A 72,089-nucleotide genomic window follows, 5' to 3' on the forward strand; every position below is an offset into this window, starting at 1 on the left:
TGTTGTGCAGATCAAAAAATGTCCCAATTGGAAGGCTTCAGCACAGTACGTCCTCCTCTATTCAACGGGGATGACTTCTCGTACTGGAAGAAAAGAATGGAAGTCTACCTAAAGACGAACTACGATCAATGGTTCAGCGTTATTAAAGCCTATCGAGCACCAGTCGACAACTCCGGAAATCCACTAGACCCGGAACAGTGGACTCCGAACCTGAGAAAGAAGGCATCAACAGAGAACAAGGCGATTAACACACTACACTGTGGATTAACAAGGGAAGAGCTGAACCGGGTCGGACCACATCAGAATGCAAAAGAGCTGTGGGACAAATTGATCGAGCTGCACGAAGGAACCAGCGACGCCAAGGTAACGAAAAGGGATTTACTATTAAATAGAATATTTAATATAAAAATGCAGAAAGGAGAAACGACGAGTCAGCTACACGCGAGGATCAAGGACATCCTCAACGGACTCCACGCGATAAGCCACCAGATGGAAAATAGGGATCTGATAAGGTACGCCCTAAACGCCTTTCCGCGTAATTCCTTGTGGGCATCCATCGTGGATGCCTACAAAATTTCTAAAAATTTATCAAAATTAAAACTAGATGAACTCTTCTGTGAATTAGAACTGCATGAGCAAACTAACGTCGGGATCGAGAAAGGTGTAGCCTTATTTGCAGGTTCCTCAAAAGAAAAGAAGAACAAGACTGAACCTGAAGAAGACTCTGATCAGAACTCTGAAGACGAAGAACACTTGGTGAACCTGGTAAGGAAGATGTTCACCAGGAGAAAAAGGAGCTTCAGCAAAAAGGACCTTCAGAAGATCGACTCTCCAATCGATTCAAGAAGCGTAATGTGCTTCGGTTGCAACAAAAAGGGCCACTAGAAGAACGAGTGCCCGAAATTGAAGAACGACAAACCAAAGCTAACCAAAAAGAAGGCGCTCAAAGCAACAAGGGATGACACTTCCTCGGACGAATCGGAAGCTGAAGAACAAAAGAACCAGAGTTACCTCGCGCTGATGGCCCGCAAAGAAGAATCGGAGGATGAATCGGAAGACAGGTCCGAACCCGAATCGAGCCACGAGTTTGTACTCGTTTCCGAAGGTTCCGAAGAGGTATGCCGAAATCTAAACAACAAATTTTTTTAAATTATTTCCTGCTTAAACTATAAATTAGTAAAAATAGAAAATGAAAATAAATTACTCCTTGAGGAAAATCAAGACCTCAAGGAACAAATCAAAAACTCAAGTCCAACTCAAGATCTAACACTTGAGGAAGAGAATCTAACACTAAAAATAGAAATTAATAATCTTAAGGAAATACTAGAAAAATTCACAACGAGGTCCAAAAACTTAGATTTAATTTTAAACAATCAAAAAGTAAGTTACAACAAAACTGGACTTGGTTACAAATCAAGTTCGACTAAAACCTTTAGGGTGCGTTTGGTTCGGGGTTATTTTTGATAACATTGGTTATCCATCCAAGGTTATCAACAAAAACCTTGTTTGGTTTAGGTATTCGATGATTCCCAAGTAATGTTTCATGCCCGACACGTCAGCAAAAGGGTCATGCAGCCCGGAATCGGAAAACCTCATAAAACTAAGATTTTTCTTGATTCCGGGGTTAACGAATTTTTTTTACCAAAAATACCCTCCGATAAGAAAAAACATGAAAAAAAAGAAAAAATGTAAAAAAATTATAAAAAAATAAAAAAATGTTTTAAAAAATTTTAAAATTTAATTTTTTTTAAAAAAAATAAATAATTTTAAAAAAAATAAATATAAAAATTTTAAAAATAAAAATTTTAAAAATGTTAAAAAAATTTACAATTTTAAAAATTTAAAAATTTATTTTTTTTTAAAAAATTTAAAAATTTAAATTTTTTCAAAAAATTAAAAAATTTAGAATTTTTCAAAAAAATTAAAATTTTAAAATTTTTAAAAATTATAAAAATTTAAAAATAAAATAAATAAATAAAAATTAAAATTAAAAAAATGTAAAAATATAAAAAATATAAATATAAATAATATAAAAATATAAAAACATTAAAAAATAAAAAAACACATAAAAAAGTAAAATAATATACAAGAAAAAGAAAAGTAAAAAAACATTAAAAAATAAATAAATAAATAATAATAATAATAATAATAATAATATGTATAGTTAGTTTTGTAACTGAGGATAATACGGTAAAATATTAAAATAGGGTATTCATTAAAACCTTCAAACAAACAAGTTTTTGTTGCATTACCTAAGTTGAACCAAACAACATTTGGTTATGTTTTATTCCCTATAACCTTGGTTATGTGATTACCTGGTAATCACATAACCAAGGTTAAACATGATGACTTGAACCAAACGCACCCTTAAATCATTAATAACCCAACACAAACCAACACGTAAAGCTTGGGTTCCGAAAGCGTGTCTCACCACGCAAGTAGGACTTAACCAATTCTATATACCTAAAGAAAAAGTATATTATATAAATTCAAATAAACCAAAACCAAAATACAAACCTAAATCAAACAACTCAAAATCTAAGACTCACCAAAAATTAGACTATCACCAAGTTAATTATAATTATAAAAGAAATAGACATAAACAAAAAAACAAAAATTAATTTAATGGTCATTAATTCAGGGGGAGGCTCCAGAATAGTCGGCACCTCCAAAACTAACCTACCCGGCAGGGTAACGTCAACCGACCTACCCGACAGGGTAATTAGGACTAGTTAAAGAGGGTTCAAGTTTAACTTTAAAAATGGTACTGGTGAAGTTTTGGATGATAGTACGTTAGGGAAGCTTAGTCTATGCATGTCTAGGAAGATATGGCTTCGACCTGATGCATCTGGCTAAGTGGAACTGACCGAAACTACCCTTAATGAATACTAACCAGTTAGACCAAGGTTTTGTACTAAGTCCAGTGGATAGGATTATTTGGAAAACCTCGAATGCATGGTTACTTTAATGATGTCCGAGTGACTCACCATAACCCCGAAGTTTATCCACAGAACGCCTATTTATTGAACCCAAAGCTAAACATGAATCTAACACAAGTTAAAAATAAACCCTAAAATTGAACCTAATTCATCTCACAAAATTATAGGATTCCCTAATTGAAAACATAGATCGGGTGAGATGAGTAAGAAATTAAATTAATTAAAATTAAATTATATTAATTTAAATTAAATTAAATTAAAATTAAAAGTAAATTAAAATTAAATTAAAATTAAAATAAATTAAAATTAAATTAAATTAAATTAAATTTAAATTTTCATAAAAAATTTATTTTAAAAATTAAACTTAAATCTTTTAACTTTAAAATTTATTTTAAAAATTAAACTTAATTTTTTTTCTAACCTTAAAATTTATTTTAAAAATTAAACTTAAAATTTTTTTAACTTAAAAATTTATTTTAAAAATTAAACTTAAATTTTTTTAACTTAAAAATTTATTTTAAAAATTAAACTTAAATTTTTTTCTAACCTAAAAATTTATTTTAAAAATTAAACTTAAATTTTTTTTTTAACTTAAAAATTTATTTTAAAAATTAAACTTAAATTTTTTTTAACTTAAAAATTTATTTTAAAAATTAAACTTAATTTTTTTTTCTTAAAAATTTATTTTAAAAATTAAACTCAAATTTTTTAAAAAAATTAAACTTAATTTTTTTTTAACCTAAAAATTTATTTTAAAAATTAAACTTAAATTTATTTTAAAAATTAAACTTAAATTTTTTTTATCTTAAAAATTTATTTAAAAATTAAACTTAATTTTTTTTACTTAAAAAATTTATTTTAAAAATTAAAGTTAAATTTTTTTTAATTAAAAATTTATTTTAAAAATTAAACTTAAATTTTTTACTTAAAAATTTATTTTAAAAATTAAAGTTAAATTTTTTTTAATTAAAAATTTATTTTAAAAATTAAACTTAAATTTTTTACTTAAAAATTTATTTTAAAAATTAAACTTAAATTTTTTTTTACTTAAAAATTAATTTAAAAAATTAAACTTAAATATTTTTTACTTAAAAAATTTATTTTAAAAATTAAAATTAAATTTTTTTTAACTTAAAAATTTATTTTAAAAATTAAACTTAAATTTTTTTTACTTAAAAAATTTATTTTAAAAATTAAACTTAAATTTTTTACTTAAAAATTTATTTTAAAAATTAAACTTAAATTTATTTTTAACTTAAAAATTTATTTTAAAAAATAAACTTAAATTTTTTTCTTAAAAATTCATTTTAAAAATTAAACTTAAAATTTTTTTTAACTTAAAAATCTTAAAAATTAAACTTAAACTTTTTTTAACTTAAAAATTTATTTTAAAATTAAAACTCAAATTTTCTTTAACTTAAAAAGTTTATGTTAAAATTGAAACTTAAATACTTTAACTTAAAAATTTATTAAAACATTTTTTCAATAGTTAAACTAACTCCAATTCTTACCTATTGTAGAAAACTAAGTGGATTTTAGATAGTGGTTGCTCCAAACACATGACTGGAGATCACACAAAATTCACTCAACTCACCTACAAAAGCCTAGGAACAGTTGCCTTTGGAAAAAATGACAAACTCAAGGTAATTGGCATAGGTAACATAGAACTAAAAATTGACTTTATTATTACAAATGTTTTACTTGTTGAAAATTTCAAATATAATCTCTTGAGTATCAGTCAACTGTGTGATACTAGGTATAAGGTTAGATTTTTAGCTACAGAATGCTTAATCAAACACCTAGACAACCCTAACATAAGCCTTAAAGGGTTTAGAAAAGACAACATCTATGCAATCAACTTAACCACTTCTTCAATTGAGTGTCACTTAACACAAAAAGAAAAAACCTGGTTATGGCATAGAAGGATGTCACATACAAATTTTAGAAATATAAGTAAACTAAATGGATTAGTTAGAGGTCTACCAAAATTACCTAACTTAGACTCAACCATATGTAATACTTATCAACAAGGTAAACAGACAAAATCCACCCACAAACCAACTAATCAATCACAAACCAACTCAATACTAGAACTATTACACTTAGACCTATTTGACTCCCATGGAGTCAAATCAATAAATGGAAGCCTATACTGTTTAGTGATAATAGATGACTACTCTAGGTTCACCTGGGTAAAATTCTTAAAAAATAAAGACGAAACTTTTGAAATTTTTACAAACTTTTGTAAACAAGTTGAAAATGAAAATGACCTTAAAATTAAAAGAATTAGAAGTGATAATGGAGGAGAATTCAAAAATCATAATTTCAACAAATTCTGTCTTGAAAATGGCTACCATCATGAGTTTTCGTGTCCTAAAACCCCCCAACAAAATGGGATTGTATAAAGGAAAAATAGAACCTTACTTGAAGCCTCTAGAACAATGTTAAATGAATATAACCTACCTAAATACTTTTGGGCAGAAGCTGTCAGTACAGCTTGCTACGTACAAAACAGAACAACACTAAATAAAATCCATAACAAAACATCTTTTGAAGTTTATCATAATAAACAACCCAATATAAAATACTTTAGAGTATTTGGGTGTCCCGTTTTTATCCTAAACGCAAGAGAACACTTAGGAAAATTCATCTCTAAAGTTGAAAATGGAATCTTTCTAGGCTACTCCCTAAATAGTAGAGGCTATAGGATTTACAATAAGGTAAACTTAAGAATTGAAGAAACCACTAATGTGAAATTTGAAGAATCCAAACAAAACCCAGAACAAACACAACTTCAACCAATTGATTTTGTTCAACAAAATAATAATTCTGAAGGAATCAACCAAACTCTAAGTCCTGAAGAAGAAGAACAACCTCAGGAAAGTCAACCCCCTAGAACTATAAGAGTTAACCTAAATCATCCAACTGATCAAATAATTGGTGACCCAGATCTTAGAGTTCAAACTAGATCATCCTTCAGAAATCTAAGTCAAATATCTTTAATTTCAAAAATTGAACCCAAAACCATAGCTGAATCACTACTTGACCCAGACTGGGTCATAACTATGCAAGAAGAATTAGCTCAATTTGAGCGAAATGAAGTTTGAGACTTGGTACCACCACCCAAAAATAAGAAAATAATAGAAACCAAATGGGTATTTAGAAACAAATTAAGTGAAACTGGAGAAATTACACGAAATAAAGCTAGGCTAGTTACTAAGGGGTTCAGTCAAGTAGAAGGACTTGACTACGATGAAACATATGCCCCATTAGCTAGACTGGAATCCATTAGAATGCTACTAAGTTATGCAGCATACAAAGGGTTTAGACTATATTAAATGAATGTTAAGTCAACATTCCTAAACAGACTAATAAAGGAAGAAGTCTACGTAGGACAACCACCTGGGTTTGAGAGTCTAGAACATCCTGATTATGTCTATAAATTAAAAAAAATCTTATATGGACTTAAGCAAGCACCTAGGGCATGGTATGAAAGATTAACATCTTACCTAATATCTAAAGGATTTAACCAAGGACAAATTGACCCAACCTTATTTGTCAAAACAATAAAGGAAGAAATCTTTATAGCACAAGTTGATGTAGACGACATAATCTTTGGTTCAACAAATTCAGATTTCCTAGATGAATTTACAAGCTTAGTGGAACACGAGTTTGAAATGAGTCTGGTAGGCAAATTAACCTACTTTTTAGGGTTACAAATCAAATAAACGAATGAAGGTAACTACATTTATCAACAAAAATATACTAAGGAATTACTTAAGAAATTTGAAATGGAAAACATCAAAGAGATGAAAACACCTATGGTAGTAAACACAATCCTAAATGATGATCCCAATGGAAAACCAGTTGATCTAAAACATTATAGGAGTGTCATAGGTAGCCTACTATACTTAACTGCAAGTCGACCAGATATCTTATTTGCAGTAAGTATGTGTGTGAGATACCAAACATGTGCTAAAGAATCCCATCTGACTCAAGTCAAAAGAATCTTTAGATACCTTAAAGGAACAACAAATGTAGGCATTTGGTATCCTAGGACTAATAACTTTGAATTAATAGGGTACTGTGACTCAGATTATGTTGGATGCAAGTTAGACCGCAAAAGCACAAGTGGCGGATGTCAATTATTAGGTCCATCACTTGTCAGCTGGTTTAGTAGAAAGCAACATTGTGTTGCCCTTGCTACAACTGAGTCAGAATATATAGCAATAGAAGAGTGTGTCGCACAACTATTATGGATGATGCACACCCTAAAAGACTTCAACTTGAACCTCACAAATGTCAAAGTTTTAATTGACAACATTAGCTCAATCAACCTAACAAAAAATCCAGTGCATCATTCCAGAACTAAACATATTGATATTAGACATCACTTCATCAGGGATCATGTTACTAAAGGGGGCATTGAACTCAAATACATTGAGTCCAAATCTAATTTAGCTGACATATTCACAAAACTGTTGGTGCAATCAACCTAGGTTTTGATCGGTACGATCATAGTTTTGATGTGTGTGTCAAAGAGTTTAAGTTAGGTTCACCCTTGTATCTGATATGTGTATTTGAGTTGTGTAGGTTCGCAAGATACACATGCGACTCAGGTTGATGGCTTCGGGTCCGGTGAAGGATGAAGCATCCGAGGGACCGTGGACAAGGCAGTGAGGACAAGGGCCGAGGGAGGCAATTTCGAGGCATACGCGAAGGATGGCATTGGGGACGAGCCGCAGGCTTGAATGCATCTGAGGGACGAGAGCCAAAGAAAGTATGCTTGAAGGTTCTGTTAAAGCTGCAGAGGAAGCGTCAAAATAGTCGTAAGGGTGAGGGTACGAGTGCATGAGAGATTGTACTCGGAGTAAAAACATAAACTCTAGGGTTTACTGTAGCAGTACTGCAGCAGTCGACTGCATGTTTTAGCAGTCGACTGGTGCAGTCGACTGCGCAGTCGACTGGGCGCGAACAGAATGGTTCTGTTCGTTCGGTCGGTGTAGATCAGTCGACTGTAAGTTTTAGCAGTCGACTGCTAGTTTTAGCAGTCGACTGGTATATGACCGTTGGTGCTGGAAAGTAGCCGTTGGCTACCTCCAACGGTAACACCAGTCGACTGCATGTTTTAGCAGTCAACTGGTGCCGAGATGAGTTGATATGATGATCAACTCTCTCCTCTTATTTAAGGGAAGCTTTGGGGCTTGAAGGAGGTTACTTATGCTTATTGAATAACTCCTTGTCATTGCCCAAAAGCTTCCAAGCCTACTCTCTTCCTCCTAAACCTAAGTTCATCATTGTAAAGAGGAAGAGATCCTTTGTGAGAGGTTTGCTCCACCGAGAAGGAGAAAGCTCTAGCCGGAGATTGCCGGGGACTGAACCACCGAAGGATCAAGGGCTCGTCCACCTCAAGGACACGCCGTGGAGTAGGAGCAAGCAATCTCCGAACCACGTAAAAGAATCTTGTTAGCGTTTGTGTTCTTACTCATTGCTTTCTTGTTTTAGTTTCATTTCCGCTTGCGCAAACTAACCGTGTAGAGAAGAAATCGAAGTTGGGGGTGACCTAGCTATCCAACCTCCCTTCTAGCCGGCCACCGATCCCCTACAAAAACTACTCCCTGAAAGTGAATTTAGCAATCTGCGTAGACAGTTAGGAATGTGTTTAATAGACTAGGATTTTTAAAATTCAAAATTGTTTTCAAATTAACTGCTTTAAAATTCTAGGTTAAATTTGTTTTCATTTGTTTTAAAACCTTCCAACTTTTAGAATTTCAAAACAACTTTAGCCTTAGACTAGAAAAATTCCCTTAGAAATCATGTTCCCCTAGGACTAGCATTTGAACATCTCACCAACACCCTAGGATTATCTTGCTTGTGATTGACAAACTTAGAAAGGGGTGAGATGTATATACTAATTGCCTGGACTTAAGATGCTTATGTCAGTGCATCGATATAAGTCTGGGCGTTAAATACAAAATCTACATTAATCAAGTTAAGTTATTCAGATTAGTCAACCACTAACTGATCACAATGAACTTAACTTGACTAACCAAGTGAAAGTTGTCATCTTCTGATAGTCAGTAAGTAACTAATTGGTTAAACAGCTATTTTAGATGTCAGGCTTAGGGGGAGAATTATTTAGTCTCATATTTGTGTTAGGTTTTGAAAATCTTACTTTTGCAAAATAATCTTTATAAAGCTTATGTTTAAAACGGTGTTTTAACTTTACAAGCTTATTGTCGCAAATTACAATAATTGGATCTAGCTTTAAAGGTTGATTTAAAAATTAAACTTCACCTCATTTTGAAAATCTGGATTTTGCAAACTTAGACTTGAAAAATAAATTTTAATTAGTTTCGAAAAGTAAATTTAACAAACTTAGTACTGAAAAATCTTAATCATTTTTGAAAAATAGAATTAGATTTGAAATTTTTTATCTGGGAACTTACGTTTTGTTAATCTACTTTTGAATACTAGCTTCTATAAAGTAAATTTTTAAACTAAGGTTTTGAAAACTGCTTTTTGAACATTTTAAACCTTGAAAATTTGATTTTAAACAGAAACTTACTTTGAAAATTTAATCTTAAAATTATTCAAAATGTACTAAAATATTAAGTTATGTTGCTAAATTAGCTATTTTCAAAACTTAGTTATTTTACAAAAGTTAAGAAACAAAAGCCCCCACCTAGTGGGAAAAGGCTTAGTTGTTGTTGTTGTTGTTGTTGTTGTTGTAAGAAACAAAAGCCTCCTACAGTTTTTTATTCTATACTGTTGAATGGTTAATTTGTCTTCCTTATTTGATAAATGCTAAAGGGAGAGGGATAGGTGGTTAAGTTAGAGAAAACCAAAATTAAAAACTAACTTAAACCTCATGCTAGAACAAAATGTTTAATCTTTTTCTCGCATATTTTTACTAACTTAACCAGGTTGTCATTCCATCAAAAAGGGGGAGATTGTTGGTGCGGTTAGCACTAACGGTCTAACTCAGGTTTTGATGAATGACAAATTGGGTTAAGTTAGGTTTGTTGTGATCTAACACTCTGACCGAGTGTGCATACGAAGTCCAGACAGGTCGACGGGCTGACCGGATGTCTGGCACGAAGTCCAAGCGGGTCGACGGGCTGACCGGACGCTTGGCGAGAAGTCCAGTTAGGTCGAAAGACTGATCGGATAGCTGGCGAGAAGTACAAGTGGGTCGACGGGCTGACCGAACGCTTGGCGAGAAGTCCAGACGGGTCGAAGGGTTGACCGGACGTCTGACAGGTAAGTAAGGTAAATCACTGGAGGGGAGTGACTGTGAGGACGCGTTCCCGGGAAGGGAACATTAGGCGTCGATCCGGCTTAGATCCATTTCAGATATCTAAGTCGAGATCGTGACTAGATTCCGGTCTCAGAAAGACGGAATCTAAGTCACACTTTTTATATTAAACCAATAAACTGTGCTAACACTTTGTTTTGCATGATATACCTTATCTATTTGCCTCGGACTAACCTTGTCTTGCAGGAAAGCTGTCTTCTGGAGAAAGGTGGTCTGGGCGCCCGGGAGGTGAATTTTATCCAGATCGCGCGTCGCCACGTGGAGCTCGTTGGTTGGACTTGCCACGTCTCACCAGGGCGCCCGGAAGGGATCCGTGGCGCCCCGAGCCTCATATAAAGGAGGGTCAGAGGGGAGCTTCAAAACAACAACTGAAAGAAAGTCTTCTACTGCTTGCTCTGCTGCTCTGCGCTCCTGCGACTCTAACAAAGTTCCGACAACACGCTCCTTCCCTTTTTGGTTAAATTCTTGTCGGTATTTGCTTTATTTCCATTAGCATTCCTGTACTTTAATTTGTAACAATTTTCGAACAGCTAGTGATTGCCGATCGAAAGCACCCTTGTGTGCGGGCCTTGGAGTATGAGTTGACACAGACTCCGAACCAAGTAAAACCAGCTTGTGTTAGCATTGTCCTTTTATTTCCGCTGCACGTAACTCTTGTCGAACGATTTTATTTATCGATATTCACCCCCTCTATCGAATCTCACGGTCCAACACTTTAATCGACATAGCGAGCAACGTAATATCGAATTTTCCTATAGCAATTTACTGAACTACACGGTCAGACTTCCGAGCAACAAAGTATCGAATTTTGCTGTAGCGATTTACTGATATTTACTCAAGTAATTTTATTTAAGAAAATTTTCAATGGTCGGGCAATGCTGGCCACTGTCTAATAGTGTTGGCCAAGGCTTTGTAGTGCCTATCGGTCGTGACCTAGCAGTTCTTGGCCATCGCAGGAGGAGGAGACCAAGGGGGAGGAGGAGAAGCCGAAGCAGTAGGAAATCGTTGGAGAAGCCGGAGGAGAAAAAACACGAGCAAAGTTCGCATAGGGAAGATCGGTCGTAGGCGAGCCCTAATATCCCAAATATAGCTACGAATTTTTAATCTATCGCTAATAACGACGGGTAATTAAATTATTCAACGATTCAGGTTACAGGCAAAAGATTAGATCCGCATACATAGAAATATAGCAACAGAATATTTAATTATCCGTTGCTATTAGTGTTTGAAAAAATTAACATTCGAGTGACATGATGAATCTAAAAAACTAGCATTCTAGCGACAAACAATTGGGAGTATCAATTCGAGTGAATTGAATCAGTTCGGATCTGATCAAAATATAAATATTATAAAAAAAATCTCAATTCAAATATGAACACAACTCAAAAACTCTAATTTTGAATCCGAATAACTTGACCAACATGAATAACCCGACCTATCCAATTTAAAAAAAAAAATTATATTATTTTTCCTATAGTTTTTTAATTTTATTTTAATATTTCATTATTATCTATTAACCTTATACTATTATGTATATAAAGTATCTTAATTTTTAAAATAAAATTTAATTTAACCCCAAAAAAATATTTAAATCTTAAATTTAAATCAATCCAAGTCAACATGAATCTAATCTGATCCTACTATAATTTAAAAAATCTCAATTCGAATTCAACCCCAATTCGAAAACCTACCATCCTAATTGGATATTTTCGGATGGGATTATTTTTGAATCCACAAATTGAGCAGACAAATTATGCTGAAAAAAGAATATAATATTAAATAGCAATGTAAGGCTGAGAGACGGAGGCCACATCCACCATCATCTCGATCCGACAAAGCGGCGTTAGGGGCACATGGGAGCGGCAAAACGGTATGATCTTATTGCCCTCTTTGTTAACTTTCACATGGTGGCCCACACTCAGCCCATGTTTCAATAATGTGAATTGGAAAAAGACATGGATGATGAATATGATGATGCCCTATTCCACTGTTCAGATATCGGCTCGGCCCCCGAACTCAATTCAATTTGTTCTTGTGTTGTCAATTTAAAAATCAGAGATTCCGGCCGCGGCGCGTTAAAGATATTCGAAGGGAATATTCAACCAACATTACAGAAAATGTTTGTTTGGCGGATACAATTAAAAGTAGCTTCCCTTCCTTGAAAAAAAAAAACAGAAAAAGTAGGCAACAGAAGGACACGACCTGCCCCAGGCGGTAAGACGACATCACCACCCTTGGCCTACGAAATTCAAAGCTTGCGTTTTTGTAACCGACTAAGGATATGGTTACCGAACGCAACGTAACGCGAAACACTCCGACGGACGAAAGGTAAAGGAAACAGGGATTCAGACGCTCAAGCATCGCATGAACTCCCAATCTTCGTCTTCCTCTTCCTCCCTGCTTCCGCCGCTGGCCTCCGAGTCGCTGGTCATCGCGTCCGTGCCCTCGCCGTCGCTGCCGGAACCTGGTGCTTGGGCGGCGGTGCTGTAGACCAGGTACGGCATCGAATGGAAGGCGTGGGCGAGGGCGTCGAACATGAGAGCATCCCCGGACCCGCCGGCGCACTCCTCAGCGCGGTGTTTGAGGGCGTCGAACATCATCTCCGGCTCATGCTGCATTGCCCGCAGGACGTCGGCGCAAGACGGGCCGGGCACCGCTAGCGTCACCGCGAAGCAGTGCGGCCCGTCGGCGTGCGACACCCGCACGACGCTGGGACCCCCGAACAGGTTGTGCAGCCCGCCGAGCGCCTCCTGGTAAGCCCCACCCAGAAACATCCCCAGGTAGTACCCACCCCCAGCACCGGGGACTCCGCAGAGCTCGTGTAGAAGGAGGCTCGACTGCCCGCCGATGAACCTGTCCACCTTGCCGTCGCTGTCACATGTCAGGTCCGAGAGAATACCTTTGACGTCCGGCCGCTGGTCGAGATGGTGAATTGGGATGATAGGGAACAGCTGACCGATAGCCCAGAAATCGGGCATAGAGGTGAACAGAGAGAGATTGACATGGTATGTCTTCACCGGATCGGCCGCCCCTATTTCCTTCGCCACGAGGTCGCACAAGGCATCAACAGCCGCAAGGTGCTCCAGCCCCAGAATGCCCTCCTTGAATTGGTCGACGCACCTCCGCTTCAATTGGTCGGCATAAAGAGCGCAGGTCTCGTACTCGCAACGGAACGCAGCAGCCATCAAGTTGTGGTACTCCGAACGTGCATCATCTGCGAGCTCATCGAGAAAGTAGGCCAGATTAGGGGCCATGGACGACAATGGCTGAGATTTGCCGGTGCTGGATGAGATCGCTTCGAAGATAAGGACCGAGTGGTGTGACACGAGAGCCCGGCCGCTCTCGCTGCAGATGATGGGATGGCGTACTTGCTTCCTGTCGCAAGCGAACTTCACGGCCCGCACCACAGCGCCGGCGTATTCGTCGAGGCTGTAACTAACGGACATATCCGATCCGCTTGAGTGAGAGCCGTCGTAATCAATGCCCAGGCCACCGCCAATGTCAATCACCCGCATAGAAGCCCCAAGCCTTGCGAGCTCACAGTATATTTGGGCGGCCTCGCCGACACCGTCGGAAAGAAGTGCCGTTGACGGAATCTGCGAGCCGATATGGAAGTGCAGGAGTTGAAGACAATCGAGCATCGCAAGTCGCTGAAGCTTGTGCGCAACAGAGAGGATTTGTGCAGTGGTCAGACCGAACTTGCCCTTTTCACCTGAGGTAGATCCAAAATGGCCGGAATGTTTGGTTCTGAGCTTTGCCCGTAGGCCAATCACCGGCCGGACACCGAGCCTCTGGCTAGTTTCCACCACCAAGTCGAGCTCTTCCTCTTGTTCCAGGACGATCACTGTGTTGAGATCCATGCTTCGAGCAATTAGGGCAAGTGCTATGTACTCCTCGTCTTTGTACCCGTTGCAGATGAGGAAAGCCTCAGGGCTTCCCTTGGAGAGGCAGTTCATGGCGAGGAGGAGCTCTGCTTTTGACCCGGCCTCGAGGCCGAACCCAAAAGGCGACCCGAATTCGATGATGTCCTCCACGATGTACCGATCCTGGTTGCACTTCACCGGGTAGACCCCTTGGTAGCGAGAGCTGTAGCCATTAGATTGGATGGCGAACTCGAAGGCGGAGTGGAGGGACTCGAGTCGGTGCTTGAGGACATCAGGAAAGCGGACGAGAAGCGGGAGGCGGAGGCCTAGCCCGCCGGAGAACTTGGGATCGGAAGCCTTCCTCACCACCTTCATCAGATCGATCTCCTGGTGGGGGAGAGTCGCAGTGCCGTAAGGCCGGACGGCTATATCGCCGGCAGAGTTGATGCAGAAGTACGGCACGCCCCAACCATCGATGCGGTAGAGCGCGGCGGAGAGATCAGTGGACCATGGGACGGGACGGTCGGAGACTGCGCCGCCCGCCGTCGTCGGAGTGCCGCCAGGGAATGTCCCTGGCGCGGGAAGAGCGCCGTCCCACGCTACGCTGTAGCCAGGAGGCGGAACTGCAGCGTCTACGCAGGCGAGGGCTGACATCCCTTCCCGATCGCGATGAAAATGAATAAAAAAACGTTACCCTTTAGATCTCGATGTCAAGATGGGGGCTTTAAAAGCCGCCGAGGCCGGAGCCCCGGCCACCCCCTCAAGCGAAGCAGGAAAGTTCTTAGATGGAGAAGGGAAGCCCGAGCGCGCTAACAGAGGACCGCGCAATCCCCACGCCGGCCGCTCAGAAGAAGGCGGGGACGAAGAGATCGCCGAAAGACGTTATAAAACTACGCCGATCGACCTCCGGAGAAGCAGACAGAGGCGATCTCAAGGAGGAATGGCGGAGGCGAACGGAACCCTAGCGGGAAAAGCGTAGGAAGCGTTATAAACAGCGAGAGGCAAAGAGAGAGCAACGGAAATTGGCGAGCGTTGGAAGCGAGAGAGGAGGGTCTTATATAGTAAAGTCGGGCAACATATACCGGCACCGTTTTATTCGATTTTATCGGATCTGAACCTACCCGCGACCGGTCTCCGCGTGGACGCTGCGGGTCCCACAACGATCCCTCACCGGTTCGGCCAATCAGCGACGGAGCGGAGTCATCTCGACCGCTCTCTAGAAGCGCGGTGGGTATATTTTACGGGTGAGGCTGGGAGTGGGACTAGCCGAGGGCTTTGATCGCGCCACGTCGCGAATTTACGACATCATCTTTGCCATAATTGACGCGTCCTTCACGCGGAGTAAAAGCAACCGATAGGAAGGAAACTCCCTCAGCACGTGTCGAATTGCAGTTGGCTCAATGACTGGGGACTAGCCCTGCCTGAGCACTTTCTGTGCAAGGTACAGATATGGGTAGTTGTGAATATACCCGCATTTGAAAAAATTATCTTATTTATCATCAAAATCCAAGAAAATATTTAAATATTGAAAGATAAAACGGGTGCCTAAAGGCTAGACCAATAGATAGCTGTGGGAGCTCACAAGTCAAGCACATGTGATTGTCTATATGATTTTAAATAATAAAATAATAATATTTTTAATTTAATTATTTTAAATAAAAATGGCAAAAATTAATTGGATATCTTATTTTCATTTATTACCATATGGACCTGTCTTCCAAAAATATTCTCATTACCAGAACAATAAAATCGTTAGAATATCATATTAAGTAGTATTTTATCCCAATAGTTTAAAAATATCACTTAAACTTCTTTACTAAAGTAAAATGTGAAAAAAAATAAATTAAAACATAAATATATCCTTAGTTTTTTTTATTTTTTATTTAGTTTTATGAGGAAAAAATTATATTAAATTTATTGAATATTTAATTATAATAAAATAAAATTAATTAGTTTAAAATATATATTTTCATCGTCCCGTTGCACAATCTTTGAATACAATGTATATTAATTATTTTTTTCACTTCTCCTTAAATTTAAAATTTTAGATCCGCCTCTATCCATGATTATATAAGGTTCCGTAAAAATATGTGAAAATATAATTTTCTTTTTTTACGTAAAAGTGAATTTTCTTCATCTTCTTTCAACTCTTATGTTTTTCTTATGCATGCACGTGAGTCTCACATCTCAGTTCATCACACTGACTTGACAGTCAACGAGAATAATACTAACAATGCAAACCCCTAGCTAGCTGACAAGATTTACTTTGCAGGACTCTGAGAGCGGGCGCATCGATAAACTAATATCAACCACAGATCCGAATGAGTGACAAAGAACATCATCACTTGATCCTTCTATATTTTTTTGTACTTTTATGTATATTTTTCTCTTTATATATACCATCTATCTAACTAATCAATAATTAAAAAATTGATCTACTGATCTATATATAATTATTTTCCACATCAACTTAATATTTATTTCCTCTTAATATTATAAAAAAATATAAATATAAGGATTTAATTACCTTTTACAAGTATAAGAGGATTAAAAGTATTTTTTTTCCTTATAATAATTACGAGTTGTTACTGATATGATAGTGATAAACAAATAAGTATATAAATTGTATTTTAGATTTATCTGATATATAAATTAAAAGAAAACTTGTCTATCTTCGAGATTAGTTGGTAAAATCTTATAATTATTATAATATAATATTGAGATTAGTTAGTAAATTTTATAGTTATTATAATATAATATTGATTTGACGAGTGATAGAAATATTTATATTGTTCATATTATAATTTTCATGATGAATTATAAATACTATAATATAATGTTATTAGTTTTTTTTTTATCCAGTTATTCAAATTTTATAAACCCAACTAAGCGCTTGCGTCAATTCGCTAAGTAGTTGATCTCGAATCATGATAATATTATTAATTTTTTTAACCGAGTATTCAATTCTATCGACTAAATAAATTGATAACATGAATACTTGTCCACTTTTGACGACCTCCGATCGCTCATTCCGACCTAAACTATAAATTAATGGAATGATAAATTAAAAAAAATTATAACTAATTATAATCATATCATAATTACGATCTAACTATAATTAAAAATATATCATCTCTTAATTTTTTTTTTATAGATAAAAAGATCTGTCCTATAATTTATAGCGTATTGTTAAATTATTTATTTTATAAAATGAGAGGAATATTATTTTAATGGTAGATGGAAAAGGAATCTCCCGGGGTCGTTTTGATTTTTGCCTTATATAGGAAAAACATGGGGGTGGGTGCACTTGTGGAAGAGAGAGGAGGGAGGAGGGTGAAATGGTTCCAGGGGCGGTGGCTACTGGAGTAGGGGTAGGTGAGCCACCAATGTCTCAATAACACAATCAATAAGTAAACAAAGAAATCAAGATTGGATTTCCCTCGGTGGGGCCAGAGTTTTTCGCCCCTTGGATCCGACGGATTCAAATGTGGAAAATCCACGTGTAGATTCTAGGGTTTCTTCTTGTTATTTATCATCGTCTATGACGTCCAAAAATCTGACCCGTAGCATTCAAATCATAGGACTACAAGATTCAGTCAATCATGAATCAAAAAAATTAAGTTTAAGTTAGGTTTGTATGTATGTGTTAGTTATTTAGAGAGGTTAACCATGACACTAACACTAAATAGATTATCATTTATCCTTTAGGAAGCAACCGTAGAGTTGTGCAAATATAGAAGTGTGTTATTGGTTCGAAAAGAAAATACTTATAGTTTCTATAAATAAAAAATCTCCTGACCGGTAACATTGTAATATTATAATCCTTTGACGTTGGAAATGCACACTAAAATACTAATGTCATCATAAATTCCTTTTTTTGGACAATAATACCCTTATTATGTTGTGAATTTAAATCCGGGACAATACTACCCTTTAACAAAAGAAAGGTAATTGTAAAACAACCTCATATATAAAATCATTGGTCAATAATACCTTGGTCACTCAGATATTTCTTAGTCTTGTCGATCGGACGCTACCCGGTTGACTACTTGATCGGGCGTTGCTCGACCGGAGACACCACTCCCAATCGGACGTTGCTAGGTCGGATGCTTCTCGCTTTTGCAGGGCGAATATCCATTGGTCTTCTCGACCGGGCATTGACCGATCGGAGGCAACCTTCCTATTGGCTACACGAGCCCAGATCGGCTACGCAGGATTAGTTCATCAGGTTGTTTTGCAATTACCTTTCTTTTATTAAAGGGTAGTATTGTCCCGAATTTAAATTCACAGCATAATAAGGATATTATTGTCCAAAAAAAAGGAATTTATGATGACATCAACATTCTAGTGTGCATTCCCAGCGTCAAAGGGTTATAATGTTATAATGTTATCGGTCAGGGGACTTTTTTGTTACTTTTGAAACCACGAGGATCGTTTTGTACTTTAGTCAAATCTCAGGGGTTAAAATATAATTCACCCAATATAGAATTGTGTTGTTGGTACGAAAAGAAAATACATATTGTTTGTTGATACGAATAATGATTCCCCCGTCCCACGCCACTCCAATTCAATAAGTTGAGGCCATGTGGTTGGGCTCCACGTTAGATCCACTTTCTTATCGACTTGGTTTAGACCCATCATACCAGTGACATTCGACTAATCATGTAAAAGAGGTAACGCCGGAAATAGTAGAGGTTTTTGTTTTCTCTATCTAAAGCTCTAATGCTGAAGTTAAACTTAGGCATTGTGCCAACTATTAGGTAATGGTATAATAGTTAGGTTTATTAATAGATTGATCCTATTTAAAAATCATGGAGATGAAAAGTTGGAGATATGACTGCTGTGTTGATTGGACATAGATCACGCTTCGATTTGTTAGTACAAGAGACGTCAGTGCCGAGTCAGGGAAAGGCTCCTCGGTATTGGCCCTTTGACGCTCAAGTCAGTCACCAACATGAAGAACAAGGAACAACATTAGCACAAGTATAAATAGTGAATAATGTATACCTCCGTCGGTGTACGAACCTCCCTTTATATAATTTCCTGGTGGCCCGCCGTGCACGTTTTTCGAGACGTGGGCACATTCCCCAATTGGTCGCAGACATATTCTCCAATTGGGCGTGGACACGTTCTCTAATTAGTCCTGGACACATGATTATGGACACATTCTCCAATTGGGCATGGGCACACCCCTAATTTGTCGTCGTACTACCTATCTATTAACCATGCTCCGTGTCGACAGTACTATCTCCAAAAAGATATCCCGAGATATGTCAATGATCCTGCTGATCGATCGAGCGAGATAGCCGCTCGGCCTAGTACTCCTCCGCTTAGCCGGACTCGACTACTCTTCCATGCGGCGATGAGTCTCGATAGTATGTTCTCGCCTGACCGGAATAACGCTTTGGTCATCTCAATGCTCCTTTGCCCCGTGACAAACTTCTGATGATTTTGACTGCACAGGCGCTTTGCTTGGGCCATCCCTTTGCTAGTCGGGAAAAACATACCCGATCAGCGCATGATGTAGAGCTCTGTTCGGATACCCTTTGATGGGTCCGTTAACTCTCTCATGTTGATTTTCTTAACTTTGACTTTTACGTTCTCATTTGATCTATATTTAACGAGCCTCTTTTATCATCGCATAATAGATAATTAAGAATTTAAGATTTAAATTTTAATTACAATATATTATAAGTGATTTTTTTATTTATCTTGATAACTAATAGAAAATTTTATAGAGCAATATCAATATTTTTCTCCGTTCAAACAAACAAACTTAGGAAAAAAATAACTCCAGTGCACTCTAACCCGTGTTAAGTTATACATGGTCATCTACATCATTAGAATTGAGACCATCGCCCACCGGGGGTGAATTTTTTATGCATTATTTGTAACGAATTTGTAACTGAATTTAAAGTGATTGCATATTACTTCCTCTTATGCTTATTTACATAAACTGACTAATTTAGGGTGGCAACGTACATAGACTAATTTGTACTCTTTAGTTGTGTTGATTTTTTTTAAGTTAGCATTGTATATTTAATCTTTTGAGCTAACTAATTTTGAAGATGATTCATTTAATTCTATAGAAGTTTTTTTTATCAGTCATTAAAATAAATTTAAAAATACTCATAATGGATAAGCTAACTACCCAATATCTTAAAATTATCATCCCACAAAAGAGGTATAGCCAAGTGGGGACAAGGGGTATGACCTCCTCTTCTGAATTTTTTTAAGAAAAATAATATTATGCATCGCCGCCGCTTTGATCGGCTGATTACCATTATTCATCGTCAAAAAATTGAAATTAACTACATATTTGGGTTGGAATTGATTTAGTCAAGTTATAACTCAACCAAGTTTAAGATATTAGGATATTTTTGAAGAAACATTCTTTTTTTTCTCCTTGCACATGTTGTATCCCTGTCGTATCTTTGCACATCCCTTTTTTTTATTTTCCCCTTTCTTTACTTCTTTATTTCCTTCTTCTCCTTCTCTTCTATAATGAAAGTAAGTTTGAAGTTTCTTCTTCTCCTATTCTCAAGCACAATAGTTTTATTCTCTTTTCATTTTTCTTCTCTAATAAGTAAGAAATGCAGCATCAGTTACAACCCTTTTCCAACAACAAAAGCAGCCCCTCGACCATCGCATCTTCTTCCTTTTCTCGTATTTCTAGGATTTTATTAGCACCGCAATAATAGTCTATTTTACCTTGCTCTCTTCGTGTCGTTGTCGAGTTCACCAAGACTAGTCGAGGTTGTTAACGAAGAAGATAAAACACTCCTCTTTTGTTTCTTCTTCTCTATTTTTCTTCTCTTTTTTTTTTTTAAAAGCAACAATCAACAACCAAAGGAGTAAGTTGTTCCTTTCTCTTTTTTTTTTTTCATTTAATTTTATTTTATTAAGATGTTAGTTAAGATGATTAAATCATAATAGAAAATGTTAAATATTAGAAAGAAATGAGATCATAAATGATTCTACAACTTTAACTCATAAATAAAATTTTAGGATTGATCTATTAACGGAGGAAAATGAAAATTTTCAACTTATCTACTGACAGTGAGAACAACCTAGGAAAATATCCTATAATACATTATAATTAGAAATTAAATCATAGATATTTGTGATACTACATGAGCACTCTGCCATAAGTGAGAGTTGAATCTTTTAGTTGTCACATTAAATTTTAAATATTTTTAATCAAACTAATAAAAAACTATTTTACTATAAATGTTTTATCTAGTAATTTTAAAAAAGTTAAATTATCGTAGTAGTTATGGAATAATGATTTATAAATTATTGTATTAGAATTTAATTATTACGATCCAATTAATTTATAAATTATTTAATCTTATAAAATTTTTTCATAAATTATTAATAAAAATACATAGATAAAGCATAAAGCATGACGGAGAGTCTAGCTTAACAAAAATTTCAAACTACCTAGATATAATGGGTTAGGGATAAGATGTTAACCTTCGATTATACTTTCTCCTTTGCCTTGTCTTAAAATTCAAAATAAGGTAGGACCATAATTTATGTGGCTCACGAAGTCCCTAATTTTTGGGGGTTTCCTTCCACATCAATTGAATTCCACGTGCATTGATTTTCTTTAGTTATGGTGCATGGACCATCTTATTTATTCTCTATAGTTGTAGCCACGGCTTACCCAATGAATTTCTCGCGCGTGATGATTCAAATCTATTTTGTCAAGAAATGTGAAAATTGTCCATCTCTAAAATTAGTCGGATCCTAAGATATAAATTAACATCTATTTATATAAAGTACATTATTCATGGTTCAATCAAAAAGGCCAAGATGCTAATCTTGTTCAATCAAATAATTATTATTTTAATTGAAGTAAAATTTTATCAAGTTTAATCAAAATATAAGCATAAGAATGTATTTTATACACTACCGATGCTCACTTTCCGTGAAATCATAATCATAATCATATATGAGTTTCAAACTAAATTTTTTAAAATTAAACCATCGATGACTTATATAAAATGAAAAGGTAAAAATATTTTTTTTACAATATATATTTTTCATCCTAAAATACTCTTATTTATTTAGTAGTTACAATCATAATTATTATAATATAGAACAAAACCACTTTAATTCAATCAAAATTATTACACATACAACATTATTATATCAATTTTTTTACCAACTTAATTAAAATTAAATTGAAATCACTTTAATTAAATTTTAAAAATTTTGATTGAATTGATAAAAAATAATTTGATATCATGATATTTTATATATAATAATTTTGATAAATTTGAGTAAGTTCACTTTAACAGTTATAACAATTATAATTTAAAGTAGTTATGAATAAAAAATATATTTAAGTGTTATCTTAATATTTTTTAAAAAGCTACTCTCTCTTGATAAAAATAATTATAAAAGATACTCTTTCAATTTTTATCTTAAAAACAAATCAAGTCACGTTTAACATGCCAATCACAACCTAAATTTTAATGGTGAAAACATAACCAACAACAATTCGACTAGATTCATTTATATAATACTTTTTTTATTTCTTTTATGATCATAATTATATACAAATATTCGATTTTTTTTCCTTTTTTTTTTTATAATTTCATCCTTTACAAAGAATCATGCATGAGAAGTGATTTTATTCCCTTAGAAATACTCTTTGTTCACAAACCACAATAAAACATATTTTTTTTTTGCTTTTACAAAAATAACATATTTCATTTTCAAAATTGTATTTGTCTTTATATGTACAACTTATACATCACACGAAAAATGACAACATAAGGATCAAACTCTAACAATGACCAGATACTATTATTTTATTTAAAGTTTGTCTTTTTAAATAATAAATAATATTGATTACTTTTAATAAATAATTTTTAAAGAATTATACAAAATTTTATAAAAAAGTTTAAACACGTTTTCTTCTCTTGCATTATTCTATCCCAAAAAACACAAGGAACAAAAATACAAAGAAAATACAAGTGGAGAAAAATAGAGATTTTTTCTTTGATATTCTATAAAAAAAAATGAATATAAACATTTGAATATTGACCTTCTAGACTGAATCTTGACTAAAGGACACACCAATTATTGATTATTTGACTTTTCGAACTTAATTTTGACTAGGGTCCACTTTCTTTTCGAGCCGACATCAATTATGGTGGCTGAGCTAGTCAACCACTGATTTAGCCCTCCTCATTGCTAATGGGACCATCAATAAATTTTTTAAAATTAATTTTAGTTCATTTTTAAAAACAATTATATATATATATATATAAACTCATGGCAACTGTGTAAATTGACTCAATAGTTTTTTATTTGTTTATAATTTAATATTTAGAATTTATGATTTTAAGAGTGAGAGATAAAATTTGATTTAAATATGACTTTCAACATAGAAGAAATGAGATGTTTTTTAAACAACATATGTTTATATATGATATCATTCCTTACGTAATAATCCATGACTTTTTTTAAAATATTCTAAATATATATATTATACTCCGTAAATACATAAAATTATTTATCTTAAATACTATAAGCTAAGAAGGAAGCTTGAATACTAAGTAAAAATCTTATTAATTTAAATCCATTATAACTTAATCCCTAAATTTTAAAATCTTAAACCTTAAATACATATAATATACCCCATGAATATCTAAACTTTTTAATTTTAAATACTATAATCAAAAAAGTAAATCTAAACCCTAGAGAGAAAATCTTATTGGCTAAAATCTGTTATAACCCAACTCCTAAATCTAAAAATTTTCAAATACTAAATACATATAATATACTTCAAAATAAAATTTAAAAAATTTAAAAATTACTAAATGAGTCTAAGTGTCTGGATTCATTTTAGCCATCTGAATCAATTCCAGGTGTCTCAAGTCCAGCCCCGACCAATCTGTAAGTAGAGGTAAAGGTCCGCAAAATAAATAAATAAATAAATAAATATATATATATATATATATATATATATATATATATATATATATATATATATATATATATATATATATATATATATATATATCTCGAGGAGACTAAAATTCTTTGTTATTTCCTTTCTATATCACACACTTTATCCTTACTCCCTTCTAACTATCTACTTTGACTAAAATTCTATGTTGCTTCCTTTCTATATCACACACTTTATCCTTACTCCCTTCTAACAATCTACTTTGATAATTTAATTTTATTAGAAATTTGATATTTCAGCCTCCGTGAGGGTAATTTTGGATGGATTCTTTGCCTTGATGGTGTCCTTCTTCATGTGCTTGGGCTCCTCTTGCCCTTTTGAGGGCCCTTGGTGAAAAGAGAAAAAGAGCTCCCCTATAGAAAGAAAAAAATATTAACATACAATTTAAATAGAGTTTAATAAAAATAAATTGAAAATCAATATATTTCATTTAAAATATGATCTTATACATTAGTGTTCTAGTTTAGTTTGCAAAAAAATTATTTTTTCTTTTCGCTGGAAAAGTGCTTTCCAAGGAAAATAGGCCCCTTGGGCATCTAATCGTTATGTCATAATAGATCCAAACACTTGCCTCAAATTGACTTCAATATCATAATTGCTCTAGTGAATAACTAAATAGGTGGATGAGAGATAGAAAAACATGGATTAATCATAAAAAAATAGCTATGTTTTGGAGGTTCACTAAAAACTTAATGATTGACGTGTTAGAGTGTATACTAAAAGTCTAGCTTTTGTAAACATTTATTTTAGAAATAAGAATCACATTGGTCAAATGTCTACATTTATATGCTAAGTGTAGTTGCTCAATTAATTTATATTGTAGATAACATGGTGTGTGATGTCACACACAGAAGATAATGTTATCAGTTCTTTATAAATTATAAACAGTAGCTCACGACTAAAATGGAAATGAACAAACCATTGGAATAGTTGTAATGTAATTAGGTATTGGTTTATCTTGACTAATAAATTACACTAGTACACTCTAAGTGTATTAAGCAGGACCATTTAAGGTAAGTTCTTTTTATACTGACTTAATAAAAGAACAAGACCTTAGTTATTATGGAAGTGTGTGCTTTTAATCCTAATATAATAACAAGCACATATATTTAGTATTTATTTTTTTAATTTATTAAAGGGTGAGATTTAGCTCGATAAATCAAAATGCCCGATAAGTTGGGAAATGATATTACTTATAGTGTATGTTGTTGATTATAGAAGAAAACTGTGTCCTAGTAATCTAGGTTGATAATACCCCTAAGAGGAGCTCATAAGGATTGTCATATTAAGCCCTGCAGGTGGACTTAGTCCGACATGACGATAAGGTTGAGTGGTACTACTCTTGGACTAAGATATTAATTAAAGTGAGTTGTCAGTAACTCAATTAATTAGTGGACATTTGACATCTTAAACACAGGGACACTCACACACTCATAATAAGGAGCCCAAAATGTAATTTGGGATTGGTGCGGTAGTTCAATAATAATTCTTTAGTGGTATGAATTATTATTGATGAAATTAAGTTGGGTGTTCGGGGCGAACACGGGAAGCTTAATTTCATCGGGAGACCAAAACCAATTCCTCCTCTTGGTCCCTATCGTAGTCTCTTATTTATAAAGTATTATACCCACTTTTATACCCATCCTAAGGTGGTCGGCCAAGCAAGTTTGGAACCAAAGCTTGGGCTGACCAAGCAAATAGGATGAGCCAAGTTGTGTGACCCTAGCTTGAATCCAAGCTTGGTGTGGCCGACCACATCAAATTAAAAGGATTTTAATTTTTAAAAAAATTTCTTATGTGAATTCCATGGTTTTAAAAGAGAGTTTAAAATTATAAGTCTTTCCTTTTATAGCTTTCTACAAAAAGATTAAGAAAAGATTTGATATCTTTCCTTTTTTATAGATTAAAAGGAAGATTTTAATTTTGAAAAAACTTTCCTTTTTTGTAACCATGTTCATGATTTAAAAGAGAGTTTTAAAATTATAAAATTTTCAGTTTCTACAAAAGATTAAGAAAAGATTTGATATCTTTCCTTATTTGTAAATTGAGAGGAAGATTTTAATTTTAAAAGATAACTTTACTTTTTGGAAATCATCCACATGTTTTAATAGAGAGATTTTAATTTATAAAATTCCTTTTATAACCAACTATGAAGGGAAAAATTATTAGAGAAAATTTTATTTTAAAATTTCCGGAAACAAATTAGGAAGTTTTAATTTTGTGTTAAAACTTTCTTTGCTTGGAGCAATGAGGTGGCCGACCATGATATTTAAGAAAAGGAAATTGATTTTAATCAATTAAATTTTCCTTTTCATGGCAAAGAAAATAAGGAAGATTTTATTTAATTTTTCCTTATTTGCCAAGACCAAGGAATATAAAAGAGGGGGTAGGGGTGCCTTCATGAGGAACAACTCTATTATATTTTCCTCCCCCTCTTCCTTGGTGGTGGCCGGCCCTAGTCCTTGTTCTTCTCCTCTTCTCTTCTTTTTTAGTGGCCAGCGACATCATCCCTTGGAGCTTTGTGGTGGTGGCCGGATCTTGCTTGGAGGAGAAGGAGAGAAAAGAGGCTTTGTTTCTAGCATCCCTTGGAGCTTGGTGGTGTGGCCGAAATTCTTCATCTCAAGGAGAGGAGCTTGGCCGAAACTTGCAAGGAGGAAGAAGAAGGGTTTGGGTAATTTTCATCTCGGTAGATCGTTGTACACACAACGTCCGAGATAAGAAGAGGAATACGGTAGAAGATCAAGAAGTCATTGCATACAAAGAAAGGTATAACTAGTAATTATTTTCCGCATCATACTAGTTTTTCTTTGTATGAATTCCAAACACAAGAGACATATAATTCTAAGTGTCAAAATTGTGATTCGAGTTTGTGTGTTTTTTTAAATTTTTTGAATTTGTGATTCGATTGTTCCTTTTGGTTAAACCTAGGGTTATATAAGGAAATTAAATATTAGATTTCATTGAAAAGCTTTGTCTAGGAAGTGGTGGTTGCTCCCATATCCAAGAAGGCCTAGTACCTCGCCATGTTTAACTTGGAAGCCGATTTCTAAAATTAATATTTAATTGAATTTATAACATAGGTGGATTTGGATTAATAATGTTAAGCATTGTTTGCAATCCAAGTCTAAACCATTAAGAACAGATAAGTTAAATTTGGAATCAATAATATTAAGTTCCGTTTGCGATTCCGAATTTAATTTCTAAAGAACACAATAGGTTATTAGGATAGGTTCGATACTTGTATAAAATTTTTGTACAATGGAACCGATACGATCTTCCTAGGACTAACCAACATGACGGGTCTATTTGTATGTGTTGTCCGGAAAGAGGACTTAATGATTATTTGTTCACCGGAACCAGAAGTTAAAATTGTTATAGATAGGGATCCTATAAAAACCTTTTTGAGGAATAGGCCAGACTCGACCATTTCTCAAGAACAATTGCTACTCCATACAAAATATTTTTTTTAGATTCTCTAAAAAGTATGACACTATACAAAATATATTTCTCAAGCTTCCCCAAAAAGTGCAATACCTATAAATAAAAAATATATCAAATAATCACTTAAAAAATTTAGATCTAATATTTTGAGAAACAAAATCACTAATAAGGTCTTCAAAATCAAGTTTTTCCAATGCATAAAATTGCTAAGTCATTTAATCTTTCTTGAGACATAATTGAATGCAAATGCGATTTTATCAATTGTAGTTTAAAAACTTCTTTATATTGATGTTGTAGTAACTGGTATAGTTAACAAATCTTATATGCAATGAAGATATTAGAAAATCAATCTTAGGGTTTTACAAAGTCAACTTCAAAGGCTGACTTTGTTTTTGTTGGTAAACATATTTGTAGTACTTGCAATTTAGAAAATAAATCATCAATATCAATATCAGATTTGCCACTATATTTTAGAGTAACTTGAAGATTATTACAACACTCATGCAATCTATTATCATCCATTGAAAGTAACTTTTTAGAATTGAACAGAAAACCGAATATGTTTTCAAAGACTTCCAATTGTTCAAATGTACTCTTTAAAGATGAAATAGCAATATCAATGACAAAAAAAAAAAATTAATCCTAAAAGATTCCTCAGTAGATTGTGAAATCTCTTCATGCTAATTTTCATCAAATTATTTCTTTCTACGAGTTGTACGTTTTTAAGAAAAAATATGATCAATTTCCATTTTAGATGCAATCTCTTTCGCTAATGTTATAGCAAATTGGAAACCTTCCTCCCTATATCTTTCAAAATAAGAAATCATTCATCTCAAAATCTTTATTGTAACATCAATTTACATATCTTTAGATTAGAACCTTTTACTAATCAATTCATTTTTTTTTTAAATGTTATGTCATATATTCATGCCCAACAAAAATTCAAAAATTTCAAATTCATGTGTTGCTAAATATTCAGCCTCACTCCTAGTCTTAGCATCTTTATTAACTTTTGATAATTTATATAAAGCTTCTCTTATCTCATTTTGCTGAGTTATTATGACTGTGACACTATTAATATGACTTTTTCATCTTGTTGTTGACAATCACTTTAGAGTTAATTGACGAACATGATCTTATAAAATCTTTCACCTTTTTGTAGAACTAGCAAATAAAGTATATATGCACTGCACAACTCCAAAAAATGACATAACCTTAACACAAGAATTTATCATATCACAATTTGTTAAATTAAGAGAATGGAAAACATGTTAAGGTTAAAATATGCTAGAGGGGGGGGGGGGGGGGGGGGGGGAATAGCTCATCGTGCTCGGTGATGTGCTTCTTTGATGATGTGCAACGGAATAAACTGTTGGAATGTATACTAAAAGTCTAGCTTTTTGCATAAACATTTACTTAGAAATAAGAATCATATTGGTCAAATATCTACATTTATAAGTTAAGTGTAGTTGTTCGATTAATTTATATTGTAGATAACATGGTGTGTGGTGTCACACACAGAAGATCATGTTATCAATTCCTTATAAATTATAAACTCACGACTGAGATGGAAAGGAACAAACAATTGAAATAGTCGTAGTGTAATTAGGTATTAGTTTATCTTGACTGATAAATTACACTAGTACACTCTGAGTGTATTGAGCAGGACCATTTAAGGTAAGTTATTTTTATACTGACTTAATAAAAGAACATGACCTTAGTTATTATGGAAGTGTGCGCTCTTAATCCTAATATAATAACAAGCACATATATTTAATATTTATTTCTTTGACTTATCAAAGGGTGAGATTTAGCTCGATAAATCAATAGACCCGATAAGTTGGGAAATGATATTACTTATAGTATGTGTTGTTGATTATAGAAGGAAACTGTGTCCTAGTAATCTAGGTTGATAATGCCCTCAAGAGGAACTCATAAGGATTGTCATGTTAAACCCTGCAGGTGGACTTAGTCCGACACGACAATAAGGTTGAGTGGTACTACTCTTGGACTAAAATATTAATTAAAGTGAGTTGTCAGTAACTCAATTAATTAGTGGACATCCGACATCTTAAACACAGGGAGATTAACATACTCATGATAAGAATGAGCCCAAAATATAATTTGGGATTGGTGCGGTAGTTCAATAATAATTCTTTAGTGGAATAAATTATTATTGATGAAATTAAGTTGGGTGTTCAGGGTGAACACGGGAAGCTTAATTTCATCGGGAGACCAAAACCAATTCCTCCTCTCGGTCCCTATCGTAGCCTCTTATTAATAAAGTATTATACCCACCTATACCCACCTTTATACCCATCCTAAGGTGGTCAGCCAAGCAAGCTTGGAACCCAAGCTTGGGCCGGCCAAGCAAATAGGATGAGCCAAGTTGTGTGACTGGCCCTAGCTTGAATCCAAGCTTGGTGTGGCCAGCCACATTAAATTAAAAAGGATTTTATTTTTTAAATCTTTCTTATGTGGATACTATGATTTTAAAAGAGAGTTTAAAATTTAAATCTTTCCTTTTATAGCTTTCTACAAAAGATTAAATGAAAGGTTTGATATCTTTCCTTATTTGTAGTTAAAAGGATGATTTTAATTTTTTTATAAAACTTTCCTTTTATGAAACCATCCTCATGATTTTAAAAGAGAGTTTTAAAATTAAATCTTTCCTTTTATAGTTTCTACAAAAGATTAAGAAAAAATTTGATATCTTTCCTTATTTATAGATTGAAAGGAAGATTTTAATTTTTGATAAAACTTTCCTTTTATGAAATCATGTTCATGATTTTAAAAGAAAGTTTTAAAATTAAAATTTTCCTATTATAGTTTTACAAAAGATTAAGAAAAGATTTGATATCTTTCCTTATTTGTAGATTGAGAGGAAGATTTTAATTTTAAAGATAACTTTCCTTTTTGGAAATCATCCACATGTTTTAATAGAGAGATTTTAATTTATGAAAGTTTCTTTTTATAACCAACCATGAAGGGAAAATTAATAGAGAAATTTTTATTTTAAAAATTTCCGAAAACAAATTAGGAAGTTTTAATTCTTGTGATTAAAACTTTCTTTGCTTGGAGAATTAGAGGCGACCGACCACTTTAATAAAAGAAAAGGAAATTGTTTTTTATCAATTAAATTTTACTTTTCATGGCAAAGAAATAAAGGAAGTTTTTATTAAAACTTTCCTTATTTGCCAAGACCAAGGATTATAAAAGAGAGGGAGGGGGTGCCTTCACAAAGAGAACTCTCTTCTATTCCTCTTCTCTCTTCCTTGGTGTGGTCGACCCTCTTATTCTCCCTTTTTCTTTTTCTTTCTTCTCCTTGGCCGAACCTCATCATCTCTTGGAGCTTGGAAGGTGGCCGGATCTTGCTAGTAGAAGAAGGAGGAAAAGGAGACTTTGTTTCTAGCATCCCTTGGAGCTTGGTGGTGATGGCCGAGACTTGCTATCTCTTGGAGAAATTTGCTTGGCCAAAACTTGGAAGAAGGAAGAAGAAGGGCTTGGTTGGTTCTCGTCTTGGAAGATCGTCGCCCACACGACGTCCGAGATAAGGAGAGGAATACGGTAGAAGATCAAGAGGTTGTTGCATATAAAGTAAGGTATAACTAGTAATTGTTTTTCGCATCATACTAGTTTTTCTTTGTATGAATTCCAAACACAAGAGGCTAGAGATTCTAGATTTTCGAATTTGTAATTCGAAGTTGTGTTTCTTTTATTTTATTTGTCGATCTTGTGATTCGATTATTCTTTTTAGTTAAACCTAAGGTTATATAAGGAAATTAAATATTGAATTTTGTTAAGAGGCTTTGTCGAGGCAGTGGTGGATGTTTCTATACCCAAGAAGGCCAAGTGCCTCGCCATGTTTGACCTGGGAGTCGATTTCTGAAATAAATATTTAATTAAATTTGTAACCTAGGTGGATTTGGATCTATAATGTTAAGTATCGTTTGTGATCCAAGTCTAAACCACTAAGAACAGATAAGTTAAATTTGGAATCAATAATGTTAAGTTCCGTTTGTGATTCCGAATTTAATTTCTAAAGAACATAATAGGTTGTTAGGAAATGTTCGACACTTGTACAAAATTTTTTGTACAGTGGAACCGGTATGATTTTCCTAGGACCAACCAACATAAATAACAAGAAACACACTCACAACACCAACGCTAAGGATTTACTTGGTATCCACCTCAAGAAGAGGTGACTAATCCAAGTATCCACACACCGCACACTCTCCACTAATAAAAACACTGCTTCTCGGTCGTAGCCGGAGGTGGAGAAGCCTCATACAAACTCACACAACAATATACAACACCCACAAGAAGAAAATACTAAAGATACAAATGGAAACTCTTTCTTCTTACTTACTTGTTGCATGTTGATGCCTCTTGAACCTTGGAAGTGTAACTACACTTATCTCCAAGAGCCTTCAAGAATTGGCTGTGAGAGTGTGGAGAGAGCTCATGGATCGTCGCTCAGATACACTGTTATCACTGGAGAGGAATACACGAAGAAGACGCTCGCCAATGGCTATAACCTGTACAATGGTCGGATCCCAATCAATTGAATGATTTTCAATCGATTGTGGAGACTTTGAATCGATCGGCTAATCGATTCAGAGTGCCTCTGTGCTATTTGAAAAACGCCTGAATCGATTGTCGATCGATTCAACCTCTATCGCGTGATTTCCAGCTTCCCAATCGATCGACTGATCGATTGGAGGTTTCAATCGATCAACTAATCGATTCAAAAGCTCATTATTTGCTCATAAACTCTCCCAATTGGTTGACCAATCGATTGGAGAAGTTTTGAACGATTATCCAATCGATCAAGAAGGTTTCTGCATAAAATTACATCAACCAATCGATTGGATAATCGATTGACCCCTTCAATCGATTGGTTAATCAATTGGCATGTAGAAAAATGTGTAGAGCTTGAAACAAGCTTTGTTTTGCATCCAAGATCACCTCATTCCGATATCCGAGTCAAAAGTTATGACCTTTGGAAGTTTACTACGTCTGAACTTCCTAATTCCATACCAAATCCCTATTGGACTTACGACCGCTAAGTGTTCGGACAACTTTTGATCCATCAAGACTTTTTCTTTGCCAACTTCTCCTTGGATTTATGATCACCAAGTGTGGTCCTCCTTGACCTACTTAGATTGCCCCACTTCCTTCCACCATATGTCCGGTCACCCTTGACTCATATGGATTTCCTTGTGCCAAATATCTGGTCAATCATTTGACCTACTTGGACTTCCCAATATCAGGTGTCCAGTCAACCTTAACCCACATGGATGTCCACATACCTGGCTTCACTCACTAGGTTTTTCCATCTTCCTAGCTTCACTCACTAGGACTTCCCATCTACCTGGCTTCACTCACCAAGACTTTCACCTAGCTTCACTCACTAGGGTTTTCACTTGGCTTCACTCACAAGGATTTTCCCACTGCTCGACTTCACTCACCGGGACTTTCACCTGTCTGGTTTCACTCACCAGGACTTTTCCACTACCCGACTTCACTAACTGGGACTTTCACCTGCTTGGCTTTACTCACCAGGACTTTCACCTAGCTTCGCCCACTAGGATTTTCCAACTGCCTAGCTTCACTCACTAGGTCTTTCACCTAGCTTCACTCACCACGATTTTCCATCTGTCTAACCTCCAGTTAAGACTTTCTCAGTCAAGTATCTAGTCAACCCTTTGACCTACTTGACTCTTCTTCATATCTAACTGGTCAACCTTTACTAGAGGAGAATTGTATTAACAATCTCCCCAAATGGATGATTACATTTGCAATCTCCATGTATTGTCAAACATCGAAACCTAAACATCAAGACTCAAGGCTAGGGATATTGCACCAACAATCTCCCCCTTTTTGATGTTTGACAATACCTTTAAGTTAGGCTAATCCCATAGCCTCAACTTCCTTTCATGCCAAGGCATGAATGAAGATTTTCTTCATTCTCCCCCTTTCCTAGAGGGCAAACTCCCTCTTTAGGTAATGAATGCCTAACTTAAACCCTACATTCTCCCCCTATTGGCATACATCAAAAACTCTCCCCCTGAAGAGTTACTCATCGTTGTTCACAACTGCACTAATTGTTCACAACATTACAATGAAGGTCTCATACCCTTCATTATCTCCAATGCTCACCCTTGAGCATTAACCAATCCAAAAATGAAGGTCCCATACCCTTCATTATCTTCAATGCCCACCCTTGAGCATTAAATCTCTTCACAAACACAATGAAAGTCTCATACCTTTCATTGTACCCAATGCTCATCCTTGAGCATTTTTTCAAGAGAAGGATATACCACCTTCCATAGTTTCGGAAAATAATTTCCATGTCTATAGCGAGTGATTCCCCCTAAAGACATGCTTGTAACTTCTGTCATTGCACCAATAATGATTTGGAATCCCTAAATTTTTAGGAGACCCAAATTTAGAAGTTTTGAGGTTCAAAACTTCAATATTGAAACCAAACCTCAACCTAAACTTCTACTTAGTCTCCCTTAACCAATCCATTCGTGTTTTCATTTTGAAAACTCTCCCTAAATGTATACAAATGTGTGTCAAGGGGTTAGGAATGATTACCTAGACTAAAAATGGTTTAAAATGCTGAAATCAGGCTTTCCCACCCAAAATTAGCCTTTTCAATCGATTGAAATTGGGTCTCAATCGATTGAAACCATTTCAATCGATCCACTGATCAATTTCACGATCTTCTATTCACGAAAATTACCCTTGAATCGATCAGCTGATCAATCTAGCCTTGGTCAATCGATCGGCTGATCGATTTCGCGACGTTTTGGTCACAAAAAATACATTCTCAATCGATCGGCTGATCGATTGAGACCTTCTAATCGATCGACTAATCGATTGGATTTCTGATTTCCTGAAATCCAATTTCAACAAAATTCAGAAATACCCTAGAAATTCTATAAAACTCTAAAAATCATGAAAATTCATGTAGACATTACTTATGGTATATACTATCATGGAAAAATAATTTTCTATGAAAATACTTCCTATTTTCAAAGATTGATATAAACTTGAAAACTTGTAAAAACTTCAATGTTTTCTTCCAAGTTTGTGTCTAACTCTTCAATGATGATTACTATCAAAAGATAGTCTTCACTAAGGTTTTCCAAAATATATTTAAAATATTTTTTTTCAAAACCAATTTCCAACCATATTTTTTGGGCTCAATGCACATGACTTGTACATTAACTTTCCCAATGATTGAAGTACACATAACTATGTGTTTTGATGAACCTAAAACTCAAAGAGAATGCACTAAACCAACATCTTGAGTTTTGTTCATCATCCTAACATCTCACTTGTATCTAATGTATACTAAAATACATACGAGTCATCTTATAGTTCTTTGTGAGATGTAAAATTTGGTTTTGCCCTAAACTAGGGATCATGCATATCGATCTAGACATTTTGGATTATGAACATCCACCTAGGATGCTACTTGTAAGTAAATGTCATTATCCTTAATTGCAAGGAATTAAAAATAATGCATAATGAGTTATGACATACATCAAAATGAATAATTTTTTTAAAAAAATTACTATAACTACATGATATATGTATGATATGATATGATATTTTTATGTTTTTTATAATAAGCATGAATGCAAAATATGTTGTCATGGCATATGATAGCCAAACAATCACGGCAAATTAGCATAAATAAAATATACCTAGATTACCTATCTAAATATTATTATCCTTAGCTAACTTAAATTTAAATTCTAGATTGCCCACTTTTTCTCAAGAAAATATCAAACTCCCAATTTTGACATTTTTTTCTTTCTTAATTTATGCCAATTTAAATTAAGCATAATTCCTTAAGGTTTGGCACACTTTACTCTTTCAAAGAGTAATCATTTTAAATTAAGGCCTAACTTACCCTTAACTTCCTAAGAAAATACCAAAAATCCAAACTTGACATTTTTTATTTTTTTCTCAAATGTTCCAATTTAAATTAAGTCCAAATCCTCAAATTTTTACACATTTTACTCTTCCAAAGAGTAAGCAATTAATCCTTTATATTTTCAAAGGTTAACAAAAACCTTGAAAATGCCTCAAAGTGTCAACTTTATTAAAGTTGGGTTAACCACCCTTCCAATTAGAGTTGATACTCTCTAGCCCATCTAAGGGGTAAAGAAAATGCTCCTAGGAACCCAACACCTATTGGTGCTCCTTGGATGCTCTAGGTACTCACCAGGGATAACCTCCCTACTTACCTTTTTAATGACCTTCCTAGGCTTCTTAGAAGCCTTGGTCACCTCCTCTAGATCAACTCTAGGGATTGCTTCCCTTGTGACCTTTTGAGTGACTTTCTTAGACTTTTTAGAAGTCTTAGTCACATTTGTCGTTGTAAAAATACTCTTAGGGATAACTTGCCTTGTATCCTTGACTTGACTCCTAGACCTAGAGTTGGTTCCATAGGTATATGGAACCTTATGATAAGAAATCACATCCTTCTTAACTTTAGGTTTATATCCCAAACCTCTATGACCATTGGATGACTTTTGTACTCCTAGACCTAGGTTATGCTCATTTTTCCCTTTTAGGATATATTTCATCATTTTTAGGGTCTTTTCCATTTTATCAAGTCTTGACCTCAAGACTTAATTTTCTTTCTATAAATCCCTAGATTTTGATTTTTCATTTTATCCTTGAGCATTTTTATTTCTAGGCCTATAACTACGGTCCTTAGAGTTATTGTCTAAATTTTTATCTACCTTCCTAATTCTAGGTGTGGTAGTCTTAGCATGAAGAGTCATATGATTTTCATTAATTCTATCATGCCTCATATGTTTATGATAAATAACATTAAAATGATATAGGTTAGAACTAGCATGTTTTTTACCATGATTTAGAGGGATAGACTTAATAAATGATACCTTGGGTTTTACCTTGGAAGCTCCCCCTCGACTTGTGCTTCCTCCCTTAGGCTTGACCAATTTCTTCCCCTTAGGACATTGACTTCGATAATGTCCTTTTTGCTTACACAAAAAGCACATAATGTGCTCCTTGCTCTTCTTCGTTGTGGGGACGGTCTCCTTGGGCTTCTTCTTGTCCTTTGGTGTCACTTGACCCTTCTTCTTGGCCAATTTAGGGCACTTACTCTTGTAATGTCCTTTTCCCCTACACTCAAAGCAAATGATATGATTTTTATTAATAATAATTGAAACCTTTATACCTTCACATGTAGAGGAGGCACTTGATTCTTTTGATCCGGATGTAGATGCTTCTTCTTGATCCGACAATGATGGCCCATGCTCCCCCTCAATCCTAGAGGTGGAGGCTTCTTCCTCTTCATTCTCGGATGTTGAACATCTCTCAACTTCCGAATCCTCATGCACATAAAATAAGGAGTACACTCTTTTGCCTTTATCTTCGTGCCCTCGTGAGGATGGACTTTTCTCTTCTTCTTCCGATGTTGAGCACCTCTCAACCTCGGAGACATCTTCCTCTTGGTCTTGGTCCAATGAGTTGCCCTCTTTGGATTTGTCTTGATTTGGTACAGTGGAGAGTTCTTCATGAAGCTTGGCCAATTTGCTCCATAGTTCTTTGACATCTTTAAATTCCCCAACTTGAGCCAAAATATTGCTTGGCAATAAATTGACCAATAGCTTGGTCACTTTGTCATTTGCCTTGCTCCTTTGAATTTTCTCTTGGCTCCACTTGCTCCTCTTGAGAGTTTTACCCTTTGAATTTGTTGGAGCTTCAAAACCTTCCATTAGAGCAAACCATTGCCTATCTCCATCATAATTTTTTTTTTTATCCTTGTCTTCCAAGAATCGAAGCTCGTGGATACAAATGGTGGAGGCACCCTTGTGTCGAAACCAAGTCCATCTTGAAATTTCATCTTATAGTTGAGATCTTGATGAATTATTTGACTTGATGAATTTTGCTCTTGCTTCTTCACCCTCTAGCCTTTTTGCCCCTTTCGACGATGATTACGGTAAAGAGCGACTTCGCTCTGATACCACTTGTTAGGGTTGAAATATGCTAGAGGGGGGGGGTTGAATAGCTCATCGCGCTCGGTGATGTGCTTCTTCGATGATGTACAGCAGAATAAACAACAAGAAACGCACTCACAACGCTAACACTAAGGATTTACTTGATATCCACCTCAAGAAGAGGTAACTAATCCAAAGATCCATACACCACATGCTATCGACTAATAAAAACACTCCTTTTCAGTCGCAGCCGAAGGTGGAGAAGCTTCGTATAAACTCACACAACAATATACAACACCCACAAGAAGAAAATACAAAAGATACAAATGGAAACTCTTTCTTTTTGCTTACTTGTTGCTTGTTGATGCCTCTTGAACCTTCGAAGTGTAACTACACTTGTCTCCAAGAGCCTTCAAGAACTAGCTGTGAGAGTGTGGAGAGATCTTGTGAATCGTAGCTTAGATGCACTGTTGTCGTTGGAGGGGAATACACGAAGAAGACGCTCGCCAATGACTATGACCTGCGCAATGGTCGGATCTTAATCGATTGAATAACTTTCAATCGATTGGGGAGGCTTTGAATCGATCAGCTAATCGATTCAGAGCGTCTTTGTGCTCTCTGGAAAATGCCTGAATCGATTGATGATCGATTCATCCTCTATCGCGCGATTTTCAGCTTCCCAATCGACCGACTGATCGATTGGAGATTTTAATTGATCAACTAATCGATTCAGAAGCTCACTGTTCACTTAGAAAATCTCCCAATCAATTGACCAATTGATTGGTGAAGTTTTGATCGATAACCCAATCGATCAAGAAGGTTTCTGCATAAAATCACATCAACCAATCGATTGGCTGTTCGATTGATCCCTCCAATCGATTGGCCAATCAATTGGCATGCAGAAAAATATGTAGAACTTAAAACGAGCTTCGTTTCTCATCTGAGATAACCTCATTCCGATATCCGAGTCAAAAGTTATGGCCTTTGGAAGTTTACTACGTCCGAACTTCCTAGTTTCATGCCAACTCCCTATTGGACTTACAACCGCTAAGTCCATCAGTGTTCAGTCAACTTTTGACCCATCAGGACTTTCTCTTTGCCAAATTCTCGTTGGACTTCTGATCACTAAGTACGGTCCTCCTTGACCCACTTAGATTTACCATCTCGTGCCAAGTGTCCGGTCCTCCATGACCCACTTGGATTTCCTTCCACCAGATGTCCGGTCACCCTTGACCCATCTAAATTTCCTTGTGTCAAATATTCGGTCAATTCTTTGACCTACTTGGACTTCTCAACACCAGGTGTCCGGTCAACCTTGACCCACCTGGATTTCCACGTGCCTGGTTTTACTCACCAGGTCTTTTCATCTGCCTAGCTTCATTTACTAGGACTTCCCATCTGCCTTGTTTCACTCACCAAGACTTTGACCTAGCTTCACTTACTAGGGTTTTCACCTGACTTCACTCACAAAGATTTTTCCACTACCCAGCTTCACTCACCGGGACTTTCACCTGTCTGGCTTCACTCACCAGGACTTTCCCACTGCCCGGCTTCACTCATCGGGACTTTCACCTGCCCGGCTTCATTCATCAGGACTTTCACCTAGTTTCACCCACTAAGATTTTTCAACTACCTAACTTCACTCACTAGGTCTTTCACCTGACTTCACTCATCAGGATTTCCCATATGTCTAACCTCCAGTTAGGACTTTCCCAGTCAAGTATCCAATTAACCCTTTGACCTACTTGACTCTTCTTCATATCTAACTGGTCAACCTTGACTAGAGGGGAATTGTATCAACAATCTCTCCAAACGGACGATTGCATTTGCAATCTCCATGTATTATCAAACATCGAAACTCAAACATCAAGACTCAAGCCTAGGGATATTGTACCAACAAAACATATGACATATAAAATGTTCTGGATTTATTTTAAGAAATCTCTTCTGTATACCTTGATTTTTTACTTTTCATATTTGAACCATTATCATAACCTTGCCCCCTGACATTATCAATATTAAGTCCAAGGGTTTCTAAAATAGATTGTATTTCATTAAAAAAATCCTAATCCAAATGTATCATCCACTTTCAAAAACTTTACAAAATACTCATTTACCTTTATAGGACAAACTAACACATCCACACATCGAATTATCAAAGTCATTTGCACATGGTGACTTACATCTGAAGTACAATCAAGTATCACTTAAAAATATTTTGCCTCTTTTATTTTTCCAATTATAACATTTTTTACTTTAGAGTCTAATATAAAAATCAACTCATTTTTTAATCTTATGACTAAGGTAATGATAATGAATCTCATTATTTTGAATGTGCCTAAAATGCTCTTGCATTACCAAATCAAATTCTGCAATTAATTCAAGTAGCTTCAAAAGTTTACCATTAATGCCTTGGTAAATTTTTTCATTATCCCCATGAAAAGTCAAATTATGCTTAGTAAGACATTTCACAATAGAAATAATCCTTACTAAAATAAGTTTTCAATGTTCTTTCTCTTTCTTAATTTGTACTTAGATCTCTTTGTCAATTGTTTCAATCTTTTTTAATCTAATTTACAAATCAATTAAAGTTCTCATGTTGGTAATATGCTCAATGTCATTCTCATGTTGTCTAAGTCTGTAACTTAAACATTTCAAATCATTAAACCCTTCATTTGCTAGTAAACTTTTATTATTTACTGATTTAAACAATTTATAACAAAAATAATATACTTTGTTCGCATCTTTGGAGTACACAATCTATTTTCTATATTGATTCTCTCTATTTGGTAATTTTCATGTGTAATAAGAATATGAAAAATGTCTCAAAAGCTCATCTACAGGGAACTTAAGATTACCTTCTCTTATAGGACATTTCTCTACCGAAAGATCTCTTATTTTGTAATCAATGTTATCCCAAGATCTTGGATCATATATATCCAAAACATGACCAGTTTGCTCTAACTCATTTTCATTCTCAATTATTTTACCAACTTCTATATTCAAATCATTATCATCATTTTCTCTTAATTCATCTTGCTCATTCATTGCATGATTATTATCCTTCTTTTTCAATTCTTCCTGCACATTGATTGTATGATCATTTAGTTCTTCTTGATCACTTGGTTGTTGCTATTTTTTCATGATCATTTAGTTCTTGACTTTTTTTCTTGTAATTTATCAATTGAATCTTCAATTAAAGAGCTAGCTTTAAAAATTTTATGACGAACACATTTTTGAGTTTCAATAACCTGTTCCACTCTTTTTCTTTTGTTTCTTTTCTGACTCCTAGATTGATATTTCTTTGGAAACATGTTTGTACTAAAAATTTCAAATGTAAAAATAAAACACACAAAACTATCAACATAGCTAGCAACAAAACAAACACAAGCAGTGAAAATAATAGTGAAAGAGCAATAAAATCTAGTTTGTGTTTGAAGCAATCGATATAATCTATTCTATGATGACTACAATTGGGATGATTTATTTAAACTCTTTCAAATCTATAAGAAAAAACACAAAATATTTGACTCTAATACAATATTAAAAATCAATATTGAATATTGGCAATAAGAAAAAAAATATAGATAAGTAGGCTGTAGGTTTATATATTTGATAAATGATGATATTAATGAAATTAAAATTTCAATTAGAGAATAGACTTTTCTAATTTAATTAGAAGAGATTAAAAGGAGAAGAAGGAAGAAAATTGACATTCAGGATTCAGACTTCACTCTTCAGAGTCTTCTAACTTCTGACTTCTATAAATGAATTAATGAAGAAAGAGTTGTACAAGGAATAAAGTCTTGGAAAGGAAAAAGGATCTTTTACATTCATTTTTTTTTCTTTTTTAGATTTTTTCTTAAATTTGAATGATAAATATCTTTTTTGGGCATTTATTAAAACAATCCAACAATATATAGTTTTTGGGCCTTTATTAAAATATTCCAATAAAATATATCATTTTAGATTTTTATTAAAATAATCTAATTATATATAATATATATTATATTTGTATGTCAAATTTGGGGGCCCCAAAAATCGGGGGCCCTAGGCCATTACCCCCGGTGACATGTCTCAGGATCGACCCTAGCCTCCTCTCCCTTCTAATCTCTGAGCTGTAGTTGCGCTTATCATCTGGCCAGTCAAACCTCATAGTCCTATGTGTTGGGATCGATGATCGCGGCTAGAGAGGGGGGGTGTGAATAGCCGCCCCAAATCGCTCGTTTCTTCCTACAATTCGTTAGCGCAGCGGAAAATTAAACTAGAAACGAAAGGAAGAATATCAAACCTTAACACAGCGATGTACGAGGTTCGGAGATGATACTCCTACTCCTCGGCGTGTCCGTAAGGTGGACGAGCCCTATCAATCCGTCGGTGGATGAGTCCCCGGAGAACCGGCTAATATAAACTCCTTCGGGGTGGAGAAACCTCACCACAATCTTTGCAACAGCAATAAAGAGTACAAGAAGAACAAGAACACAAGAACAACAGGAATGTAAAAACACTTGCTTGCCTCTTGTTGTCGATTGGAACCCAGATGAAACAGCAGCTTCTAGGATCCAAACTCAGCTAGAAAACCAGCAGGAAACTCACGCAGAGCTTCAGCACAATGAGAGCTCAGCAAAGCTCTAATCGCCGTAATCAGGAAGAAGAAGAAGTAGAAGCAGAGGCTCGATCTCCTTTTATAACTTAAGAAGAGACATGAAAATAGTTGATGTGACAGGCTAGAATATTCTAAAATATGATCGGTAGGCTGGACATGCTCTGTTGTTAGGGACGATCGACTTTCAGAGTCCAAGAAGACATGTATGGTCTCGCTATCGTTCGATCGGTCGTGGACCGATCGGGAGGATGCCTGTTCGGTCCCAGGGGTCAACTCTCTGAGAGTTGGCTCGTCTCTGATCGGTCTCCAGACCGATCAGAAGAGCCTCAGTAAGCCACTGATCGTTATCTGATCGGTCACCAGACCGATCAGATACCCAGCGTATCGCTGGATCGATCCACTGATCGATCCAGAGCTTGGTTTTTGCCCAAACCAAGTCCAAACCAACATCCGGTCAATCTTGACCTGTTGGTACATTGCGCCTAGCATCCGGTCACTCCCTTGACCTGCTAGGACTCCCCGCTAAGTGTCCGGTCAATCCCTTAGACCCACTTAGACTTTTCTCTCCGTACCAAGTATCCGGTCACTCCTATGACCTACTTGGACTTCCCATCACCAGATGTCCGATCACCCTTGATCCATCTGGATTTTCCCTTGCCCGGCTTCACTTACCAGGACTTTCACCTAGCTTCACTCACTAGGGTTTTCACCTGGCTTCACTCACCAGGATTTCCACAACTGCCTGGCTTCACTCACCAGGACTTTCCAACTGCCTAACATCCCAGTTAGGACTTTCCCATTCACCTAGCTTCACTCACTAGGATTTTCACCTGGCTTCACTCACCAGGATTTTCCCGAATGCCTGGCTTCACTCACCAGGACTTTCACCTTCACCTAGCTTCACTCACTAGGATTTTCACCTGGATTCACTCACCAGGATTTCCACAACTGCCTGGCTTCACTCACCAGGACTTTCCAACTGCCTAACATCCCAGTTAGGATTTTTCCGTGCCAAGTCTCCATACCAAGTCTCCATACTTGGACTTTTCCCGTGCCAAGTCTCCATACTTGGACTTTTCGCGTGCCAAGCTCCCTGCTTGGACTTTTCCAGTGCCAAGTCTCCATACTTGGACTTTTTCCCGAATCAGGTCAACCAGGTCAACCTTGACCTACGGTTGCACCAATAATCTCCCAAACATCTATTCTTGTCCCATATCAAGAATACAACTCTTCCACGAGTGTCAAACATCAACATGCAACTCAACTAGGTCAACCTTGACCTAAGGTTGCACCGACAATCTTCCTAAGTCAAACATCAAAATACAACTCGAGTCAGGTCAACTCGAGTCAGGTCAACCAGGTCAACCTTGACCTAAGGTTGCACCAACAATCTCCCCCTTTTTGATGTTTGACAAAACCCATAATCAAGTTAGGTTAATCCGATAACCTAACTTAGGTTTTCCAATCATCTTCCAATGTCCAATGTTCTTTCCTTGAACATTCTCTGGACATTCTCCCCTTAGGTTAACCCGATAACCTAACTTGGGTTCTCCAATAATTCTCCCCCTTTTTGACACACATCAAAAAGAAAAAGAGGGTATCAAGGTCAAGAGTTTCTTCCTAATGAAAGTCCCATACCTTTCATTGAAACTCTTAATTTCCCCCTTGATACTAAACTCAACAATCAACTTAGCGATAATCCCATATCACTAATCCTCAAAAGTCTTAAGGAGTAAAAACTCCCCCTAAAAGTCAACTCCCCCTTGACAATTAGGTAAAACTCCCCCTAAAGGTCAACTCCCCCTTGACCATTGCACCAACAATGTCTTTGTGAGTTCCAAACCTTTAGAAATCCAAAAACACCATTTCCATAACTGAAATTTCAGACAACAGCTGAAGAATCAGAAATTCGGCACGCCCTGATCGGTCCCTAGACCGATCAGCCCTTCACCAGATCGCACTCGTGCTATTGGAACTCACTGGATCGGTCTGCAGACCGATCCATGCTTCTCTGGATCGGTCCACAGACCGATCAGGACTTACCTGGATCGGTCCCCAGACCGATCCAGACTCTGATAGGCAGATTTCTGAAATTTCCTTCCCGAAATTCAGAAACTCCTAGAAAATTTCAGAAAATTCGAAAAATTATGAAATTTTGAGGATACATTCCTCATAACATATACTATCATGGAAAAATAGTCTTCTATGAAAATAGTTTCCATTTTTCAATCTTGATACAAAGTTCAAAAACTTTGAAATAGTTCAAGTTTAACTTAACTTTGTATCACAATGTTCAATGATGAATGCTATCACTAGGAAAGCTTCATCCAGGTTTTTCAAATCAATTTTAAAATGCTTTTAAAACCATTTGAATTTAGGACCATAATCTTAGGGCTAGATGTACATGACTTGTACACAAGCTTTCCCTATGATCCTTCCGTTTCTTGAATTAGGGTCATCTAGGTACAAGGACAATGCACCTTGATCCTAACTCATGATCCTAATATCTCACACACATCTAAGGTGTATCAAACCACATTCAAGTCAATTTGATGTGAGATATGGGTTAAGGTCAACTTAGACTAAGTTCTCATGCATTTTCTAAACACCAATTTGATCTCAATATCAAATTGTGTTTCTATCCTTAAATCAATTTCATTGATTATTACTGCAAGAGATGATGACATGGCATGACATAATATCATAAATGAAAACATGTGCCAATGTCATGATATCATGGCATAAAGTATGAAACTTAACTAAAGCATGACATATAAAGAACCTAAGCTTTATCATGACATATCAAATGATGATAAATTAAGTATGATGTCATGACATGGCATATGGCAAACAAAATATGGCAAGTAACATGTAACGGTATAGGAAATACCTAATTCTAGCCTTAGTTGCCATTTTTGATAATTTTGATTATTTTGCCATAGGTTCTATATTCCTAAGTGTAATAGATCTAAAATCATATATCAAAGATGTTTAGATCACTATGTGCCAATTAGATTGACTTAAGAGAACTCCTCAAATGTAGTTGGCACATCACCTTAGGAATAATTGTTAAGTTCATTTTCAAGGCTTGTTCACACCTTGAAAATTCCTAAAGTGCCACCTTTTGTCATGATTAGGTTAACTACCTATTCAAGTAAGGTTGGCACACCCTAACTCATCTAGCGTGATGAAATCACGCTCCTAGGAACCCAATACCTATTTGAGCTCATTGGGTTCACTAAATATTCACTAGGGATGACTTCCCTAGCAACCCTCCTAATGACCCTCTTAGGCTTTAAAGCCTTGGTCATTTGGGACTCATCAAGATCAACTCTAGGGGTGACTCCCCTTGTGACCTTGGTGGTGGTCTTCCTAGCCCTAGGTTTTGTTCCATAATCGAATGGAACATTATGATAAGTGGGCTTGACCACTTGGGACTTAGGTTTGTGACACAAACCTTTCTTGTCCTTGGACTTGGGTTTTTGACCCCTAGACCCTAGAGATGACTTCTCCAAGTTCTTAAGAGCCTTTTCCAAAGTATCAAGTCTTGACCTCAAGACTTGATTCTCCTTCTCTAATACCTCAATTTTTAATTTTTCATTTTTCTTTGAGGTATTCCTAGGCATATGTCTAGATGATTTGGGATTTCTATCTAGGTTTCCCTTAACCTTAGATGAGTTAATCCTAGAGTTGACTTTTCTAGTGTTATCCTTATCTAGACTAACATCTTTGGCACCTAAGCACATATATTGGTTCCTAGAATTAACATGCTTATCATTCTTGACAATAGCAATAAGGCTACTAGCATGCATCCTACTAGAATTGCAAGAATGTGCCTTAGAGATTACCTTAGGGTTTGCCCTAGCTCCCCCTATACATGTGCTCGATCTCTTGTCCTTGTGAGGTTGCCTCCCCCTTGGACATTGGCTCCGATAATGTCCCCTTCGCTTGCATTGAAAGCACACCACGTGCTCCTTGCCTTTGCGTATCGGGATTCCGGCTTCCTTGACTTTTGGTGCCGGTGGAGTCTTCCTAATCCTCCTTGGACACTTACTCTTGTAATGTCCATACTCCCTACACTCAAAGCACATTATGTGTAATTTGCTAGAAATTAAATGGCTTGAGTTACCTAGGTTTGAGGATGGATGAATGCTCTCTCCTTCATCCCTTCCGGAGGTAGAAACTTCTTCTTCTTGCTCCGAACTTGAAGAAGAAATCTCCTCCTCTTCTTCTTTAGATGTTGAGTGGCCCTCAACTTCTAAATCCACATCCCCATGGTGTGAGCTACTTAGCTCACTTGACTCCTCTTCATGACTTGAAATGGAGCTTTCTTCATGGAGCTTGGCTAAATTGTTCCACAATTCCTTGGCATTGTTGTAACCACCTATCTTACACAATATATCATTAGGTAATGAAAATTCAAAAATTTTCAATACCTCATCGTTGACTAGGGATTGGTGGACTTGTTCCTTGGTCCACTTCTTCTTCTCTAGGGTTTCTCCTTTCTTGTCCATCGGAGGCTTGAACCCTAATTGAACACAACTTCAATTTTCAAGATTAGTCATAAGAAAATATTTCATTCTTACCTTCCAAAACGCGAAGTCGTCGCGATCGTAGAAAGGTGGAATTGTGACATCTTCTCCGAACCGATCCATTCTCTAGCGCTTGTGCTCCCCCGGGTGTTGATCCAATGAAGAGCGGCCTTGCTCTGATACCACTTGTTGGGATCGATGATCGCGGCTAGAGAGGGGGGGTGTGAATAGCCGCCCCAAATCGCTCGTTTCTTCCTACAATTCGTTAGCGCAGCGGAAAACTAAACTAGAAACGAAAGGAAGAATATCAAACCTTAACACAGCGATGTACGAGGTTCGGAGATGATACTCCTACTCCTCGGCGTGTCCGTAAGGTGGACGAGCCCTATCAATCCGTCGGTGGATGAGTCCCCGGAGAACCGGCTAATATAAACTCCTTCGGGGTGGAGAAACCTCACCACAATCTTTGCAACAGCAATAAAGAGTACAAGAAGAACAAGAACACAAGAACAACAGGAATGTAAAAACACTTGCTTGCCTCTTGTTGTCGATTGGAACCCAGATGAAACAGCAGCTTCTAGGATCCAAACTCAGCTAGAAAACCAGCAGGAAACTCACGCAGAGCTTCAACACAATGAGAGCTCAGCAAAGCTCTAATCGTCGTAATCAGGAAGAAGAAGAAGTAGAAGCAGAGGCTCGATCTCCTTTTATAACCTGTGAAGAAGAAGACACAGAAACTAGCCGTTGTGTCGCAACGGCTAGGACCTGGACCGATCAGGCTCCACCCTGATCGGTCCAGAGCCTCTCTGATCGGTCATGGGACCGATCAGCCTCTGTTCGGTCCCGGGACCGATCAGCCATATCTTCACAGAGCCAGCGATCGTTCGATCGGTCGTGGACCGATCGGGCTCTAGGCTGATCGGTCCCAGACCGATCGCCAACTCTCTGTGAGAGTTGGCTCGTCTCGATCGGTCTCCAAACCGATCGAAGAGCCTCGATAAGCCAGCGATCGTTATCGATTGGTCACCGGACCGATCGGATACCCAACAGATCGGATCGATCCATCGATCGATCTAGAGCTTGGTTTTGCCCAAACCAAGTCCAAACCAACATCCGGTCAATCTTGACTGTTGGTACATTGCGCCAGCATCCGGTCACCCTTGACCGGCTAGGACTCCCGCTAAGTGTCCGGTCAATCCCTTAGACCCACTTAGACTTTTCTCTCCGTACCAAGTATTCGGTCACTCCTATGACCTACTTGGACTTCCCATCACCAGATGTCCGATCACCCTTGATCCATCTGGATTTTCCCTTGCCCGGCTTCACTTACCAGGACTTTCACCTAGCTTCACTCACTAGGGTTTTCACCTGGCTTCACTCACCAGGATTTCCACAACTGCCTGGCTTCACTCACCAGGACTTTCCAACTGCCTAACATCCCAGTTAGGACTTTCCCATTCACCTAGCTTCACTCACTAGGATTTTCACCTGGCTTCACTCACCAGGATTTTCCCGAATGCCTGGCTTCACTCACCAGGACTTTCACCTTCACCTAGCTTCACTCACTAGGATTTTCACCTGGATTCACTCACCAGGATTTCCCGACTGCCTGGCTTCACTCACCAGGACTTTCCACACTGCCTAACATCCCAGTTAGGACTTTTCCGTGCCAAGTCTCCATACTTGGACTTTTCCAGTGCCAAGTCTCCATACTTGGACTTTTCCCGTGCCAAGTCTCCATACTTGGACTTTTCGCGTGCCAAGCTCCCTGCTTGGACTTTTCCAGTGCCAAGTCTCCATACTTGGACTTTTTCCCGAATCAGGTCAACCAGGTCAACCTTGACCTACGGTTGCACCAATAATCTCCCAAACATCTATTCTTGTCCCATATCAAGAATACAACTCTTCCACGAGTGTCAAACATCAACATGCAACTCAACTAGGTCAACCTTGACCTAAGGTTGCACCGACAATCTTCCTAAGTCAAACATCAAAATACAACTCGAGTCAAGTCAACTCGAGTCAGGTCAACCAGGTCAACCTTGACCTAAGGTTGCACCAACACTATGGGTCAACACACATTAGTGGGCATCGGTGTGACCCCTTCGAGGATCAAGTCAGTTCTATGCTAAGGGAAGAGGCTCATAAGTGGGCACATGAGCAAGAAGCAGAGCAAACTACTCAGATAGAAGAACAACATCTACGTCGGAGATGAAAAACCATCTTTGCACCTACTGTTGTCGCACCTTATATAGCTGACAGGAGAGAATATCCATGTGACCTAATGCGTTGGCTGCCTGATCTGTTATATGAGCCACGTAAACTGGCACACGTTCGGAGGGTTGGGAGTTGATTGGCCAAGTAGGGAGAGGTCGGGCGCAAGAGTGGACAGTAGCTAAGTTGTACATCTGGCTTAAGGCCATTGGCCAAGTGTTGTCCTCAGCTTCAATTATCAGGCCAAGGGCGATTCTGGAGTGAAACCTGTCACCCTGGCGACCTTCCCACGACTACCCCATGCTGGTGCAATTTGCACTAACGGTTTAACTTAGGTTTTGATGAATGACAAGTGAGTTAAGTTAGGTATTTTTTTTGATCTAATAGATTTACCGAGCGTGCAAAGATTGGCGTATTAAAAGACCTAGCATTAGGATGAAACTCAACTAGGTATGAGGACCTGATAGTTGGTGCAAAGCCCAGATATGTCAAATAACCGACCTAATATCCGGCAGGAAGTCCAACTGGGTCTGCAGGGTCTAACAGCTGGCAGAAGTCCAGTTGGGTCTGCGGACCTGACAACTGACATGAAGACCTGGTGGGTCGAGAGGCTAGTGAACTGACTACAAGTTGGTAAGTAAAGGTAAATCACTAGAGGAGAGTGATTCGGTGAGGGCGTCTCCCAGTTGAGGGATAGTAGGTGTCGGTTTAGTCTAGGTCCATTTTGGATCCTTAAATTGAGACCTTGACTAGTTTCTGATCTTAGAAGGATAGAAACTAATTAATACTCTTTATTATGGTTGTACTAAAACTTATTTTGCATGTTAGATATTGTCGTGTTGGACTAACCTAATTTGTAGGGCAAAAGAAGCAAAAAAAGGTCTCGGATGAATAGTACCTGAGGCTCTTTTAAATATTGGAAGGCGCATTCGCACTGTTCTTGAAGGTGACTTCCATAACACCGAAGGCGCCATCAAAGGGATAAAAATCCAAACTTTGTCGCAGATAAGGAGCGAACTATTTAGGATAAAGTTTTGACCATTAAAGGTACCTTCAAGGCTATGGAAGGCACCTTCCATACCCTTTATAAGGGCACTTCGAGCAAAGCTTCAACAACAACAACTTCCATATGAGTTTCTATGCGTCTGTTCGGCTTTCTGACTACTCCGGCTTACTGCTGCTGCCCTGCTAAAACTTTGCTACACTTGATTGCCATCGAGAAGCCATCCAAACACCGAACTCGAGCTAACAATCTATAAGAGTGTTTGGTAATGATAATTTAATTATTGTACTTTATTTCTACAAACGTAAAGTGTTGCTTGTTACACTCTCCCAATTCTCGTGTGCTCGATTCTCTCTTCCGATAGTCCTAAAGGAGATTTTTAGTGGATTACCTGTCGATAAATCCGCAGGACCTGAGTCATAGAGTAGGAGTCACCGAAGGCTCTAAACCAAGTAAAACCAAATCTGTCTTTTTATTTGCTTTTAATTTTTGTGTTTTTCCGCTACGCATACTTTGATTTCAAAATGAAAATAAAAGTTTTTAAAATCACGTGATTCACCCCTCTCTCTCACGTGCGTCTTGATCCAACACCTCACACTATTGGGACAGAGTAAATCATATATCGAGCATGACCCCTATATGGGAGGGTCCACGACTTTTGCTAGGATTCAATGCTTGCTCAATTATGTAAATCTACCACATGATTATTGACTCAGCTATGTCCTAAGAGCCAAGGGTGATTCTGGCAATAGAATACAATGGTTGTGGCTCTCAAGAATTGTCGGAGGTCGAGGTCGAAGAGAACTAACTCGGCAAAGGAGTCTCTGTTAGGTGGAGTTTCTGTACATGAGCATCGGTCAGGTAGGGCCTCGAGGAGGATATCTGAACTGTACATATAAATGACAAGTAAAATACAAAATTAAAAATCATATAAAATTTAGCAGATGGTAAATACATCCTTTTAACCTTGCAAAGTTGTTCAAACAATAATGTTTAATTTAAATTTGACAAATAGTTTATTTATTTTTTATATATCAATTAAATTACTTATCAATGATTTCCTTTTTAGAACCTTGTGAGCTAAGGGGGGTGAATAGTTCTGATTGTGTCGATTGAATGTACAACGGAAACTTGAAGCAAACTCGATGCCAAAAAAAATAAGAACACACGCTAACACACTTGGTTTTAATTGTTTCACCACCTCTCAAGGTGATTATGTTCAAGGCCTAGTCCTAACTATTACCGTCACTATCCTTCTCCTTCTCGGATACTTTCTGGAAATGGAGAAACCTCTTACAACCTTTTTTTGCAACAACACAACAAGATACAAATACAAAAGCAAATGAAAGCAAAATAAAGGTTACAATGAAATCTTTGCTTTAGAAGTATGCTTGTTGCTTTGGATAGCCTTTTGATAGTGGAAAATGCAACATCACTTCATTTTCAACTTTTCAAAAATGAGTACCTTCAAAACACCCCAAAACCTTCTTTTATAGAGTTATTGTTTGACTAATTTCTACCTAGTCGTCGATTGATCTTACTCATCAATTAACTGCCCTATCGAATCCAACCATTTAAACATGCAGAACAACTCTTTCTTGATCTATTTGACCACTATCAGTCGATTGCTAAATCCTGCAGTTGACTAATAACGAACAATCAAATCCCATACTTGAGTTATGAACTTTCTATTGTTTGAACAATGACATTAGTCAACTAATAAACACCATCAGTAGACTGATCATAATCGGTTGAGTTTTCCAATCGAGTTTTGAAGCTTCTGTACGCAACAACAGTGCCCATTAATCGACTGATAAGACCCATCAGTCGATTATTACTGCGACAAAATACTATCCATAATTATTATAGCAGTACTGTATCAATGTTAGTATTGTAGTAACCTTATTTTTGAGGTTTTGCATCTATTAGTCGATTGATACACTTTATCAATCAACTAATACTCCTATTTCAGCTTTACCAAAGTCAAAATCTCATCTTGTTTGGTATCTAGTTGACATTAACCTACCAGAACTTCCTTTGTCCGATATTCGGTCAATCTTAACCTGTCGAGACTTCCCATTGCTTAGCATCCAATCAACCTTGACATGTCAGAACTTCCTCATTATTTAGCATCCGATTAACCTTGACCTGTCAAAACTTCATGCCTTATGTTAACTCCTTGTTGGACTTCCAACCGCCAAGTGTTCAGTCATTCATGATTCACTTGGACCTTCTTCTTATGCCAACTCCATATTAGACTTCTGACCTTCAAGTTCGGCTGACTGCGACCCATTTGGATTTTTCATATATTGTCAAGTATTCGATCAACTTTGATCTACTTGACTTTTCTAGCTATCAACCAATTTAACATATTGATTGATTATCAAGTATCTGATCAACTTTGACCTAATTAATTTTTCGACCAATTAACTTAATATATTGATTAGCTGTTAAGTATCCGGTCAATCTTGACCTACTTGATATTTCGACCAACTAACATATTAATCAAATATCGAAATCCCAATTCGAATCAATTCAAGTTTATCAACCTGATCAATATTGACCCAAAGTCGATTGCATCAACATTTCCTCCTAATTAATTTAATATTTTTAGAGTGTTTTCTTAGACCTTTTTTTTAATTTCATTTTGAAAAAAAACCCTAATAATATATTATTTATTTATTTGAAAATTTTATGGAAAATAATAAAATCTCTAGCTAATAGGTGCTTACTTATTGAAGAATATAATTTAATAATAGAGTTAGGGAAAACAATGATATCATAACCGATTTTGTATTCCAATAAAGCTTAGCTTGCTCAAAAAGTAGAAACATCGACTTGACTAAAGTTGAATTACGTCATACTTAAATCTATTGGATGATCATCTTGCCCAGACATGTCAATACATCATAAAAAGAGATTATAACCCTAAATTCATATTAATTTCGATCGACCTAATTAGATTAGGTCATCCCCTCACTAATCAATCATGTAGGCATGTGTTGCTTTCACAGATCCTTTTCTTTTCCTTAAAGGGGAGAAAAAAGTTGTGCATAGAGCAATCTCACTTCTATTAACTATTCTATCTTATCTCGCTACTATTGATCAAATTAAAGGCGATCTGTACATAGAACCAAAATTAGGTCGAATATCGATAGCCAATGAAGGATGTTGTTGTCCGATTTGCTTCACTAATTAACCGAACAATACATATAGTTTTAATGAGTCCAAAGGAGCTTTGGTGATGCTCCTGTTTATCCTTCATCTTCACCCTCACTGACCTAATTGTTTTGCCTTTGAAGATAATGATTCTAGCTAGGAATGCTTTTCATTGTCACCATCAATTAAACAAGTTTTGATTATTTGTGAAAATAGTTATTTATTTCCTCAAACATAATTAAATGAGTGTATTAATTATTTGGTGGTGATGTGTGCAATATCCTCATAAATATTTTAAGTTGAGAAAGAGATAGTTTTTAGGTACATATAAAAGTAGAGGAAGAGTAAGATGAGTCTAGCTAGCAAATTATAAGCATGTGCTTAGATTTACTCGGCTGGGGGAAGATAGTCTTCCTCTAGGATTAGTCGAGTGAAATTTAAACATATATAGGGAAGAGCGGTGAACAACTACCCACCTTTTCTTAAGGATACATCATGTTCCTAGGGGTAGCACAGATGATAGACGTATGACATTTTCAGCGTAATGGTCAGGGGCCGATTCTCAGAAATTGATGACCTGTGATTTATCCCACCATGCTCCTGACGTCTGTGTACCTACATTTACTTCCCTCCATATTCGTGGGGTTGACACTAGGGAGCCGTTAAGGTAACAGATTTACCTTTAAATGACACACCCTACCCCAGGGCGTAGCGCATATGACATCTCTATGTAATGGGCAGGGATTAATTCTTAAAAACTAATAACCTAAGATTTATCCCACCATACGTCTAATATCTATGTACTTACATTTACCTCATTCTAGATTCATGAGGCCGACATTAAAGAGTAGTTAATGTAACAAATATACTTTTTTTTAAGGACACACCTTTTCATTTGTACCAAAGGATGTATCCGTTTAATTGACACAACTGTTTCATGATAATTACGATCGCTGAAAGTCTAAGGCCTTCATACAAAGACTAGATTCCTAGATGTTTAGGCACTCGACGCTTGGCTCTTGGGCGCTAGAGTCTTCAGTGCTTGGGTGCTCGAGTACTCAAGCGCTCGACAATCGACACCTGATGTTCTCAATCAACCCTCGGCACTTGGCTACTCATGCACTCAACCTAATGACCTAGCTATCTCAAGATGGACCATGCCGACATGTCCTACTGGTATGGGTTGGATACCTACGGTATCACTTATAAATGTAAAAATTTCAAGTAAATAAACAAACTCAGATTAAGAACTTAATAATATTTGAATAAATCAATCTTAAATCCAACTCAAGCTTAACAAAAATTTAAGTTAAGTTTGAACAACTATTTTTATAGTAGTTTGTTTTATTTTAAATTTCATCAAATATTTACCAACTAAATTTATTTTTGATGGAAAAAATTCAGAGATAAACTCATTTTTTCCTAGTATGACTTGATTATCTATATTAAATAAAAAGTAAGATGACGCAAAGAAAGTTTTTTTTTTCCAACTCATATTCTTATATGCCTCAAACTTTGAGTGGGACAGTGACATATAAAAGAAACAAGATACTAATATTTATAAAATATATATTTTTAAAATTAAATTCAAGCACAAGTGGGATAGAGTGAGATGGACCGTTGCAAAGTGAGCTTTATAGAGAAGTAAATTGTCATCTCTAATAAGTAATTTGATTTGAGTCAAATAAGTTTGAACAATAAATATTCTCTCTTTTATTTTATAAATAATAATTGATTATTAGAGTCATAGTAGCTCTTTTTTTAATATGTGATTGTTTTGGTGGACATATATAGTGTAAATAATAAATAAAAATATAGTTTCTAAGCTTTTAATTTTTGACTTTTGATATAAATAATGACAAATTAAAGGGTGATTTATATTTTTATAATTTAAAATTATGAAAAGGCATCCCTATAAATATATTTTACTAGAAAAACGCCCCTCTTTATTTACAAAACAATTTAGTGCTAGATTTTTTTTTTTTATTAAAGCAACCTTTTAAAAATACAAAATATCAATATTTTAATTAAAGTATATGAGGTTGATAATGATTAAAATCTTTAATTTCGAAGGTACAAGATTATTTATAAATTAGCTAGAAGTCAGCTTATTGAGACAATTTGAATTTGAAGGGTCTTAGGCGCATACAATGTTTTTTTCTAAAAAGTTTTAGTTGAAATTATATATCTAATTATTTGAATTGATTAATTTTAAAAATGATCCTATCAGTAATCATGATAAATCAAGAAATACTAATAAAGATCTATTCATATGACCAATTTTTAAACTTGCTTTTTATTGAAGAAAAATTCCTACAATACACACAGTTAAGATAATCTTAGAACTTTAATTATTCATTAACTATCATATCATTGTCGGGGAGTCTAAAAGCCCATATAATTGATATTACAACTATTTGAATTTTGATAATGACACCGTAATTAAAAACTACTGGGTTTTTTTTTTAGTTAACGTGTGCTCAATCTATTTAAATGTTAACAATTAAACCTGAGTGATGTGCCGGAAATCGGCCACCTCATTTGAGAGCAATGACAATGAGGATTAAAGAGGCTTTCTTCCTCGATGCAATTGCCAACGAAGCTTTTAAGATTGCTAAAAAGGTTTCTGGCGTGGTCGACTCTGTCAGGAATTATAAGCGTCGGAGGGTTTATCAGTTAGACTCGACGAGTCCCTGTCCGATGTCTAAATCAAATCTTAAGGAGAGATCGTAACAAATAGTGAGTCTACTATAGAATCATGTTATCATACCTCTATGACGTTGGTATCATTACCTTATATAGGAGATAAGTATTAGTGTAGTTAGCACCAATAATTAAATTCATATTTTGATTAATGATAAATGAATTAAAGTTAGATGTTATACTTTCTAACTTATTTATTAAGTATGTAGGATTGAAAAACCTAACAGCAGACTAAAGTTTAGTTATGTTGATAACTGGTCTAGGAAGACCATATAGGTTGATATTTGACAGAAAGTCTAGTTAGGTCTGTGAGACCTGACAACTGCTGAAGTCTAGATGGAGCATTTGGAAGGTAGACATGGTGGATTAAAAGTCAAGTAAGTTGACAAATAGTAAGTAAGGTAAACACTGGAAGAGAGTGGCCCAGTGAGGTTACTCTCCCGGTCGAGGGAATAGTAAACGTCGGCTTGACCTAGGGTTTTAGTAAAATCTGAAGTTTGGATTGGACAATCCTGAGATTGTCAAAATATTTATTCCATATTATACTTGTTGTCCTAACTCTGTGGTGCAGAAAAATGGAAGCTAGAAAAAGGGAGTTCTATGTACTTGAATAGGGGCCAGGCGCTTGGAGGTCCGGGTGTCCGAAGTGGGTCTAGGTGCCTGGATTGGCCTGAACCCAGCCACTTGTGCAAATGAGTTGGTGCACTCCGATTGGTTGGCATATAGCAGTGTCTAGGCGCCTGGGGGTGGTTCAAATGCTTGAGAGTGGATAGAGGCGAGGTGGATAGGGTTTCTCCGAGGTGTAGCCACGTCAGCGGTCTAAGCACCCGGGGATGGTCCAGACGTCTGGAGGTGGATAATCCAGCAATGATGCAGGATCGGATAGGCCTCAGTCTAGGCACTCGGGGGCGGTCCAGACACTCAAAAATGTCTATAAAAGGAGGTTCGAACAACAACCTCATAAATCAATTTCTACAACTCTTCTATGCTTATTCTTGATTGTTAAGTTGCTCCAACCTCATGTTGCGGTTGTATTGCTACTCAGCTACATCTGACCATTGCTGGCAGGCTGACGCCAATACCCGAGCTAACAATTTCCTCATCCTTGTGTTGGTAACGCTGATTTTCAATTATTTACATTATTGCAAGAAAGTGTAGGTTGTTATGCTTCTTTATTTTTCTTTTTGTACTCGATTATTCTACCAGAAGTTTACTGATAAAGAATATTAGTGGATTGCCCATTGATAGGTCCAAGGGGCTTGAGTCTTGGAGTAGGAGTCGCCGAAGGTTCCATGATGAGTTGAAGGCGCCTTCCATGCGTAAGGAAGGTGCCTTCTATGAAGGCTTGAAGGCACATTCCATGCACAGTGAAGATGCCTTCCAGCAGAAGGCTTCAGCTACTTTTTCTCTTCCTCTCGCTCTTCCGCTTAGGTGATTTCGGCCAACTGAAATAAGGCTCACCCAAACCCAATTTCAGCCTTCTCCTCGAGTAGCCTTCCTCCTTGGCTTCTCGTCCCTTGGACCGCCACGCGCGTCCTTCTCATCCACCGGTGTACTCTTCCGCAGCACCTTGTCCCTCAGACGCACCGAGCCCGTCGGCTCTCTCCCATGTCATCCTTCTAGCTAGCTGCATCTTCCGCTCGACTTCCTGTGCTCGTAAGCTCTTGCACACTTAAACACATGGATCAAAGCATAACAGGACCTAACCTAACTTGGTTGATCACACCAAAAAGAACCTTTGAGTTTCAACAATCTTCCCCTTTTTTGATGTGAGCAATCCAAGTTAAGTTAGGGTAAACTAATCATAAAGTAAAGATAATAAAATTCCAATACCAAGTAAAGATAATAAAATTACAATTTCAAGTAAAGATAATAAAATTGTAATTATGCAATAAAGTGCAAAAAGATTTTTAAATTTTAATTTAAAATTTGAATTGAACTACTATCTCCGCCTAGACTTAATCTTCTCTTCTCCCCCTTTGATCACATAAAAATTGAGGCATCGAAAAAAAAATATCTAAGGGTTACTTTTTCAAAAAAAATTCATATTTTCCAAAAAATTTAAAAAAACTTATCAAGTTTTGACAAAAGTTTGAAAATAATTTTGAAGTTTAAGTCAACAAAAATTGCAACATCAATATTTTTTAGAAGCTTTAAGTTTTGCAAAAATAATTTTCTAAGTAATGAAATTTTCAAACAATTGACAACATTATCTTAATTTCACAAGCTTATCAATTTGTCAATTAAATATTCAATTCAGTAATTGACTTTCAGGCTGTCTTAGTTATTGGATTATCAACCACTTCTAGACAAAGCCTCTTAACGAATTTAAACATTCAACTTTTTTGAAAGCCTTAGATTTAATTTTACTTTAATTTATACAAGTTTTTGGAACCCAGTATAGGTTCCTTCCTATAGGATTAATCAAGAATTTTGAGGGCACATACCTTTTAGGAATTTTTCTAATTTGACCCTTGTGAAATCTAAGATACCAGCTTAGTCTTTTAAAATTTTGAGCTTGAACAGTTAAACATATATGGTTTTCTAAGTTTTCTACTTGTGTCCTCAATGTATTATTTTCAATTTTTAATTTTTTCAAAATCTTCTAATAGACAAGATTTGGCTAAAATTATTTTTAATTCTTTGTTTTCTTTTTCAAGTTTGCAACAGACTTTAGTTAATAATTTAACAAATTTAAACAACTTATCAAGTGGAAGAGATCATACCTGACTTACCTTGTCGATCTCGTTATCTGTAGCTCCCCCTAAACTGCTACTTTCTTCAATTGATGCTCCCCCTTCATCGATGCTCTCGATGCTTATTTTGGACGAGCTTGCTTCATCTTCTGGTAGGTACTCGGCTATTAGAGCTGTTCCGGTGATTTTCTCGATTTTAGATTCTTCTGATGATGACTTGGTGTCCATCGAGGAGTTAGATTCGGCTTCTTTTGGTTCTTCATGGAGCTTCAAGAACCTTTCCCAAAGTTTGTTTGCACTTTGGTAGTCACCAATTTTGTCAAGATCTTCAATGGTAGTACATTTAAAAGATGAAATTCAGCCTTACCATTTGACGTAAAATCATCACACTGCTTTTTGGTCTAAAGGTGTTTTTCGATTACTTCTCCGTTTATATTCTTCGGTGCTTCATAACCATATTTCATTATTAATAAAATATTAAAATATATTTTGAGAAATACCTCCATTTGTCGCTTCCAAAATGCGAACTCCCCCTCGAACGTTGGTGGGTAGATATTAGCTCTGGTCATTTCTTGTTTGCTTCAGTCAGCGGTTAGTCCTTCTGAGGTGAACTTAGCTTTGATACTACTTGTTGGTCCGGGTAGGCTGGCTGGAGAGGGTTGAGTTGCTTGAAACATTAAAAAAAAATACCTTTCTCCTCTTTCAACTTAGATTAGTAGCAATAGCATAAAAATAAATAATATGAAATTAAAAGAAAGAGACTCAAAATTTACTTGGTTAATTACAATCGGGGTGGCTGTTAATCCAAGGCAGATGAAAGCTCACTAAGAATCTCCTTTGGTGAAGGCAGAGAAGCCTCTTACACACACTAACAGCTCAGACTATTGCTAGGAAATGAGTACTCAAGTTGTTACATCTTTCCTAGGTCTAGGGGTCTTTTTATAGCCCCTGGAAAAACTTATCCGTAGGCTGAAGGCGTCTTCCATAGGGCTGGAAGGCGCTTCCAACGAGGCGTTGTTGGATAAAGTTTTATCCATTACAACGACTCAAACCAGCTTGGTCGAAGGCGCCTTCCATAGCCATGGAAGGCACCTTCCATGATGAGTTGAAGGCGCCTTCCATGTGTAAGGAAGGCGCCTTCCATGCGTAAGGAAGGCGCCTTCCATGAAGGCTTGAAGGTGCCTTCCATGCACAGTGAAGGCGTCGTCCAGCAGAAGGCTTCGACTTCTTTTTCTCTTCTTGTCGCTCTTCCGCTTAGGTGATTTCGGCCAATCAAAATAAGGCTCATCTGAACCCAATTTCGGCCTTCTCCTCGAGCAGCCTTCCTCCCCGACTTCTCGTCCCTCAGACCATTGCGTGCGTCCTTCTCATCCACCTGTGTACTATTCCGCAGCACCTCATCCCTTAGACGCACCGAGCCCGTCGACTTTCTCTCGTGCTATCCTTCTCGCTAGCTGCATCTTCCGCTCGACTTCCTGTGCTCCTAAGCTCCTACACACTTAGACACCGGGATCAAAACATAATAGGACCTAACCTAACTGTTGATCACACCAAAAATAACCTTAGGGTTCCAACAAACCCAACTTCCAGCCTTCTTGAGCAATCTTCCGCTTCGGCTTCTCGTCCCTCGAAAACACCGCGCGCTCCTTCTCATCCGCCCGCATACTCTTCTGCAGCACCTCGTCTCTCAGACACACCGAGCTCGTCGGCTCTCTCCCGTGCCGTCCTTCTCGCTAGCTGCGTCTTTTGCTTGATGTCCTGTACTCCTAAGTTCCTGCACACTTAGATACAGAGTTAAATACAACATGACTTAATCTAACTTGGTTGATGACATCAAAACTACCTTAGGGGTGCCAACAGAAGGCGCCTTCCATAGCATTAAACGCGCCTTCAATGCGTAAAATCTGATCCCGAACAGTTTGCCCCTTATCATTAACGAAGTTTGATTTTATCTAATGGAAGGCACTTTCTAAGCCTTCGAAGGTGCCTTTTCATGAACAGTACTTAAGGCGCCTTCCGTCTCCTGGAAGGCACCTTGGGTACTGTTCACTCGAGGCCTTTGTGCTCCATTTGTCTTGTAAAATATGTTAGTCCAACACTAAAACATCTAACCTATAAAATAAAGTTAGCACAAATAATAATAAGCAGTAATAATTAGTTCTTATCCTTCTAGGATCAAGAACTAGTCAAAGTCTCAGTTTAGGGATCCAAAATTGAACTAAACTGGACCAGCGCTTAAAGTCCAAACATGGACTTGTCCTCACTGAAAATATCTCCTTCAATGACTTACCTTCACTTACCAACTTGCAATCTATTGACTAGCCTCTCGACCCACCAGATCTTCTCACCAGTTGTTAGGTCCGCAGACCTAACTGGACTTCGGCCAGCTGTCAGACCCCGTGGACCTAACCAAACTTTCTGCCAAATGTCATGTTAGCTCTTTGACCTATCTGTGCTTTGTACCAACTATCGGATCCTCAGACCTAGTTGAATTTCATACTAGTTTTAGGTCCCCTAGACCCGTCAATCCTTGCACGCTTGATAAATGCATTAGATCACAATAATGTTAGGATCGTTCGTACGGAGGCTAGAGAGGGGGGGTGTGAATAGCCGCCCCAAATCGCTCGCGTTTCTTTCTACAAACTAGGGTTAGCGCAGCGGAAACTAAATGCAGAAAGAAAACAGGAGAAGAAATCAAACCTCAACGCAAGGATGTAACGAGGTTCGGAGATGATACTCCTACTCCTCGGCGTGTCCGTAAGGTGGACGAGCCCTATCAATCCGTCGGTGGATGAGTCCCCGGAGAACCGGCTAATATCAACTCCTTGTGGGTGGAGAAACCTCACCACAATAACTCGCAACAGCAAGATAGAATACAAGAAGTAAATACAATGAATGTAACAATACAAGCTTGCCTTCTTGTCGTCGACTGAAGTCCTGGAAGCAACAACTTCACGGACGAATGCAACAGCAAGCCAGTAAAGAAAACTGTCGGGGAAGCTCACGCGAAGCTTCAGCAGCGGTTGAGCTCAGCAAAGCTCGGAGCACCAGAAGAAGCAGAAGCTTCAGGCAGGAGAGAACTTCCAGAAGGAAGAAGAAGAAGCAGAAGAAGAAGATTCACCGAAGTCCTGTAGCCCTCTTTTATACCTGCGAAGAAGAAGAGCAGAGAACTAGCCGTTGCGTCGCAACGGCTAGATTCCTGATCGGTCCATGGACCGATCAGGGAACCTCCTGATCGGTCCACAGACCGATCGGGCCGATCCTCGTCGATCGGCGTCTCGATCGGTGCGTGGACCGATCGAGAACCTCTGATCGGTCCATAGATCGATTCCTCGGCCATTGATCTATGCGATCGATGCGCGGCCGTCGGCCATCAAATCGGTCGGCAGACCGATCCACGGCTTTTTCGCGAGGTTGCGTTGCCTCGATCGGTCTCGGGCCGATCGATCGATGAGCCATCGATCGATTACGATCGGTCACGGACCGATCAGGCAAACGCAGATATCCGGATCGGTCACCGGCCGATCCAAACTTCTCACCCTAAACCTAAGGCTTCCACACCAACATCCGGTCAACCTTGACTGTTGGTACATCATCCTAGCATCTGGTCACTCCCTTGACTGCTAGCACTCCACCAAGTGTCGGTCAATCCCTTTGACCCACTTAGACTTTTTCCACACGATGTCCGATCATCTCGATCCATCTGGATTTTCCTCTTCGTGCCAAGTATCCGATCACTCCTTGATCTACTTGGACTTTCCAACACCGGATGTCGATCACCCTTGATCCATCTGATTTTCCTGCCCGGCTTCACTCACGGGACTTTCACCTAGCTTCACTCACTAGGGTTTTCACCGGCTTCACTCACCAGATTTCCACACTGCCTGGCTTCACTCACCAGGACTTTCCTCACCGCCTAACATCCCAGTTAGGACTTTCTCATTCACCTAGCTTCACTCACTAGGATTTTCACCGGCTTCACTCACCAGGATTTTCTGCACCTAGCTTCACTCACTAGGACTTTTCAACTGCCTTCACATCATTAGGACTTTCCCGACTGCCTGGACTTTCCACACTGCCTAACATCCCAGTTAGGACTTTTCCATGCCAAGTCTCCATACTTGGACTTTTCCAGTGCCAAGTCTCCATACTTGGACTTTTCCTGTGCCAAGTCTCCATACTTGGACTTTTCGCGTGCCAAGCTCCCTGCTTGGACTTTTCCAGTGCCAAGTCTCCATACTTGGACTTTTTCCCGAATCAGGTCAACCAGGTCAACCTTGACCTAAGGTTGCACCAACAATCTCCCAAACATCTATTCTTGTCCCATATCAAGAATACAACTCTTCCACGAGTGTCAAACATCAACATGCAACTCAACTAGGTCAACCTTGACCTAAGGTTGCACCGACAATCTTCCTAAGTCAAACATCAAAATACAACTCGAGTCAGGTCAACTCGAGTCAGGTCAACCAGGTCAACCTTGACCTAAGGTTGCACCAACAAATAATACCTAACTTAACTCACTTATCATTTTTCAAAACCTGAGTTAGACCATTAGTGCAAATTATATTAACAATCTCTCCTTTTTTGATGTAATGACAATTTGAATTAAAGTTAGGAAAACCAAGTGCATAAAAATATAGTTAAAGAAAAATAGTGGATAGAATAACTGATATGTATTACTCTAAGAGTTTTGGATTTTTAAATTTATTTCTTCTCTTGATCCCTTACTCTCCCCCTGTCGCATTTATCAAAAATGTAGATAAATGTATCAAATTATGAAAATTGTAATAAAACTTTAAGAGTAAAAAAATCTCGTAGGTTTATTGGAGAGTGGACTTAAAAAATTTCCTAAAGTATCTTGAAAGATTTTTTTAAACTTTTCAAAAAAGTTTCAAAACTTTGAAAATATGATTTGCTAAAACAAATCATTTTACAAAGCTTAAACTATGAAAGAAGTTTAAAACCCGTTATACAAGATAGATTTTAAAACACTTTTAAAAATAAGATGTTGCACGAATATTGTAAAACATTTTAAAGTATTTCACTAAATATTCAAAAACTTTTCAAAGTGTTTAAAAACATCTTTCAAAGTATTTTTCAAAGTATTATAAAGCAACTTTCAAGATATTTTTAAAAGTATTTTACAAAATATTTTTTGCAAAAATTAAGTAAAGTAATTTTTCAAAGGGATAAAATACTTTTCAAAGATTTTTTAAATTATTTTTTAACACATTTTCTACCAAAGATGTTTTAAAAGTATTTTTCAAAAAACTTTCTTTTTAGTTTTCAAAATAGATAATTTAAAAAAATAGTTCTAGCAAGTTTTGAAAGTAAATTTTTTAAAGAAAAGAGTTTTTTAAACTAATTTCTTTTGCAAAGCATTTTTAACTATTGTTCCAACAAAGTTTACAAAGGGTTTTTTCAAAGCAAATTTTAAAATAATTAACTAAAAAATTTTTAAAAATAGAGTAAGTTTCAAAATCCTCTTTAGTTTGTAAAAAAAAAAAAAAAAAAAAGGAGTAAGAGAGGAATTAAATCATTTTGAAAGTAATTTCCCCCTGAATCTTATATATATATTTTAAAATAATATTCATTTAGAAATTTATCTTAAATGTCTAACCATTAGTTACTAACTAACTACCAAAAGATAATAGTGTTCACTTAGTTAGTCAAGTTAAGAAAATGTATCTAGTTAGCGTTTGACTAAAATGTATTACTTAACCCGATCACTATAATCTTGGTATTTTTTTCTTAGACTTATTTTGATGCACTAATATTAGCATATGAAGTCCAAGCAATAGACCTACGTATCTCACACCGTTCTAAATTTTTGAATACACAATCAAGGTAGACCTAGTGTATTTATAAGATGCTCGTTATCATCTATAAGATCATGCTTTCTATGGGTGTGATCTAGACTAAGGCCAAAACATATTTTGAAATACTAAGGAAACATGAATTTTTAGAAAATATAATGAATTTTTCCAAAATTTGCAAACCATTTGAAGACTGTTTTGAGAAAAAATATATCCTATTCTTAAAAGGAATTTCCTGGATTATCCAAATAAAGTGGTAAAAATGTAATTGAATATATAGATCAAGTCAAGAAGATACACAATATATATAAGTGTACTGAATACAATCAAGTCTGGTCATCAATAGCAGGTGGAGGTGGAGGCTGATCGGTCACTCATAAAGCTCGAAGGATTGACTGCATCTGTATGTCTAGTTGCCAAAATCTAGTGGTTATCTCCTCACGGAGAGAGGTAAATTTGGTGGTTATCTCGTCCCGGAGAGAGGTGAACCTCTCTGAGACTGACTGTTGGATCTGTGCGGAAGGCTCCTCAAGTCTATCAAGTTGGTCCTCTACAGAAAGTGAGGTCGAAGGCTGAGTCGAGGTCGAGGGCTGGGTCGAAAGAGGTCCAAACAGCTACTCAACCATAAATGCTAGCATCTCCTCCCTCTCGTCCGGAATGATAGGTAGGAAATGCTCCTCGACCTCATCTGGAATGTTTGGATGAGGGCCCACTCTCCAAGCCAGTCCCCCTTGAGCAGTGACACCTATATGCACTGATGCAAGCTGATGCTGATCAATCTCATCATATATGCTAAGGGAAGTGGACATACTTTGAGTCATATCTACCCCTATGGTCAAAAATATGAAAGTCAAGACGTGATAGTAGAGCATATGAACCTGTCATCTACTAATGAAATTAGATGTATGAATGACATTCTGAAACATGTGTAATGCAATGTCGATGTCTAGTCGCTAGCATAGTACATAAAGGAAGAAAGAATGTGAAGGATGCATCATCGCAATAATGGGCAAAATGCAGGTGGTCAGAACTCGATATAGGACATAGTCTTGAACCCTAAGAGAGAGAGAGAGAGACTTGAATTCAATCATAGTGGGTACTCTCTCCTCCCCAAAGAAACACATATGGATAGTATCCAATGTAATATGAGATTAGGGTTCGCCAAATAGAAAATCCCTACTAGGGTAATACAGAAAGGGGCATGCAGACCTTCTAAATCCTAAACTATCATACAAAAAGTGGGTGAGAACCTAAAGTCCTTATCACTTACTCTGGTGGAGTATGTCAAGTCATCAATCTTAATTAGATTGTTATAAAATTGGGTACATAAGTCTAAGTTTACTAAATGACTACAGTAAACTAACCTATCTAACTGATAATAGTCTATGACATCTATAATAGAGGCACAATATCGGGAAAAGAACGATCGACTTAGAAATCTAGATTTTAATGTAATATATGCACGCTCTAGGAAATCTAGCCTAAGCCGCTCAGTAGGAAATATGACATCGGTAGAGGGGGCACTGCTCAAACTGAGCTAGGACTGAATAATATTCCATTGTTTCCTAAAATAATATGTATATATATATATATATATATATATACAAATATTCAAGAAAAAGCATGAAAAATAGGAAGAATAACTAGATAGATTGAGTTAGAGGGTACCTAAGAGGCATTGTTGGGAATCTTGGAGGAAAAAGTGGAGAAAAAAGGGGGAAAATTTTGTTGGAAGGCACCTTGTCGTGAAGAAAATGCGAACATAGCAAGCCTCTGTTTGCTATAAAAATTTAGGTTGAAGGCGCCTTCAGCCCGATGGAAGACACCTTCCATGTGTTATGAAGGGAGGGCATCTTCAAGTGCATTGAAGGCGCCTTCAATCGATTGAGTGAAAATTTTGTCGCCCTTTTGAGGGTGCCTCCAACTGTATTGGAGGCACCTTCGATATTTTTTTTTTTTAATTTTAAGTTTTAAATTTAAATTTTAAGTTAAGTTTAAATTTGATTTTAATTTTAAGTTAAGTTAATTAGATTTAAGTTTTAAGTTAATTTTTTAATTTTTAAGGTAAGTTTAAATTTGATTTTAATTTAAGTTTAAGTTTAAATTTAATTTTAATTTTAAGTTTTAAGTTTATATTTCATCTTAGTTTTAAGTTTTAAGTTAATTTTTAAGTTAAGTTTAAATTTGATTTTAATTTTAAGTTAAGTTTAAATTTGATTCTAATTTTAAGTTTTAAGTTAAGCTTAAATTTGATTTTAATTTTAAGTTTTAAGTTTAAATTTGATTTTAATTTTAAGATAATTTAATTTAATTTAATTTGATTTAATTTAATTCTTATTCATTTCACCCGATCTATATTTGCAATCAGGGAATCCTATAATTTTGTGAGATGAGTTAAGTTAAATTTTAGGGTTTGATTTTGTAGGATCGGAAAGATTTTAGATATCTCCACAATGGTATGATATTGTCCACTTTGGGCCTAAGCCCCCATGTCCGATCCTCGACCCACCAGGTCTTCCTGCCCCTTGATCCATCCGACCTACTAGGACTTCCTTGCTTAGCCGCAACTAGGACTTTCTGCCTGGTGTCTGGTCCTCTTGATCCGAACATAGGAGCCCTCACTTTCTTTGTTCGAGGTCAATATTGTATCCGCATGACTCAATCAGACCATAGCTCTTGTGCACAGTCGGCGGTTAAACCTTCTGGCAGTCCGGGCTCTGATACCAATTGTAGGATCGAAAAGATTTTAGATATCTCCATAATGGTATGATATTACCCACTTTGGGCTTAAGCCCTCATGGTTTTGCTCTTGGGCTCTACCCAAAAGGCCTCATACCAATGGAGATATCTTTTCTCTTATAAACCCATGATCTTTCTCATGTGTTTTCAATGTGGGACTATGTTTGCAACCTTGCAACCCCAACAGATTTCACTTATGTTAGATTCAAATTTAGCTTTGGGTTCAACATGTAGACATTCTTTGGATAAACATCAAAACTGTGGTGAGTCACCTGGACATCATTAGAGTAACCACGCCTTTGAAAATTTCTAAATAGTTCTGCCTACTGAACTTAGTACAAATACTTTGGTCTAATCAATTAGGATTAGTAAGGGATAGCGTCAGTTAGTTTCACTAAGCCAAATACACCATGTCAAAGGCATATCTTCCTAGATATGCATAGACAAAGCTTCCCTAGCCTACTATCATTCAAAACTTTTCCAGTACTGTTTGTCAAGTTAAACTTTTATCCCCAATTAAGCTAATTCTAATTATTCAACCGAGTAAATTATTATTTTGGAGCATCCCCTGAATTATTGAACTTTGGATTTTAAGTTTTAGGTTTGTGTCGATTTACTTTATAGTTATAATAGACTTGATTATAGTTGGAGGTTAGATTAATTTTGTATTTATTCAGTTTAAGTTTAGTTTTTAATTTTTTTGAATTCTTTTTATTTTTTAGGGTTGAATTTAGTTTTGAAGGTGAGATTAAGGTTAAGATATTTGGTTTATTCTGATTTGATTTTAGGTAGTGTATTTTATTTTTAGGTACATAATATTGATTTGGTCATACTTGCGTGGTTAGACATGATTCAGAACTTAGACTTTGGTTTAATTACACAACTCTTTGTGATCGAAGTATCATATCAAGATACTTGGATCTAATTAATTTTTCTAGAAGTTATTTTAATTCAATTACTTCACCTTTTAATCTGGAATTGCCCTCCTAAAGTTTTGTAACTTGAGTTGAGATTCTAGCTTGAATAGGCTCAATCGTTGAGGTTAATTTTAGTTGTTCTTTAAGTGTTTTATTTTCTATACTTAGTTCATTTATTTTGTTTTCAAAGTTAGTCAATTTACTATGTAAATATGAAATTATTTTGAAAAACGTTTTGCTTAAAATAGATTGTACCTCATCGGAATCTTCGGAAATGAGTACGAACTCGTGACTCGATTCGGGTTCGGACCCCTTCTTTCGATTCACTTTCCGATTCTAGTCCGTATGTCATCAGCGCGAGGTGGTGTGCTTCGGTTCGTCGCTATCCGATTCTTCCGCGGATGATTCGCCCCAAGTCACCTTGAGGGATTTCTTCTTTTTGAGATTCGGGCAATTGTGCTTGAAGTGCCCCTTCTTGTTGCATCCAAAGCACGTGACATTTGCCTTGTTGTTAGGAGTGGACTTGATCTTCTGTAAATTCATTTTGGTGAAGTCTTTCTTTCTCTTAGTGAACATTTTTCTTACCAGGTTCACTAGGTGTTCTTCATCATTTTAGTCTAAGTCAGACACATCTTCTGGTTCTGAATTTTTCTTTGGACGATCCTGCAGCAAGAGCAATACTTTTCTTGGTGGATTTGGTGTTAGCCTGTTCGTGCAGCTCTAATTCACAGAATAATTCATCTAATTTTAATTTAGATAAATTTTTTAAAATTTTGTAGGCATCCACGATGGATACCCACAGTGCATTTCAAGAAAATACATTTAGAGAATAACTTATTAGATCTCGGTTCTCTATCTGGTGGCTGATTATGTGGCGCCCATTGAGGATATCCTTGATCCTCGTGTGAAACTAACTTGCAGTCTCTCCTTCCTGCATTTTGATGTTAAATAACCTATTTATAAATAAATTTCTTTTAGTTACCTTTATGTCGTTGGTTCCTTTGTGTAGTTCTATGAGCTTGTTCCACAACTTCTTTGCGTTCTCATATGGTCCGACATGGTTCAGTTCCTCCTTCATCAGACTGCATTAAATTATGTTGAGGGCCTTGAAGTCAGTTTGTGCCTTCTTCTTCATCTCCGAATTCTAATTTTCCAGATCCATTGGAATTCCGGTGTTGTGGTCGACTGGCAGCTTGTATTCTTTGGTGATATTGAATCACTGGTCGAAGTCGGTTTTCAGGTATACTTCCATTCGTCTCTTTAGTAGGGGAAGTCGTCTCCTTTGAATAGCGGTGGACAAACGGTGCTGGATCCCTTGGTTTGGGCCATTAATTTACTGAAAAAGGAAACTTAAAACGGATACCAAGACTGGGTCTTGGGGTAAGTAGTGTGGGAAAAAGGTATAGTTATTGCAGTTATAATTAAGCGAAAAAAATTGAAAAAAAAAATCAAAAAAGCAATGGCCCCTTGCTTGATCAGTGGTTGCGCAAATTCAGAGTTAACTAGGCTCTGATACCACTTGTTGGATCATGAGGACATGAGAGAATGGGGAGGGTGAATTACATGTTTTTGAAAATAATGTTATTTTATAAATTTAAAGTAAAATTGCACCAGAAAGATTAAACTAAAAAGAACACACAAAAAAACTCGATCAATTTTACTTATTTCGGAGTCTTCGGCGACTCCTACTCCAAGACCCAGGTCTCACAGACCTATTGATGAGAAATTCACTAAATGCCTCTTCCGGAATCGCCGTAAGAGGTAATCGAATACAAAGATGGGGACAGTGTGTTGGTGTGGGAAGCATCCGACGATCGAACTTGTATTTTGATTATGTCAAAGGGTTCAAAGTTAGGTTGTCTTGTGATCTAAAAAGATTGAATGAGTTTGTAGGAAAGTCCTAAGTATACTTAGGCAAAAATTCTATCTGCAGTTAGGCAGGCGGAAAACCCTAAGGGGCGGTAACTTTAGGTCTTAGGGGGTGGTAACCCTAGGTGGTGAAAACCCCTAAGGGGTGGTAACCTTAGTTTCTAGGGGGAGGTAATCCTAGGTGGTGGGAAACCCTAAGGGGCGGTAACCTTAGGTTCTAGAGGGTGGTAACCTTAGGTGGAGGAAAACCTTAAGGGGCGATAACCTTAGGTCTTAAGGGGTGGTAACCCTAGGTGATGGAAAATCCTAGTGGGTAAAAATCCTAGGTCCTAGGAGGTGGTAACCCTAGGCAGAAAGTCTAGTCGATCTGGAGGACCGATCTGGCAATAGGTAAACTCTCCTGAGTGGAGTAGGTGAGGACGCGTTACTCAGTGAGGGAACAGTAGACGTCAGTTCGACCTAGGGTTTTCGGAGGGGAAATCCGAAGTCAGAACCGGACATTTCGAAGACTGTCAAAATAAGTTTCTATTTATCTTATTTTATTGTACTAATCTTGTTTTGTAGGGTATACTTTGTTCGTAGACTAACATGCCTTGTAGGACGGAAATCGAACAAGAAAAGCCTCGGATGAACAGTCCCGAGGCACCCTCCATGGAGCTTGGAGGCGCCTCGAGTGTCCTGGTCGACAACCTCGCAGTAAGGCGCGAGGGTGCCCTGGACGCTGGATGGAGGGTGCCCTCCATGGAGCTTGGAGGCGCCCTCAAGCAGTAAGTAGCAAAGGAAGCGGAGCTTATCGACGCCGTGACTTCGGCGGGGTTGGAGGCGCCGTCCATGAGGCTGAGGGCTCCCTCAACAGGCTATATAAGCCTGGTTCGACCAGCAGCAACAACAACACTCCAAATTGTGATCATTCTTTCATGTGCTACTCAAAGAACGATCCGATAAAGCTGTAACTTGACTTCGACGACTAGAAGCTTCAAGTCTACTGATTTTTGTTGTCGGTATAATTTTATGTTATTGCTTTAATCTTGTACTTCAAATTGTAATATTTCTGAATTGATAGTGATTGCCCAAAGTAAATACTCAACGAGTGTGGGCCTTGGAGTAGGAGTCGCCATAGGCTCCGAACCAAGTAAAAATCCTTGGTGTTCGTGTGTTGTTTTGTTTTTCAGCTGCGTGTTCTACTCTAACAAACGAATTAGCCACAAACAGTATTCACCCCCTCTAGCACTTTCGATCTTACACAGTGTAACGACCTACACTTTCCTTTTAAAGCAGCAGTATGAAAATTGCGACACTATTAAAAGTTACCAACAATTTATAGTGCGCTCGTGTTTTGCTTTCGGTCTGCCGGAGATGATCAGATGATTCAAAAAAGTAGGTCGGTGGCAGAAAGACTTCTTTGAGGCAGCAACAGAAAGCTAGAGTAATTGAAACGCTAATCGAACACGTAGAAGCTTGCAAATTGAGGTGTTTATAAGGGTTGGTTGAGATGCTCTTTTGTAGAGTGTAGAAGATGCCTTCCATAGCATTGAAGGCACCTTCAATGTGTAAAATTCGATCCCAAATAGTTTACCCTTTATCGTTGACGAAGTCTTATTTTATCTAGTGGAATGCGCCTTCCATGAAAAGTACTCAAGGTGTCTTCCGTTTCCTAGAAGGCGCCTCGGGTACTGTTCACCCAAGGCCTTTGTGCTTCATTTGCCTTGCAAAATGTGTTAGTCCAACACTTAAACATCTAACTTGCAAAACAAAATTAGCATAAATAATAATTAGTAATAATTAGTTCCCGTCCTTCTAAGATCAGGAACCAGTTAAAGTCTCAGTTTAGGGATCCAAAATGGACCTAAACTGGACCAGTGCCTAAAGTCCAAACTTGGACTCGTCCTCACCAGAACTCTCTCCTCCAGTGACTTACCTTCACTTACCAACTTGCAGTCTATTGACTAACCTCTTGACCTACCAGGTCTTCTCACTATTTGTTAGGTCCGCAGACCTAACTGAACTTCGACCAGTTGTCAGGCCCCGCGGACCCAACCAGACTTCCTGCCAGATATCAGGCCGACCCTTGGACCTATCTGAGATTCACACCAACTATCGGGTCCTTAGACCTAGTTGGGTTTCATCCTAGTGTCAAGTCCCCTAGACCCATCAATCCATGCACGCTCTGTAAATACATTATATCATACTAACATTTAACTTAACTCATTTATCATTCATCAAAATCTGAGTTGTACTGTTAGTACAAATTGCATCAACAAAGACATCAAGATTGAATGATCTTATATATGTCA

The 72,089-nt window shown here is 36.8% G+C and overlaps 1 protein-coding gene across 1 annotated transcript; it reads right to left on the reverse strand.

Moving 5' to 3' along the window:
- Positions 1-12,339: 12,339 nt before the first annotated feature.
- On the reverse strand, positions 12,340-15,151 carry LOC121984542 (arginine decarboxylase-like). The gene has a single exon (XM_042537517.1). It carries the CDS (start codon positions 14,772-14,774, stop codon positions 12,603-12,605), a length of 2,172 nt encoding a protein of 723 aa, XP_042393451.1. The 5' UTR covers positions 14,775-15,151; the 3' UTR covers positions 12,340-12,602.
- Positions 15,152-72,089: the final 56,938 nt, after the last annotated feature.

This window comes from Zingiber officinale, chromosome 5B (assembly GCF_018446385.1).
Source record: "Zingiber officinale cultivar Zhangliang chromosome 5B, Zo_v1.1, whole genome shotgun sequence".
Classification (NCBI taxonomy): Eukaryota; Viridiplantae; Streptophyta; class Magnoliopsida; order Zingiberales; family Zingiberaceae; genus Zingiber; species Zingiber officinale.

Coding starts and splice junctions, on each gene's coding strand:
- LOC121984542 (XM_042537517.1), bottom strand. CDS start 14,774: ATGTCAGCCCTCGCCTGCGTAGACGCTGCAGTTCCGCCTCCTGGCTAC.